Source organism: Gossypium hirsutum, chromosome D05 (assembly GCF_007990345.1).
Source record: "Gossypium hirsutum isolate 1008001.06 chromosome D05, Gossypium_hirsutum_v2.1, whole genome shotgun sequence".
Taxonomy (NCBI): domain Eukaryota; kingdom Viridiplantae; phylum Streptophyta; class Magnoliopsida; order Malvales; family Malvaceae; genus Gossypium; species Gossypium hirsutum.
Window position 1 is genome coordinate 18,114,139 of NC_053441.1, and position 70,473 is coordinate 18,184,611.

General features: G+C 32.8%; 7 protein-coding genes and 1 pseudogene across 8 annotated transcripts; 3 read left to right on the forward strand and 5 right to left on the reverse strand.

Annotated features, from left to right (window-relative positions):
• The first annotated feature begins 21,779 nt into the window (after nucleotides 1-21,779).
• Nucleotides 21,780-28,971, forward strand: LOC107940690 (uncharacterized). Of its 2 annotated transcripts, none has more exons than XM_016874132.2 (16): nucleotides 21,780-22,285; nucleotides 22,888-23,287; nucleotides 23,417-23,642; nucleotides 23,745-23,990; nucleotides 24,111-24,226; nucleotides 24,582-24,680; nucleotides 24,834-24,921; nucleotides 25,047-25,276; nucleotides 25,467-25,651; nucleotides 25,901-26,100; nucleotides 26,595-26,927; nucleotides 27,018-27,119; nucleotides 27,340-27,637; nucleotides 28,022-28,170; nucleotides 28,251-28,535; nucleotides 28,617-28,971. In XM_016874132.2, the coding sequence occupies exons 2-16, from the start codon at nucleotides 22,989-22,991 to the stop codon at nucleotides 28,824-28,826; spliced, it is 3,066 nt and encodes a 1,021-aa protein (XP_016729621.1). In that variant the 5' UTR covers nucleotides 21,780-22,285; nucleotides 22,888-22,988; the 3' UTR covers nucleotides 28,827-28,971. The 2 variants fall into 2 exon arrangements, with proteins under 2 accessions (XP_016729621.1, XP_040950069.1); XM_041094135.1 differs by lacking the exon at nucleotides 21,780-22,285 and adding an exon at nucleotides 22,400-22,546.
• A 1,186-nt stretch (nucleotides 28,972-30,157) lies between these two features.
• Nucleotides 30,158-38,504, forward strand: LOC121217796 (patatin-like protein 2). Its single transcript, XM_041094136.1, has 10 exons — nucleotides 30,158-30,328; nucleotides 30,451-30,497; nucleotides 31,389-31,513; nucleotides 31,651-31,832; nucleotides 31,910-32,099; nucleotides 32,214-32,235; nucleotides 37,339-37,478; nucleotides 37,558-37,857; nucleotides 37,970-38,142; nucleotides 38,251-38,504. Exons 1-10 carry the CDS (start codon nucleotides 30,279-30,281, stop codon nucleotides 38,345-38,347), a joined length of 1,326 nt encoding a protein of 441 aa, XP_040950070.1. The 5' UTR covers nucleotides 30,158-30,278; the 3' UTR covers nucleotides 38,348-38,504.
• Nucleotides 38,505-41,782: 3,278 nt separating this feature from the next.
• On the reverse strand, nucleotides 41,783-44,146 carry LOC121217797 (patatin-like protein 2). Its single transcript, XM_041094137.1, has 7 exons — nucleotides 43,744-44,146; nucleotides 43,464-43,651; nucleotides 43,140-43,326; nucleotides 42,869-43,030; nucleotides 42,458-42,760; nucleotides 42,144-42,316; nucleotides 41,783-42,021 (listed from the first exon to the last, which is right to left on the reverse strand). Exons 1-7 carry the CDS (start codon nucleotides 43,927-43,929, stop codon nucleotides 41,919-41,921), a joined length of 1,302 nt encoding a protein of 433 aa, XP_040950071.1. The 5' UTR covers nucleotides 43,930-44,146; the 3' UTR covers nucleotides 41,783-41,918.
• Nucleotides 44,147-48,611: 4,465 nt separating this feature from the next.
• On the reverse strand, nucleotides 48,612-50,932 carry LOC107961511 (patatin-like protein 2). Its single transcript, XM_041094138.1, has 7 exons — nucleotides 50,672-50,932; nucleotides 50,311-50,498; nucleotides 50,025-50,211; nucleotides 49,733-49,894; nucleotides 49,347-49,649; nucleotides 49,083-49,255; nucleotides 48,612-48,970 (listed from the first exon to the last, which is right to left on the reverse strand). The coding sequence occupies exons 1-7, from the start codon at nucleotides 50,846-50,848 to the stop codon at nucleotides 48,856-48,858; spliced, it is 1,305 nt and encodes a 434-aa protein (XP_040950072.1). The 5' UTR covers nucleotides 50,849-50,932; the 3' UTR covers nucleotides 48,612-48,855.
• A 2,452-nt stretch (nucleotides 50,933-53,384) lies between these two features.
• LOC121217798 (patatin-like protein 2) lies at nucleotides 53,385-55,876 on the reverse strand. The gene is made up of 6 exons (XM_041094139.1): nucleotides 55,358-55,876; nucleotides 55,091-55,278; nucleotides 54,764-54,950; nucleotides 54,493-54,654; nucleotides 54,086-54,388; nucleotides 53,385-53,944 (listed from the first exon to the last, which is right to left on the reverse strand). The coding sequence occupies exons 1-6, from the start codon at nucleotides 55,517-55,519 to the stop codon at nucleotides 53,756-53,758; spliced, it is 1,191 nt and encodes a 396-aa protein (XP_040950073.1). The 5' UTR covers nucleotides 55,520-55,876; the 3' UTR covers nucleotides 53,385-53,755.
• Nucleotides 55,877-57,533: 1,657 nt separating this feature from the next.
• On the reverse strand, nucleotides 57,534-58,290 carry LOC121217799 (patatin-like protein 2; annotated as a pseudogene).
• Nucleotides 58,291-62,748: 4,458 nt separating this feature from the next.
• LOC107902652 (patatin-like protein 2) lies at nucleotides 62,749-65,008 on the reverse strand. Its single transcript, XM_016828790.2, has 7 exons — nucleotides 64,784-65,008; nucleotides 64,328-64,509; nucleotides 64,042-64,228; nucleotides 63,781-63,942; nucleotides 63,357-63,659; nucleotides 63,094-63,266; nucleotides 62,749-63,010 (listed from the first exon to the last, which is right to left on the reverse strand). Exons 1-7 carry the CDS (start codon nucleotides 64,898-64,900, stop codon nucleotides 62,914-62,916), a joined length of 1,221 nt encoding a protein of 406 aa, XP_016684279.1. The 5' UTR covers nucleotides 64,901-65,008; the 3' UTR covers nucleotides 62,749-62,913.
• Nucleotides 65,009-67,556: 2,548 nt separating this feature from the next.
• Nucleotides 67,557-70,334, forward strand: LOC107905553 (26S proteasome non-ATPase regulatory subunit 14 homolog). Its single transcript, XM_016832224.2, has 6 exons — nucleotides 67,557-67,794; nucleotides 68,087-68,264; nucleotides 68,407-68,488; nucleotides 69,238-69,414; nucleotides 69,503-69,670; nucleotides 69,991-70,334. The coding sequence occupies exons 1-6, from the start codon at nucleotides 67,653-67,655 to the stop codon at nucleotides 70,180-70,182; spliced, it is 939 nt and encodes a 312-aa protein (XP_016687713.1). The 5' UTR covers nucleotides 67,557-67,652; the 3' UTR covers nucleotides 70,183-70,334.
• The last annotated feature ends 139 nt before the right edge of the window (nucleotides 70,335-70,473 follow it).

Here is a 70,473-nt window from a genome sequence, read left to right on the forward strand (position 1 = left end):
TCAAATAAAACAAATGGAAACATCATCCGAATTCCGTACAATTAGATAATTCATTTTTAGTGAAGAGTGGTCGGAACTGTCAGACAGTGAAATAGGGGAAACTTTAAAGAATAAACTGTACCATTTGGCTAAACCAAAAATTCTGAAAATTTTATGGAAAGAAGATATGTGAGTCTAGTTTTAGGAAAAATTAACGGATCTTAATTTGGATTTCTGTAGCTCAAGATACAAATAAATTAGTGACTATGACTCAAATGGACAACTTTTACTAAATTTACAAGAAAATAGTGAAAATTATAGACAATATTACTTATAAGCATGTTATATAAATTAAGGATGTGGAATGGAGAGGAGGAGGAGGAAAATAAATGTATGAATATTATGGATTTGCATTACAAATGGTTAATTTACATGATTTGGGTTTGAGGACTAAATTGAATAAAAGTAAAACTTTAGGGGCAATTTTGGAAAAATGTCAAAAAGACCAAATTGCATGAAATGAGTTGTTTTATTAAAATGAAAAATTAATTTAGATCAAGATCGGGTAGAAAATCGAGAAAATGGAAAATTACCAAAATGCTCTTGTATTTTAGTATTTTTACAATTTAGCCTGGTAAGTTCGTGTAACTTGAATTATATGCTTATATGCTTGAAATATATTTTTATTGATGTGAATATGATTTGGATGTTTATTGTATGATAATTGATGAAGTATTGATATTCTTAATGAAAAGAGAAAATAAATCCCGGTTGAATGAAAAGAAAATTCGATGGATCTCTAAAAAGGAATTGACAATAAAAAGGATCTAGCCCGGACGGGTGATCCTATCCTGATATAGCCCTCCTGAAGAATATGTGTGAAAAAGATCTAGCCGGACGGGTGATCTTGATATAGCCCTCCCGAAGAATATGTGGAAAATAGATTTAGCCCGGACGGGTAATCCGAATTAGGGTCTGAATTTAGCCTGGACTGGTAATTCAGATCCAAGCTCATTAGAGTAATTGTCGTTGCAGGGGATTTAGCCTGGACTGGTAATCCCGACAATACTCTATGAGTTTATATTACAGGGGATTTAGCCTGGACTGGTAATCCCGCTGTAAAGATGAGGTTCGCGGGAGTGTGCTATCTTGCAGGGGATTTAGCCTGGACTGGTAATCCCGCTGTAAGGATGAGGTTCGCAGGAGTGTGCTCTCTGAAATGGAAATGTGCGCACATGAATATGAATTGACGGACCCGGAATTGTACACTAAAAGTGTACATCTGAAAATCCATCGAATTTCTGAGAAATTCAACGGGATAAATATGGAAAATAATAAGGGTATTAGAAAATATGGAATTGAATTATTATTGGTATTGATTTGAAATAAATGTAACCATTGATATTTAAATGATATAACGGGTAAAGTTTTGAAGTGAGATAACATGAGTTTGAAATGAACTATTACTGGTATGTACAAAATTCATGAAAATGATGGTACATGAAATATCGAAATAATGAAATGGAAATGAAGCATTAAATTGCATGAGTATGTATCGGGTTTCGTAGGCCCTAATTATTATGATCACAATATTTTGAAGATATATTATGAAAATTATAAAAGCAAGTTAATAATTTTAAAAATTTTAATTTAGATGAAATTTAGAACTCGGTTAAATACGTTTACAAGCGTATGGGTTCTAATAATGCATCGTACCCTATTTCGGTGTTGACTACGGGTAAGGGGTGTTACAATTGCAATATCTGTGGAATGAGGAACTCGATGAGGGACTAAGCCTGATTATAATGAGGCAATAGGCATAAAAGAGAAATGTCATGCACATAAGATAAGGGTCACCTCTAGGAACTTCGCTAAGGGGCAATTATGATGTATTTATTTAGATTTCCTATAGCCTGTAATTTGGACAGTCAACTTTGTTTAAAACTTAAACATGGTTGTAAGTTTATTTAATAGGCAATATAATATGTTTTGCTATGGTGACATCTTAGTATAAGCAATAGCTGATTCAGTTGTGACACTGTACCAAAATCTAATGATCGGTCGAGTGAGGGTGTTACACCTCCTCTTTAGTTTGTTGATCTAAAGCTACCTGAATATCCTCGAGCTCAGTCAGTATACCTTTGTGTCTCGCAAGGTTGTTATACATATTCAAATAATATGTTATTTCAAAAATATAAAAATAAAAATAAAAACAAAAATGATAATGATATTATCAAATGAATTTTACCATACTACGTGTGGGAATTCGTAAGGGAGTTCCACTCGATGGCGTAAAAATGGTAGTCGATACCATGTCCACGATTAAAGTAGGAGCATGCTGTTGGATTTGGTGTCCTAAGTGTAGCATATTCGTTTGTAAACTTGTAATTTTTCCGAACAGATTGATTAATAAAATTATTCATGAATTAAATTAATATACTTTGTATTATTTTCCTTACATGGTTTTTGCACGCAAAGCAAAATAGAAGCAAATGTTGCTCATTGGTTGTCTAAATGTTCGACTAATACTTAGCGGTATTACGTGGTCGGATCATAGTACAAAAAGACAATTTATATCAGTAGACGAATATAAACATGTCATTAGTCTAATCAAAAAATGAGCAAACCAATTGAAAGACTAATATGTTATCTATCAAGTCCAATTGAAGAGGTGTCTTGTCTTGAGCATTGGAGCGAATTACTCCCAGAAGATAGAGAGATAGATGTGACTGACTGGATAACAATACATCGGACAAGACTGACAATACATCGGATAGGACCTAAGCAGAATAGATCTTGAATCTGTTTATAAATTTATTCACCTGTGACGTTCATAGTGCGACATACTTAAATCCTGAGTAGATGCCGAACTATGTATGCGCGACTCATACATTTTAATGTAAGTAAAAGCCTGAGTTAAAATAGATAAAGAACTAAAAACTGGTGTATTGGGTGTATGACTTCTGTAGTATATATCATCATTCACAACAGTGAAATTCATAGCCCAAAACATGGGTAAATGATATCCTCTTGTTGGCATTACCATGAGATGAAATAGGATCACATTGAGAGAATGAATATTATCCCAAAAAGATTAATAATATCCTATGAGGGTAACACACTTATGACAAGGTTATTGGACGAGCACCGATTAGTTGCTTTAGTAATTGTATGTCGTTGAAGAGAGCTCAATCATGATACTATAGTGGAATAACATTGAGACTAAATGAGTTTTTAATTAATATGTGAAAAGTCAAAACTTAATAATAAATCATTTGAGCCTTAACCACATATGTTCAATCGGTCACTCCGCTAGCTCGTTGAAACTGAAAATGAATTGCGTATTTGAATAGAAATGAAAGGAATAAATAGAAAATGAGATATGAGAAACATTTAGGAATGATTATGATTTTCTTCGAAATGGAGAAATAAAACCATTTTGAAATAAATGTCGGTTTCCAAAAATAGAAATGAAAACTTGCAATCCTATATAGGATTATTTAAAAAATGATGAAAGAATGAGTTTATATTTTTTGACTGTTTTAAAGCCGGAAAATAAAAATAAATTATTCGGTCATAGTGAACATGTTGAGTTGTGACATATTGAACAAATATTAATAATCTAAACAACACAATAATTAACTATTTAAAATTAAATAATTTAATAATATTTTTCTTATCATTTGTAATTGAACGCCGGAGATGTGCTTGTAATCTAAATGAATAAATTGATTTGCCATTTAAAAATTATAACGAATTAAAAATAATAATTGAGGATTTAGGATTGAGTATTGAATATTGAGTATTGAGTATTGAGTTGAAAAGAATGAAGTTTGAAGGGGTTTATATAGGAATAATTACCATTGAAAGGAAAATGTGTCCTGTAGGAAGCGTTTTTATTCTCTCTCCTAAAAACGCTTCCTATAAGGTGCTTTTTCATTTATGTGGTAGTAAAAACGCGTTATGTAATATGCATTTTCATTTCTCTCTCAAAAAACAATGTAAATTGGTAAATTTCAAAAATTTCAATACACCTTCCCAAATTTCTTTTTCAACATATACATATAAATCACCCATTTATTTACACTTAAAAAAAATTATGTTTACTACAAAATTTATTAAATGATAAAATTAAAGATTATTTTTAAACTTGTGATATGCATGTAGAGGAGGCAAAATGGGCTTGAGCATGAGAATTGAACTCGAAAAACTCGAGTCTGAACTCTTTTTAAACTCAATTTAATTAAAAAAATTAAAAATTTAAACTTTAAAAATTCAAACTCTAAAAGGCTCGAACTTAAAAAATATAAACTCGAAAAAACTCGAACTTAAAAAAAATCGAACTTGAGACTGACCCAATCTCAAATTTAATAATAAAAAGAAAATAATCTAACTATGATTAAATATTTTTATAAAAATTTTAATTATTAGTTTGATTCAAATATTTTTATTAATAAAAATAATTTTTTTTATTTTATGTATAATGAAATAGAAAAATTTTGGAGAAAATGAGATTACCGCTATTACGCAAACACCAAAATCTATATGATATTAGTACCTAATTTTAAATTTTTTTTCTTCAATTATTTGTTATTGTATTTAGCTTCTAATTTTTGGAATGTAAATTTATATTAGATAAATTAATTCATAATTTAGATGTTTTAGATCTAATAAACATTTATATATTATCAAGTAATATATTTTATTTCAACTATTGATAAAACAATTAGAGAAAATATAAAAAAATCAAAGCTATTAGGGTTTAAACTTTGGTGTCATCAAATAAAAAAAAAGGGTGTTTTCTTTTAAGAATTAAGGACAAATACATTTTTATACTTAAAAATTTTTAATTTTATTTTTTTATACTTAAAACATATAATATATGTCATCAAATACTAATACATGAAAGTATCATGTATTTTAGAATTTGAAGTAATATATTTTTAAATAATTATTATATTTTATTATTTAGTATTAAATATTCTCAAATTTTATATGAATGCAAATTATAATGTCTTTGATTAAAAAAATAGAATGTCAAGTTTTTTATTTTAGTTTATTTTGTTGTACCACTAAAAAATAAAAATAAAGATTTAAGAGACTCTTTTCATTTGTTAAAAGTTTTGTATTTCATAGTGAATATTGAATACTGAAATAAATTCTAATGTATTATCTCATAGTCAAGTTTTTCTAATCAGTTATTTAAAAATTCAATATAATTAACTTGTAATGTGTCATATTTTTATAATAAACTTTAAAGTTTTATGTAATAGATTATTTTATATAATTTTTATGCTAACAAATTTTAATTTTAATTAAAATATAATTAAAATTATTATATTAAAATAAAAAAATTATTTAAAATATAATAAATTATAAATTTATATTGAGATATAAACATTTAAATTATGTAGATATATACATACTTACATTGAATGTAAATCAAACCCGAAACTGAACTAAACTCGAGACCGAACCCAAAATAACTCAAATCCGAAAAGGCCCAAACTCGAATCTAAAAAAAGTCAAACACAAAAAGACTCGAACCTGAAAAAACCCAAACCATAAATAACTTAACCCGAATTCACCCAAACCTGCCTAGTTGCCAGCTCTATATGCACAGGATATTCTCTTTAAACCATGTGTGAGTTATTAATCCATATTTATTCTAATATGTAGGCTTTATATAGATTTATTCTAACATAGGTTAAATGTATTTTGATCATCATCCGATCGGATTTTATAATGATTAATTTTTATTATTCGAATGTAATTTTTGTAATTGATATTATGAGTATAGTTATAACTATTAAAGAAAAACTTACATATATTAATTGAAAATTATGTTTATGTTTAAACATATAATTATATTAGAATATATTATAATTTATAATTTAATTTAATAATAATTAATTTTTTAACATTTTTATTTAAAAATATTGAAGATAATAAAAATAAACAGAAGAATGATTCAAGTTTTCCTTTTATTTAAATTTATTTTAGGTGAATTTTTTTTTGAAAATAAAAACTTTTAAAACGCATTCCTAAGGAAGAAATCTAAAACATCATAAATCACAAGTTTAATTTATTGGAATGGAATAGATTTATAACGGAATGTTATCATGAGGGTGTGGAACTAATTTTATAGAATAGAATAAATATAACGGTAATTTGATTAGGTTGAAAAGCAATCGTCATATAATATGTATTATATTGTTTTGATCGGTTAAATTGTTTTTAATAAATACATGATTGATAGGTATAAATTAAAAATTTTATCCCTTAATTTTAATTAATGTATTTTATTTATATTACTTTTAAAATAGATTTTTAAAGAATCTAAATAAACTATATTTAATAATAAAATGTGCTAAAATAACAATTTATTTTAAATACATTTACTTAAATGATATTTATTTTTTAATAAATCACCCTTTAATAAATATTTCAATGTAAATTAATTTTTTTTATATACTTTTACTTTTTTTCTACTCCTCTCAGCTACATTAATATTGTCTCTAATATCCATTATCATTGACCACTACTTTCGTATATGTTACTCCCCTTTCTTCCTCTTTGAAATTGAAAACCCCATACTCTCTATGAAATTTCAAAAACCTATTTTAATTTCTACGTGAAACCTTATTTTATCTTTTATTATTTTTTTGAAAATTTACTTAATTTCTAATTTTCTTTTATCTTCCATGCATAAATGTGTTTAAAGGGAGAGAGAAAGGGATGGTTTTTTTTTTAAAAAAATTTTCTTGAATAAGAATGTCAGCAAACAAATTTACTCTATCTAATGAAAGTGAAATTAAGAAGGTGTTGAATGGATTTTAAAATATGTTTTTTAAGTAATATTACATTTCGTGAACTAAACATCTAGATCTTACATTCTAGCAAAATAGACTAAATAATGTAATGTGACATTAAATCTATAATTTTATATTCTGATGATCCTATTATGAAATATAATCTTACATTATTTTCAACACATGTTTTAAGAAAGGATTTTTAATGAAATCTTCTTAGTTCTAATTATGTACATAGATCCCTATGTTCTTAAGACTTCTTAAATTTATTTTTTTTTTAATTTTAAGAATTTAATCTTTTTATTTATCTGATTTGAAATTTCAAATCAAATTGATAATACTATGAATTTCAAATGAAATTGATAATACTATTAAATAATTGAGTCTCCTTACATCAACCTAACTACAAGGAAATTTAAACTCTTTGATTATATATCCTTAGAATTCAAGATACATAGTAACTATAATCTTCTTGCTGAGTTATGTAAACTAATTTACTTAAATAACCATTTTAATGTGTTACACGTGCCTTTTTGTGCGCAGACCGTGACACGTGGGACTAGTGCACAGGCAGGTGTTGTGGGCTTACCTGTGGCTAGTTGCTAGGCTACAAATTTGAGCCCAAAAAGCCCAATTCGAACATTTATTCAAACAAAATTAGACTACTATAAGTAGTTGGATCTTATGTAAATCAAATAAGAAACGATGTTAATGTCATGTGGCAATGCAAAACCGTATGTACCCATCATTACTCACCATTTACTTTTCAATTCAATTTCTCTTTTCTCTTGTAGATAATATATTGTTCCAATCTCTTCCTCGTATTTTGGTTGAGTTTATTCATGCTAAAAAACAACCTTATTTTTGCACTTCCATTCTCTTTGCTTTCCTAATATTCACTCATGGAATCATTAGTTCATAGTACACATATGATTAAATTTGGGAGAAATATAATACAAACGTAGTACGATAAACCTAGTTATTATCATCAATGGCAAGTTCAATAGAGTGGCCCGCATCGGGATTGTGACTGCGAGGCATGGGATGGACATCATTAGTGCCATATACAGCATTGACATAGCCAGCCGAGGTGTCCTCTAAAATGTCACGGTTAAAGTTTCTCTTATGGCTGCTTATCATCACTTTTTGTCTTTGAGTCCCCTTACATCAACCTATGTTTATTACATGTTTTTAGAGTTCAAATTAATCTGTTAACTATAATTCACTGAATTAATATAAGTTTCAAGTAGATGTACCTTCTAAAATGTTTCAAGAATTAGACCAGTCTTGATGAAGTAAGCCTAATTTACTCAAATAATCATTTTAGGGTGCTATGCGTGCCTTGAATTTTTTATGTGCGAACCGTGACACAGGCAGGGTGTTGTGGGCTTACGGGTGACTAGTTGCCAGGCTACAATTTTGAGCCTCTAAACCCGTGCGTAAGAAATGGTCTCCGACAGTTCCAAGCCCAAAAAACCCAATTCAACATTTATTGAAACAAAATTAGACTGCTCTAAGTACTCTTTGCACAATGTCGAGAAATAGAAATGGGGAGCAATAATTTCGTCTAAGAACGTGGACCTGCAATTGCATCCACTAAGTAGTTGAATCTTATTTAAATCAAAGAAGAAACAAAGTTAATGTCATGTGGCAGCCTATAAATACCCAGCAACGCAAAGCCGTATGTACCTTGCATCTCATCATTGCTCGATCGTCATTTACTTTTCAATTCAGTTTCCCTTTTCCCTTGTAGATAATATCCCTTCACCGTATCTAGTTTAGTTTATTCATGGCAAAAAACAACCTCATTTTCACACTTGCCATTCTCTTTGCTTTGCTAATATTAGCTGATGGAATCAGATTTACCGAGGAAGTTAGACTTTCCAAGTTAGGCAAAGATGAGTACTACTCGGGAGAACTGGTAACAAAGACCCTGACTCGCAGCCGTAATAAGATCGAAGATAGCCGGGGCATACATGGAGCAGATGCTGCTGCTGTTACCACCATTTCCGCATCCAATACCAAGGATTTGCACGCCACAACCCCTGGCCACAGTCCCGGCACAGGTCATTCAACTCCACCTAATGGCCATAATTAGATATTAGTTAGCAAGATCTACATCACATGTATGTAAGATAATTATCATTATCTACTGCAAGCTGGTATTGCGGGGTTCTCGTATGCTATAAGATGAGCTCTCTTATGAATATATATATACTTATATGTATGTATGTCTTGTTAATATGATCTGCTGCTTCCAGAATGTTGATTACTTCCGTCGTGTGGGGTTTTAATAAGTAGGCTTTGATCTGTAATAAAATTCATCTTAATAGCATCTTTGGTTTCTCATTTGTATATTTTGTGGTTTCCCTAGTTTCGACTTTCGAGATGTCTTTCATCGTGTGTAGACTCTAGCTGAAGCTATAAAGCTTTGTTTTTATTTTGCAAAATGGAGCACTAAACCAAATAAAGCATGCCATCGAATTCAATCAACACTATAACTAATATTGAATCTTAATATATATAAACTAATTTCTTTCATCTTTAGATAGCAATCTTTTTTGCGTTAAAAAACGAAATAGAACATGTTATATATAACATGAAAAGACCATTTTTCACATATCATCACATTTGTAGGTGTTATATGTATACACACACTTGAGATTATAAATTTAACCTATATTTCAAAATAGTTTAATAAAGGTGTGAAAAATGAATGAAAAACTGAAAGTATTAATCAGCAATTGTTAAGCGCAGAGAATGGTAGTCAAGGATTCAATGGTCGCCACCGATAGAAGGACAAAATAGAATAAAAATTAAAAACAACAATCATAGCTTATCTTCAAGTTGCAAAGAGATCCAAAAAAACCTTAAAAGATGCACGAGGCATTTAAATTAATTAAAAAGACAACTCCAAACCTCTTATTATATTGGTGGGATTTTATTATTTATTATTTTTATTGGTTTTCAGTTTTTTGCAAAAGAAAAAGAACACCTAAACACAAACTAGATTATTAAATTTAATTATAAATTTACTTTCTAGAAACACAAAATTAGAAGTAAACAATACATTAAAGATTTAGGTTTTTTGAGGAATGATGTAAAATAATATAATTGATGGTCAACAACATAAGACAGTAGCGGTTAAGTTCTTTATTGCTACCTCAATCATTAAGGTTCAAGCCTTATAATTCATCAATTTGTATTTTGATTTTTATATATACATTTTTTCTTCTACTTAATAATTTTCTAAATTTAGGAATATCAATTTTTATTATTTTATTGATTCATGTTGCCGTGGCTTATTTTATCCTCCATGTTTAATATAATATCATATAAAGTCTATGGGAAGAAAATGGTATTTTTAAAGCACTTATCATACATATAGATGCGTAAGCACAAATCATCAGAGCCCTTCAATTAAGGAAGTTATTACATAACCATAGGATCCACCTATGAGATTGATTAGAAAAGCAACATAAATTATCATTATTTCACAGTATGGACATATATGATAATACTTGGGAGAAATATAGTACTACTTGCCGTAAACCTAGTTATTATCATCACCGGCATGTCCAGTAGAGTGACCCGCGCCGGGACTGTGACCGCGAGGCGTGGGATGGACATCATTAGTACCATATGCAGCGTTGACATTGTCGGCCGGGGCGTCCTCTAAAATGTCACGATTGAAGCTTCTCTTATGGCCGCTTGTCATCACCTTTGTTACTTAGTTTCCGGACTCAGCCAAATTTTCTGCTTTTGAAATCTTAATCCCTTCACTAATTGCAAATCCATAAGAAAATAATAACCAAAGTACAAGGGCAGCAGCTAAAATAAGGTTGTTTTGGGCCATTGGGGTGAGTGAAAACTAAGAATGAATAAGAAAATTCTAAGAGGAAAAATCAAAGTGAATAAGGAATTGTTATACTAGCTAGAGCGATGACTAATGATGAGAGGTGCCCTTAAAGCTTTTGCCTCATTGGGTATTTATAGACTAACAAATCCGGCGTATGCTGGTGTTGATTATCAACTAGTCAACGTTAAACGTTTACAATGGCTGCTACCGAATGGAGTCTTATGGGTTATTATGATCTCTGTCTCTGTCCCCCTTTGGCTAATTTCTTCGAAAGGACAGGCTCAGTGGTGTGCTAGCTGTACCTATACTGCTATTTCTGCATGTCCCATGCAATTATATTTTGGAATTGGAACATAAATTACATGGAATATGGTGGAAGAAACTTGCACGCATTTACTATCTGAATGAGACTTTTCTGGTATAAAACCAACATATATACACACACTTGTCTTTCTTTTAATTTGCTCCTTCAATCTGCCTTCAATAAGTTCTTGGAATTACTGTTCATGCATCACAAGTTGGAATAATGCATGCGTCTAATTTCATTGTTCATTCACTGAAAAAAAAAAGGAAATTCCTCATGAAAGCACTACTGCTACAGCCAAGCCGCCTTTTAATTTTCATTTCAACTAGAAGTTTTAAAACAAGTATACGTTCATGATTTTTAAGCTTTCTGCAAGTATCCTAATCTGCTGTATTAATTAACTTCCAAGTTCAATTCTTTCTGCAGTTACTCAGGAATCAATGGCCATAACAAAAGCATACAAGAGACTAACATTTAAAAAAGAAATTAGCATCAAAATCGATACCAAGTTTTGTTTTGTTTTCCAAAGAACATAAAGTGGTGAATCATTATCTAAGTGTCTTTCAAAGTTTCTCGTGTCCTTCAAACAATAGATGCCGGTCTTTAAAGTTTCAAACAATCACTTCATACCTTGTTTGACTTAAGTATTGGCAGCTCAACATTAGATGGTCGAAGTACCAAGTATTATTCTTTTTTTTTTCTACTGCAATGCACGAATATATAAATATATTTACTTTGCAGTCTCTACTATTTTAGAGTTAACCATGGTTGCGTGACAAGCTAGGGCAGGCAATTTCGTACAATTGGGTCGGTTATTATGATAAGAATCAAAGAAGGATTTTGTGGGGCACTGCCGACCGGAAAATCTTCTTCCATGTTAACTTGAAATTGTAATACTACTGGCTAGGTTTTACTGTACCCAGCACTAAAGTTGGCCAGGAAAAACCCTCGCCAATTAATTTTCTCTGAGCTAGAGCCGCCCTATTGAAGTTAACTTATTGCCTTGTTATTGCTCTTCTTCCATTTTAAAGCGTCACGAAACTGTAAATAAAGTTGCAATTAGGCTTTGCAATATCAGGCAAAAGCTGACAGCAAAGGCCAACAAAAGCCAAATTATCCAGAATAGAATAGATAGACATATGTCAAAGATTAGAAGGACTACAGTTTATACAAAAGAATATATATATCCATTTTCTAGCACATTTCCTCTTATGCCAAGTCTAAAAGGAAAATGCTTTTTGATTGTTTTAATCTGGATAGTCTGAACCGACACAAATTCTAAGCCACTATGGCAGTGGGGTTAAGCTTGATATATTCTGATTTTTGTTATTAATTAAGGATGACCAAATCATGGTTAAAGTATTAAAATGAAGATCTGCTGATAATATTTAGTGACAATGTTGGGCATTACTAAAAGTGCTAGTGATGGTGACCCGGTGCGCACTGCATTTTCAAAGCTTTTTTACCAGTAAAAGAAAGGTGCACAAGGGTTGAAGCCCCACGGAGATCCAAGAGGACCCGTAGATGTAAAGTTTCCATTGGCGTATCAAATCTATATTTCCTGGAATGAATGATGTTGAAGTCAATTAGTCAAATGAATTTAATGATGTTGTATAGGGTGTTCCACTTGTTTAGTGTTGAGAATTGAAGGGAAGGATTGTCCGGTTGATATACAGCCTGGTTGGCTCCTGGAGTCGAGGAACTTCTTTTACCATCCAATGACACACGGTTGGATCTGGGAGAAATGGGCTCCGTTGGTCGCAAATTATGATCATAGCAATGAACATGCGGTGGCGAATTAAGGTTGGAAAGAGGTGAGCATTTTTCCTTAATTCGTCAAATCATAGCCTCTGAACATACGCAGAATCCTGTATAAGTCAAAAGGAATCTAGGAATCTTCGAAGCAGGCTTTGATGACTATGCTACTTAAAGGGCTTAGTGGATAGAGATCATCACGAGGAATGGATGGAATTATAAAGCACTGACGCTTTTGATAAGATGAAAAGTCTTTAATTTTATAATCAATTGGATTTTTTAAAGTTTGATATTTTTTTTATATAATATTAGGGTGAGGGATGCGAATAGAGATGCTCATAAGTTGGGTCTAAGTATGATATTAATATACATTATTTGTTCAAGCCTGGCTCGGTCCGAAATTTTGACCTAAAATGTCCGCCGATATTTGTAAAATATTAACCTAAACTCATTTTAGGTTCGTCATATTATTTTTATTTTTTTAAAATATTTGTATTGTTTTATTTTAATATTTAATAATTTTTTATATAATTATTTAACATTATTTTAATGTTTACGTTAGAGTAGTATTACATATTTAGTATAGGTTTATTTTTTTAATGTGTTCTAAATTACATAATATAAAGTATTATGAGCTTAAAACGGGTCGAGCTAGGCCGAACTCGGATCTTAAATGTTCAAATTCGAGCTCAACACATATTTTAAATGGGTTTAATTTTTTTGCCCAAATCCTCTCAAATTTCAGGCAAACCTTTAGACCCGGGGGTAATTCATCCTATAAACAGGTCTAAATGATAATAATAAGGTTCGAACTCATGTTAAATGGGTGTCGGACAAAAATTTTAATCAAAACTTCATTTGAAACAAGATTGATACTTCTCCAATAATTTAATTTTTGTTTTGGAGTGGAGGATAGAAAATTAACTTTTTCATACAAAATTATCCTTCTCTTTTATTTGATAAAAAAACAGGAGTAAGTTGTTTGTAAAGTTTGTTATTCTACCATCTACTATTAGGGGTGAGCATTCGATCGAATCGAATTGAAAATTTTCGAGTTAATCGAGTTTTCGAATCTCATTTTATCATCCTAACTTTATTTGAAGTTTTCTCGAATCGAGTCGAGTGAGATGGAATTCGAATCGAATATATTTGTTCGAGTTAAATTTTAAAAAATAATTTTGGGTCCTTGTACCCATTGTCACCCATCGTAATAAAATTTGTCCACAAACTTAATCAATTTTTTTATTAACTTTCATCACCTCATAATTTATTTATTAATTTTTATATACTGGTTAGCTTATTTGTTTGTTTAGTTGTTTCAATTATCTTTAGATTCTTGTCACTATGTATTTTGGAATTAAAAAATATATTAAATATAAAAATATGATTTTTTAATAAAAGTTATTTTAAAAATAAAATGTGAAATTGATACCAATATAAAATTTTAACACGAATATTTTATGGCATAATTAAGAATTCAATTTTAATATAAATATTCAATATGACTAAACAATTCAATAATATAAATAATATAAAATGTGAAATTTAATTTAATAACATAAATAGTATATATAAATAAAATTATTACGATTTATGTTTAGTAAATTTTTTTGGATAATTTTGATTTTTTATTTGAGAGTAAAGGGTGAGAAGTAAAAATTTAGGGGGAAAATAAAAAGTTTTGGGGAATAAAAGTTTGAGGGAAAGTAAATAGGGGAGTAAAATTTTGGAGGGAAAATATTAAAAAAAAATTGGAGCGGGGAGGGTTTGGGGTAGATGGGAGGTGGGATGGGAAGAGAATAAAAGTTTTAGGGGAAAAGTGGGAGGGGGTAAAAATTTTGGGGGAAAATAAAAGGTTTTGAGGGTTTTGGGAGTAAAATTTTGAGAAAAAATAAATGGAAGAGTAAAATTTTGGTGGGAAATGGATTTTGGGTAGATTGGGGGGTTGGAAGGGGAGGGGAGTAAAAGTTTTGGGGGAAAAGTGGAAAGGAGTAAAAGTTTTGAGGGAAAAGTAAAAAAATTTGGGAGTTTAGGGTAAAAATGTAAAATATTATAGTTTGATATTTGAATTATTCGAATTATTCGAGTTATTCGAATTCGAAAACTCAACTCGATTCGAACTCAAAATTCAAAAAAAAATTCGAGTTGATTCGAATAACTCGATTAACTCGATTCGTTTAACTCAAAATTCGAATTTTTTTTCAATTTTTTCGAGTCGAATCGAGTTTTGCTTACTCCTATCTACTATATGATCCGCTTCAATTTTTTTTTTCAGTCTATAGATGCAATGTTTGCTCTGTTTACAATTGCACCGGTTCACAGAATGTTAGAATCGTACCATGCACAATTTTAAACCAAACAATTTAATCATTTTCATACTCAGAACACCATTGCAATTGCTTCCTCTGCCGCAGGGTTAGCTAGCAGTGGTTTGCAGGCATGACCCCTCTCTTAAAATAATTTTTCTTATTTAGGAATTTTAAAACTTTTAAAATTTTAAATTAGGACTTTTAAAACTTTTAAAATTTTAAATTAATAATGATAAAGGGCAATTTACCAATATAAGCCCTTTTTTTAGAATTACTGAAATGGGCCCATTATTTAATTATTTACCGGAATGGTCTATTTTCCAGCAAATCGCGTCCACGTCAGCGCGATGTTAGGGGACGCAGGACAAATCGCCGCCACATCAGCGCGCTATGCTGACATGGCAACAAATCGCTCCCTCTAGGACGCGATTTGCTGCCACGTCAGCAAAGCACGCTGATGTGGTCGCGATTTGTCCCGCGCATGAACAGTGCTGCAACGGTAAAAAAAACTATAAATACCCCACCCCTTTTTTTTCACAAACTAATCCTCTCTCAAATTTCCTCTCAAATTCCTTCAAAATTTCTCTCAAATCCATATTTAATTTCAATTTACTCTCAAGTTCTTCTTAAATTTCTTTTAAATCTCTATTTTTAAATAATTTTAAATAATTTTATTTTTTTAAATTTTTTTTATACCGTAAAATTTTGTACGATTTCAGCAATGGCCGGAGAGTGCACTATCACTCTAGAAGATGTGAGTCTACAATTGGGATTGCCACTGGACGGGTATCCAGTCACCGGTTCTGCCCAATTTAGCGATTGGGGGGCGGTGTGCTACGAGCTTTTGGGCGCTATTCCGGAGAAAATAGAGGGAGGTAAGATCGAGATGGGCTGGTTACGTGACACATTTCCTGATCCGGATGAAGATTCAACCGAAATTAAAAGAATCTGATATGCTCAGGCATACATTCTTCAATTAATTGGAGGTTATCTGATGCCCAACACATCATAGAGCCTCGTACATCTAAGATGGCTGCTGAAACTCGTTGATTTTAGAGCAGCTGGTGAATTGAGTTGGGGGTCTGCCGTCTTGGCAACGTTATATCGGGAGATGTACGGGGCGACGTTACCAAGGAGAGTGAAAATCGAAGGTTGCCTGTCACTACTGCAGTCATGGGCACGGTTTCGCTTTCTATTTGTAAGTCCTCGAGTGGACCACCCATATACATTTCCACTCATAACGAGGTAAATTTTATATTAGATTTTACAATTATTATGTAGATTTTTAAAAATAAAAGTATGCTAAAAATTTATTTAATTAGGTGGAACCATTCGGCAAATCAAGCTCGCTTACCTACCTCTCTTGAAGATATACGGCTTCTATTGGACCAATGGTCGGAAGCACAAGTAAGTATTAATTAAAATAGATATTTCCATACATTCGCTAGTCGATTGGTATTTAGTATTTAGTATTTAGTATTATGTATATAACTAATATTTCTATCATGTTCATATAGTTTCAATGGACACCATACGAGGATCCGGCAATTCGGACAGTAATTCCGAAACAATTCTTACAAAATCCACAAGCTTGGCACGTGAAAGTCGTGTTGATCAACTACGCAACCGTTGAGCCGCACCAGTCAGACAAAGTGCTACGACAGTTTGGATGTAGACAACCGATTCCGGTGGATCCTGAGGTATTTGACGATCAACACAAAGTCAACCTTCGGCAATTGAATACGGATTGGCCGAGATACTGGTCTGCAGTATGGAAATACGTCTCGGCATTGCTTAAAGGTCCAAAACAAGCGTTTGAACACTTGGCATCCACGTAGCAATCGGCCGTTGTAGTACGCATGTTCCGCTTCAAGGTCTGTGATGGCACCTGGGACGTATCTCTCTAGCACCTGACACCACTGCCATATTTCATTATATGAGGCGTCCCACCCACTATGCATATTCTCCAACGTTTTTTGCTTAGCTATCCAAGCCTTGCGGTAAGAGGGTGTGTACCCCATTTGGCTACGAATATTGGCAATTAACACCGGCACTGAAGTCTTGGGATCTGTTTTAACCGTGGGCAGTATCAAGCTAGCTAACATAGCTGAATCCATCTTAGGATGATCTTGTGAAACACCTATAAACCGAGTACATTAAATAATGCAATATTGCATAATAAAAGTATTATTTAGAAACCGTCAATACTGTACCTGCAGCACATGTATGTGGACCTTTGTACTTTTTAATCTCCCACAACCCTGTCCTTTTCTTTAACGAGGCGTAGATTTTCTATGAACATGTGCCGTCTTGGACCGCACACTTCGCCTCAAACTTATCAGATTTGGATTTAACGACGTGGTAGTTAACGTCGTTTTTGATGCTATGTTGTTTCAAAGCACCAATAAAATTATCCTTGTTGGTAAACTGATTACCAACTTCAAATTCACCCGAATCTAGCCTTGAACTTGTACGATCATACAATCGGTGTGGTAGATCTGGAAACTCTAACGTATCATCTGCGGACAGATTGACATTATGCATGTGGGCTGGAGGTGAGTATGCTCTGAATCGTGGATTTTCTTCTTAATTTGAACTCCTTTCAGCATCTTCAGGTTCTGTTGGAATAGGCTCTGGTTTAGAAAATAAGCCAACTTTTGCACCATCGGGCCCAGGCTCTCGAGGTGGATCCACATCGAAGTCATGTTCTAACCCACAATCATTGGCAGCGTACGAGGTCCCCTCACCGGTTGACGTCGTAGGGAGTACATCATCCCTTCTTCTGAGGATTTCATAACATCCCCAATTGGATGTAGATTGCCAACCACTAGAACTTGATGCCATTCCCCAGTACGTATTTCCAGCATCAAACATTGAGCCACCGACGTACATGTCCCATCCACCGACAAAGTGTCTTGCGGGGGATGTGGATTCAACACCACTACCAAACATGGGCTGTTCCGTGTTTTGTAACCCGCTAACCGAATGTCGGCCAGGGGTCCTATATATATCGTGAACACCGGTCGCAAGTACATCACTTGGCGATGTAAATTGTACATATAACTCAATATAATGTGCTCCACTAGCAAGATGAGTCTGCACCATTGCCTCCAAGCTACGACCACATTTTATGTCGAACGAGTCATATGTCACCGGATCAACAGAAGAACAGAATCGGTACGGAATAGACAGAACTTTCATTGGCGTCGTTCCGAAAAATTTACGCCTAATTCTTTTACGAAGTTCTGTCAAATCTATGTTCTGGTTAAAAACCAGTCGCACCGTATTCTCTGACAAAAAAACACCATTCTCGGTGTGGCAAACCTCACCATCATAGTAAATAACAGTACTAATACTTCACTCATATTCGAAACTCTAACCTTCTTAGCCTCTCTAAATTGTTTCTGCTGTGACTTATGCATTTTGAGAACATTTTCTGCCTAATTTATAACCTCAGCCCAAACATGCTACAGTAGCAAAAACGCGTCCACAAGGGCGCGATTTCACAAATTCTTCTTAAATAACATCCTGCTAGAAGTGATTTTATACTATTTGCTCACAAACGTCAAAAAAAATTATTTCTTCCATGACCTACTGTAGCAAAAACGTGTCCACGAGGGCGCGATTTCACAAATTCTTCTCAAATAGCATCTAGCTAGAAGCGATTTTATACTATTTCCTCAGAAACGTCAAAAAAAATTTATTTCTTCCATGACCTACTGTAGCAAAAGCGCGTTCACGAGGGCGCGATTTCACAAATTCTTCTCAAATAGCATCTAGCTAGAAGCGATTTTATACTATTTGATCAGAAACGTCAACTCGAAATTATTTCTTCCAAGACCTAAAAACCCTAAAAGCCAAAAAAACCTAATGTGGGAAAAACGGCAAAATTGCGTCCCCCGGAATGCGCTATGTGGCATGAAATCGCGGCCACGTCAGCGCGCTTTGCTGATGTGGCAGCAAATCGCGTCCTGGATGGAGCGATTTGTTGCCATGTCAGCATAGCGCACTGACGTGGCCGCGATTTGCTGGCGCGTCCCCTGGCATCGTGCTGACGTGGACGCGATTTGCCGGAAAATAGACCATTCCGGTAAATAATTAAATAATGGGCCCATTTCGGTAATTTTTCAAAAAAAGGGGCTTTTTTGTGTAAATTACCCAAAAATAAAATTATATTTTGACACTTCTAAAAATGATAAAAATTTAATTTATTCATTTAAAATTATAAATATATATGCTATTAAAATAATAAAATTATATTTTTATCATCGTAAAAATTATAAATTTAATTTCGACCCCTAAAATATTTTCTGATTTCGCCTCTGATTTGTAGTACATAAAGTAAAAATGAAGAAGATGAGAAAATATTGAAAGAAATTCTAAACGTTTCCAACGTTTGTTGTACCAATTAAAACTATAAATTAAAAAGGATGAATTAAAACATGTTAAACATTTAATACAAAAAATCAAAACTTATATCCGAAAGTCAGAAAATTCTATCAACTGCTGGTTATAATACCTACCTTTATCGTGAACCACGAAAAAGTAATGGTGACTTGGTGAGTGGTGAAGCGAAATAGACAAAACATGCTCCGTTGGTCCTGCATATTAACTTGAAAACCCCAACTTTAACGGGCCAAAACTAACGAGCTCTGGCTTCCTCCTGGGCTAAAAGGAATAGGGAATGAATATGAAGCAGTGTTTATGGACCAGCTTGCCTCTCAATCCCAAGTCGGCACCGGCCTCATGGAACTCGTTAGGCTTTTGTCGATTTCGAGTACAAGGTTCCATCAGTTTTCAACACAATTTGCCTGCTGCACTCTGCAGTATATAACACAAACTGTATTTATGAATGAGAGTGACCTCTCTCTTCATTTATTTTTAATATTAAATTTGAAAATTATTATTTGAATTTATATATTTAAATTAATTAAACTGTTTGTTGAATTGATTCTTTTAATTTCATATTTTTTATTAAATTTAATATTTATAATGATTAAAATATTTAAATTAAAATAATATCAATATTTACCATCAATAAATTATATTCTTTTAAAACTTTTTATGATTATTATTTAAGAGAAACAACTATGACAAAAATTAAAATTGTAAAATATAAAATTAAAAATCTACAAAAAAATTATTTTTTTTTCTCCAAATCATTTGTTTCTTATATTTTGTTTTACCCAGTGACGGTGCCATCTTCCGGGCTGATTATTGTCTGTCTTTTTTTCCCTCCCATCAATCATTTCTTTCTTTCTTCTTTTTATTCACTCCACATATCCTCTATTTTTTCAGTTGGCAGATTTATTTTGTGGGTATCTTTATTGTCTTCACAAGTTGTGATGGACAGATAACGGTGTCTATCATTCGCTAAAATTTCATTGGCCACCGGTAGTTTTTCTAGAAATGTGGGTGACTCTTCGTCAACTTTTTAATCTGTTTCTGTTTTGAAAGTATTTCAGAATAATAAATGATTTCACAAGTCGATTTGGACTTGTGTTGTCTTAAGTTTTATATATATATATTTGTTTATTTTTCGATTGTTTAATAAATCTCCAGTTTTAGAAGTTTTTGTTTGCTCTTATAGTACGTTTCATTTTGCAAGTGATTTTAGGGATGATTTTATTGTCATCCTCTCAAGTTTAGCGAATGCTTAATTCTTTTGTTGTCGCTTTGGACTATCCAGAACTGATTTTCTTATCGTATTAAGTGCTTGCAATCACTCCAGAAATGTCGTACTTGAGTTGTGAGAAAGCCAATTGCAACGTGTTCAATATTCTATTAATGTTAAGGCTAAAGTCTTTGTTGTGTTGATAGAGTTTGTTCTTCAGAATCTACTACGAATGTTATTATTATTTTTCTTGGATTAATAAATTTACACCACTGAAAAAAATTATAAAATAAAATTGATTGAAGTGGTCGGTTTGGATTTAATTATTAGCTGAATTTGGTAGAAAGCAACTTGGTGGTGGCATTAAATTACGTCCATGAGATAAATGAGGTCAAATTATAAAAAAGATGACATCCGACCATCGTGGCACTCGTGTGACGGCTTCCAAATTTATCCCTATTGTTACATTCAGCTATTATTTGGTCGGTATTAATAAAATACTTCTAAATTAGGTGACAATGTAGGATTCTTACGCTTGCTATCTGCTCAATTCATGTTTTATCTTCAGAAATAGTTCCCATGCATTTTTTTCTTCTTGTTATATATGGATAAAATTAAATGATAAACAGTAAAGAAAGTATTTTGGCTAAGTTAAAAAAAACAAAAGGATATTTGTACCAAAAAACTAAACAAAAAGGAAATAATCCATTCTAATCCGGGAAACAACAAGAGAGAGAAAGATATATATATATTATTTTAATTAAATAATTATTATTTTTTAAGTGTGTGCTTGTTTTGGGTTTTCAAAATTTAGATTCTCACATCGGATTATCAATTATTTTGATTAAAAATATTACATATACATTGAAATGAAAAGATTATAATAACTTGTTTAAGAAATAAATTATTTTGTTTGACTCAATAAATTCATTTTGTTCTTTTAAATTTAACATAATTAAAAAAATATAAATTTGATACTTTAATATTATAAAGCATATAAAAAAAACAATGAAACCGAACATATATTAGACAAGTTTTTTTTTTTTTTTGTGAACAAAATGCGAGGTAACAATGAACACCTACATATCAAAATCGAAAGAAACACAGATTCGGAATCGGGCAGAAAAACAGTAGCAAATCAAACGATCCATCCATGTCCGAAATTAGTTTGCCGAATCCCAACAAAATCAGGGGCAGGGATTCTCCTAACACTCTTCTCTTTTTTTCTTTTTCTTGAAAATACATTGGATTAATTTACACATCACTGGCTCATCCTCTCTCTTTTTTCCTCACACCAGCACAGCATCCACGTGTCCGGTTATCACTCTCCCTCACCTTCAAGCAAACTCCACCGTCTTCACCAAATCAAACGGCCCCAATCACTTGAAGCCTGGCTTCAAAAAAATTTAAACCGAGTCTTTTTTTCCCTTTTTTTTTTAAAGTCAATTAATATTTTTCTTAAGAAAAACGAAAAAGAAAACAGTAAGGGACCTCTGCAAGTTATAAGAGATGAGAAAAGGAATATGCTATATGCCCATACTGAGAAGTATTTTTTTCCCCTTTTAAAATTTATATATAAATTCTTCGCAGCCATCTATACCCGCTTTCCTTTTTTATTGGTTCCACATGCAGACTTTCTCTTTCTCTATTCAGGTACACCCTCTCTCTCGATCCTCTTTTTTTGAGTTATCAAAGCCGGCGCTTGTTTTAGGCGTTTTTTAATTATAAAAATAAACATTTTCCTGATTTTTCTGCTAGCTGTCTAGTGAATTCGTTACTTTTTAAAGTCTTGTAATGATGAAGTTTCTGTTTTATGGCGGTTATGTTTTTTTTGGCGCTTTTTAAGCATAAATTTGTTGCAAAACCCTAGTGGTCTGTTTGATTGGCGAGGGAAAAAAACAGCTAAATAATTAGGCAAGTACAAATTTAATTGTTGTTCTATGTTTTTATCAATTGCTTATTTTCTGCTTACGTTAAATTCCTTATGAAGTGGCAAATTACGGGTTCAGTTAGAATAACATGATTTATGCGTCATTGGATTATGTTTTATCACAGTTATTATATAAATAGATCATTTTAGCTAGATGGTAAATGTTTACTTGATCTCATTGGATTATTAATTTGTTTGGAAGCTTAAAATGCTGAGTTAAATCTAATTTATTTGAAATTACTAATTTCAAGTATAAGGCTATTCAGTGTTGTTATTAGGAACTTGGAGCTGATCCTTGTGCTGCTTTTTCAATTTATTCCTGCAGGTGAAATTAGGGCCTCAGGGGGCGGATTTTTGAGACATTGAATCAAGTTAAATTGGATAAGCTAGCAAAAGAATTAATTCCTTTTTTTATTTTTTTGAGCAATGGGTTCTGATAAGCACTCAGCTGGATTATTACCTACCCTCAGAATGGAGAGGGTTCGAACGATTTTAACTCATACATACCCTTACCCGCATGAACACTCTCGGCATGCTATAATTGCAGTAGTTGTGGGTTGTCTGTTCTTTATCTCATCAGATAACATGCATACCTTGATAGAAAAGTTGGATAAGAATATCAAATGGTGGTCTATGTATGCCTGTTTGCTTGGATTCTTTTATTTCTTTTCATCTCCATTTATAGGGAAGACTATCAAACCGAGCTATTCAAATTTCAGTAGATGGTGAGTGTTTTAATCTGATGTCTTGAATCATATTGAGAATTTATGTATTTTTTAAATAATTTTTGGTATACAGTAGGAAGCTAAGAGCAAGACATGGCTTATTTGTGTTTATATAACTTGAATTTGCAGGTACATAGCGTGGATTTTAGTTGCAGCTTTGTATCATCTTCCTAGTTTTCAGTCAATGGGACTGGATATGAGGATGAATTTGTCTTTGTTTTTGTCAATATACATCTCTTCGATTCTCTTTCTAATTGTTTTCCACATTATATTTCTTGGCCTATGGTATCTCGGTCTTGTTTCTCGTGTGGCCGGAAGGAGGCCAGCAATCTTGACCATTCTCCAGAATTGTGCTGTAAGTGTTGAACATGAACTTGACGATTTCTTATTGCAATGAAGGTTTTAGCTTTTATGTAGGTGCTGGTCCTTATGAGTATTTTTCACTTGATCTTTGTAGGTTATTAGTATAGCCTGCTGTGTATTCTATAGTCATTGTGGTAACCGTGCTATGTTAAGGGACAGACCTTTTGAACGGAAAACTTCTAATTGGTTTTCCTTTTGGAAGAAAGAAGAGAGGAACACATGGTTAGCAAAATTTGTTCGCATGAGTGAGTTGAAAAACCAGGTCTGCTCATCTTGGTTTGCTCCAGTTGGCTTGGCTAGTGATTATCCACTTTTGTCCAAGTGGGTCATTTATGGTGAGGTAAGTTGCTGATCCACTACAAAGTTCTATATCATTGCTAGCATACTGTGGGAACATTTTTGTTTGCTTTGGTTTTTTAAATCCTTACTACATTCTTTTCTCTTACCATCTCATTTGCAGTTAGCTTGCAATGGTTCCTGTCCAGGTTCATCTGATGAAATTTCTCCCATATTCTCACTTTGGGCTACATTTATTGGCCTTTACATGGCCAATTATGTAGTGGAACGGTCAACAGGGTGAGTAGTGGCATTTAGCTTGTCTCGAAATTTGTGAAATATGTGTTATTACTTGTTGGAATGAGAACTATAATGCATCTTTCTCGGGATTCTTGCATTGAGGTTCAGATTCATCCACTGTTCAGTTTGCTCTATATTCTAGTATTGAGAGTCATTTCATTGCAGTGGCACTGTATGCATGTATTCTTTTGATTATCATTTCCCATTTTCTACATTATCCATCATGTAGGTGACTCTCATCAGTTTCTGGGTCTAAGATTGTATCTTTTATAGGATTGAGTTACTATTGCTTCTTGATGCCTTCATCCTTACTCTTGATTCTGATCTCTTGCTGCACTTCCTGTATCAAATTCAGGTGGGCCCTTACTCATCCTTTGTCTGTTGAAGAATATGAGAACCTTAAAAAGAATCAAATGAAACCAGATTTCTTGGATATGGTTCCTTGGTATTCAGGGTAAGTGATCATTATTTCTCATGTTCTTTTACCTTTTATTTCTCATCCTTTGCCCTTTACCTTTTATTTCTCATGTTCTTTTACTCTCTTATGGGGTGGGAGCAAAAATATTTCAATCTTTTGACCTTAAGGTGCTTATCTCTAATTTTTTAGAACATCAGCTGACTTGTTTAAGACTGCCTTTGACCTCCTGGTATCAGTAACTCTGTTTGTTGGTCGGTTTGATATGCGCATGTTGCAGGTATAGTTCTAAATTTTGATTTTATATTATTAGTGTACTTCTCGTATTGTTTTCTAATGAAATTTCTTTTTGTAAATATTTTATCATGAATTGATTTTCTGTCTCTTTCTTTCTGCCTTTGTCAGGCTGCAATGAGCAGGGTTCATGAAGGAGCTCAACAAGATGATCTTTTCTATGATCATTTGAGTGAAAAGGAAGATCTATGGTTTGATTTCATGGCCGATACTGGTGATGGTGGAAACTCATCATATACTGTAGCTCGGCTGCTTGCTCAACCTTCCATTCAGCTTTCTAAAGAGGATTCTGTGCTCACACTGCCACGTGGGGACCTGCTACTTGTTGGAGGAGATCTCGCGTAAGTTGATACTATGTCTTGGGTACAATTTGTTGCTTGGGTTGAGAAAATCAAGATTTTAATATTGATGGTTTAGTTATTGATGAAGCTAGAGCCTATTCTGTAGCTTCTTGAATGTTTGGTTGATGATTTGGCCGAAAGTACTCTCATATTCATTGTTTAGCACTCAAAAGTTGTGGTTGATGTGTAGGTATCCTAATCCATCAGGATTCACATATGAAAGGCGGCTCTTTTCTCCTTTTGAATACGCTCTTCAGCCTCCAACTTGGTACAAACATGAACATATTGCTGTAAACAAGCCTGAATTACCAGAAGGGATATCTCAACTCAAGGAATACGATGGACCTCAGTGTTTTCTCATTCCTGGAAATCATGGTAGGTCCTACATTTGAGGCCCAATTTGATCATGAGTGATTTATTTATTTTTTCTTTTCGCATGAGACACAAAGTTCAAAAGAATATGTACTGCTATTTTCAAGTATATATTGCTCTAATTTTCTCATTGTCTGAAATTTTTCTCATGTTTCCTTCATAAAACCTTATTTTTGTTAATGAAGAAGTCCTGTACTTCTGTTTCTATTTAAAGATTATATTATGTTTAACAAAAGTTTGCATTAATTTCAGATTGGTTTGATGGACTTAATACGTTTATGAGGTATATATGCCACAAGAGCTGGTTGGGTGGGTGGCTTATACCTCAAAAGAAAAGTTATTTTGCTTTGCATCTCCCAAAAAGATGGTGGGTATTTGGTCTCGATTTATCACTACATAATGACATCGATGTGTACCAGTTCAAGTTCTTTTCTGAATTGGTAAAGAACAAGGTATCATTTACTCCCAAGATCTGTCATTTTCTGTTATGTCTTCTACTAATCTTACATTTTGAATTGTCTTTCATGAGAAAGGAGGGGGTATATTTGTAACTTAATGCCAAACTTGTCTATTCTTTTATGATGTCATATTACTTGTCTTTCATTAATGCATTCCTGAGAATTCACATTTAAATAATACTGGTACTCTTTACCTGGGTGTTGTGTCCTGCATTTGATGCCTAACGCTTGCTGGCCTTGATTCACCTGCAGAGTAATCGACCTTGTATAGATCGAGTGGTGCACGAATTCTGGCTCCTCTGTACTAAAGCATACCTTAAGAAGTCTGATACAATTACCAAATGATATAACAGTTACAAATTTAACCTATTAGATCGTAGACAGTTGGCTATTCTGAGGGTTATCCTTTTGTCTGCTTATCTATTATACTTCTGTCCAGAACTTTATACTGGTTGAGAATAATTCCATTCATCCATTTTCCTTTTCAGGTTGGAGAAAATGACACTGTGATTGTTATGACGCATGAACCACAGTGGCTTCTTGATTGGTATTGGAATGAAAATTCCGGACGGAATGTTTCTCACCTTATATGTGATTACTTAAAAGGAAGGTGCAAACTTCGAATTGCTGGAGACATGCATCATTATATGCGCCATTCATGTGTTCCATCAGAAGGGCCGGTTCATGTTCACCATCTTCTTGTAAATGGGTGTGGAGGGGCATTTTTACACCCCACTCATGTGTTCAGTAGTTTTAATAAATTTTATGGGAAGACATACGAGTGTAAAGCTTCATATCCTTCTTTTCATGATTCAAACAGGGTATTCTTCCTTTCTTTTAGTACACCTTTGGTTCCATTTCCCTTGTTTCCTTTGAGTTCTTACTCTTGTTGGGGTTGTTATTTGATGCAGATTGCATTAGGAAATATCTTGAAGTTCCGGAAGAAGAACTGGCAGTTTGATTTCTTTGGTGGCGTCATATACTTTATATTGGTTTTCTCTATGTTTCCACAGGTAAAGTTCTTTTAAGCTCTTTGGAATTGATTGAGTACGACTTGGTTATCCTAATGTCAGTTGTCATTGGACCAAAATTGGCCTAATTACTATGATCTCCCTAATCTTTCTATTAATTTTTGAGTTGGAAAGCGTACATGTTTTATGATATTATTTGACTCTTTGTCAGGTAAGCTAACTCTGTTACTTGAGTGACTGATCTGTTTCCCTCACTTTGTAGTGTAAGCTTGATCACATATTGCAAGGTGATTCATTTTCTGGTCATCTAGGGAGCTTCTTTGGCACAGTATGGGATAATTTTGTATATGTGCTGGAACATTCTTTTGTATCACTGACTGGCGTGGTGCTATTGCTGATCATGGCAATTGCATTTGTTCCATCCAAAGTATCACGGAAGAAACGTGCAATAATCGGAATTATTCATGTATCTGCACATCTAGCTGCGGCCCTTATTCTTATGCTGCTCATGGAACTAGGTCTGGAGACATGCATACGGCATAAACTACTAGCAACTTCAGGTGAGATTGTAATTGTCTTCTCTGCAAAGCTGTCATTAATATTGTTGCTGTGATCACCTCATGTTTAATGTTTTACATTATAATATGCATAAAGCAAATTGAATTTGTTCAAAACTCCATAAAAAGTGGATACTTAGACTATTATTTTCTTGTCATCTTTAATGTTTTTGAGCAAGGTTCAAAATTTCAATAATATGCAGCCCAATTTTAGATTTTTACTTTCCTGTGGTATCTATATTTTGAATCGTTATGTATTAGCTTATGTTTCCTAGTAAAAGCAAATCCAATATCCCAGCAAAAAATAGTACACCTAAAAATAACTCTGGGAATGACTGCCTTGATGTGGTCCTTTTAGTGGAAATGATAACTTATTACTGTGTTCAGGTTATCACTCTTTGTATCAGTGGTACCGTTCAGTAGAAAGTGAGCATTTTCCAGATCCTAGTGGTCTTCGTGCTCGTATGGAGCAATGGACATTTGGCCTCTATCCAGCATGTATCAAGTATCTCATGTCCGCATTTGATGTTCCAGAGGTAAGAAACGTCTCCTCTAAGAAATACAGATACCTTTTCCCGGTTGAACTCTATTGATGGATTGCCATAAACATTACCAGGTTATGGCTGTCACCCGAAGCAATATTTGCAAGAATGGAATACAGGCGCTGTCCCGAGGGGGTGCTGTCATATATTATGCTTCAATCTTCCTTTACTTCTGGGTTTTCTCGACTCCTGTGGTTTCTTTGGTGTTCGGAAGCTACTTGTATATCTGCATTAACTGGTTTCATCTACACTTTGACGAGGCGTTCTCTTCTCTCAGAATTGCTAATTACAAGTCATTCACACGATTCCACATCAATCGTGATGGTGATCTTGAAGTTTTCACTCTTGCAGTCGATAAGGTAAGAAAGCTAGAGTGATTCACTGGCCACGATCCTTTTCTTCATGGTTTGAATGTATACATTGATCCCTTTGAGATGCAGGTTCCAAGGGAATGGATGTTGGATCCTGATTGGGATATGGAGCAGAAGCAGCCACAACAGTTGAGCCATAGGAGAAAATACCCTAGCAAATGGAGTGCAGCAGCAGGGCAGCAGGATCCAGTGAATACAGTCAGGGTGGTTGACCATTTTGTTATAAGACAAAATGAGAAATCTGATTTTGTATCAAGTAATGGGTCAGTTAGTCGCTGATCTTTGTTGTAACATCATTCTAATTTCTTAAATATAGGCAGCAATGAAGGGAATGTATATACGTCAAATGTCATAGTTGTTTAGACGGACTAACATCATTCAAATGTTAAATGTTAATGCAGCTAATAGTGTTTTTCCACAGCCATATCATGCGTTGTAGTTGAGGGAATTTTAAATGGAAGCTTATAGTTGAGCTTTTCATTAGAATTATCCAAAAGAATTATAGCTGCAGTGAGGGAAGGTGGTTTAATTTGAGTTTTTTTTTTTAAATGTTTCTTTAGAAGTTATAATCCATTTATAGTGGATTAGATCAAAAACTAATCTTTCTACTATTCAATTAATGGATTAATTCAACATTCAATTAAAGTAAATAAAATTAAAAATGAAATTTTAATAGAATTAAGGTTTATATATTTGTAAATGAGATCGTGATGAATGTTAAAATTATATCAAATTTTATAAATTACTAAAACAATTATTGATATGGCACCATTTTACAATAACATTTCATACACAAATACAAGAAAATAAATCACAATAGCCAAATACTCCACAATATAGGAACTGTTTCTTTGCAATTCTCCTTGATCCAAATTATTTCCCCTAATGTCTTTAGCAATAATCTGTAATATCAAACGTCATGATTATTCCAATTGTCAATTCTTAGCTCTAGATTTGATCCAAATTATATTGCTCTCAAAAAGGGGCATTGTACGTTTCCTCTTGAGATTTACACAAAACATAGACTAAACCTATTCTTTGAATTCTTCTCGCCACTTGTCCATGACAGAGCAATCCTTTGACACAAATTTTTCATAAAAATAGAACAATTTTTAATGAAATTTATGTTTTTCATATATATTTTTTTAATCTACTTTCGTCCAGTAAAACACTTAAAATATAGAACCTCTTGTGAGAATTGCCCGATCATCTCACTAAATTCATACTTGTGAGAATTTGAAATCTTAAAACCTTAAAATCTCTTCTACCATTAATCATAAATCACATTGATGATTTAATTGGATATTTAAATTTAATTTTATTTTTGCTCTATAGTTATATGTGTTTTTTCCTTTTCATTAGGAGGTTTATAGTTTGGTTAAAATTAAATTAATCGACCAAATCAATTTAATTTAATTAAGCGATCAGTGGTTGACTTTAGTTCGGTCGGAGATTGATTAAAAAATTTTTAAAATTTTAATTATCAATTAATTCGATTTAAAATCAGATAATTAATTGAATTAACTAAATTAACCTAAATAGTTCCCAATTGGGTAATTTCTCTCTCTTTTTATTACCGAAATAGTTTCCAATTCCAATTCCAATTCCAATTCCCTTTCCTCTTTTTATTTTTATTTTATTTTTTTCTTCTGTCTTTTCTCTAACCTTCCTTCCTTTCTTCTACCCTTTTTAGAACAGTTCGTTTCTTCCGTCAATTCTACCAGATCCCAAATGATCGCTTCCTCTCTTTCATTTTTTCCCCATAAACGTTACATTTTGAGGTACATTTTTTTTTCAAAATTTTCTTTTTGACTCGCTATTTTCCTTTTATATTTTGTATTTTCTTTTATGGTTTTCCCCCTTTTAATTTTTGGGTAACTTAAGTTTGCTTTTAAAATTGCAGGATCTGGGCGGTTACTTTTGTTGGAATTCATTCTATATTGCTTTCAAGTAATTTGTTTTTGATTGTTTGGATTTTCCATGCTTTGCAGATGTTTTTTTTTTCCTACAAAAATATTTTCCCTTTTATCATTTTTCTTGATTTTAACAAAGGAAGGTAGGCTTACAGTAAACTTAAATTTCAACTGAATTAACCAATAATACTTCAATTTGTTTGAAAAAATTTCGATTCATTCTTTATAATTCAGTCAGGTAATAACACATAAAATTTGTTTTAGCATAGAAATCTTCTTGTTTGCCTTAGAAAAAGAAATGAAGATTTTGGATTATTTTAACTAAAAATTTTAAAACATTAAACATGCACATAACAAAGGCGGTAAAGTTTGGTGATGGGCCTAACTTGTTTGCTTCATATCATCATATGGGCGGCAAGTTTAGGATGTGGTCCAGGGACCACATGGGGAAATTCATTGACCAATGCATGTAGTTCCCAGATAGAGGAGATTTTGTTAAAATAAAATAGTTTGATTAAATTATTATAAATCTTCCACATCTTTTGAACTGATCAAAGGTAAAAGAAATTAAAATAATAGTGATACGGAGAAGGCTCCTGACAAACAATGAAGATAGACGGCTTTGAACTCTAAAACAGCAGCCTTATTTCAAAACTACTAGGCCCTGTAAACGTTTTAAATGTTGCTCCAAATTTGCTTGGATAAGAGCAGAAAAAGTCGCTGACCCATGCACACGAATGTGTTGTCAAATTATTTCCCCCCCATCGCAATTAGTATTAAGGAGGAGAGGGATTGTGTGTCTATAAATAGTTAAGCATGTGTGATCAATCAAAGAACTCAAACCTCCAAACTTGTTTAAAAGTTGAAGTTTCCCTTCAAGTTCAAGGCTCTTAAAAACTGAATCTAATCTCTTTCACGTATATGGAAGGTCCAAAGGAACAATTACAACCTCCAGCTTATGGAGAGTTGATCACCATCCTCAGCATTGACGGTGGTGGAATAAGAGGAATCATACCCGGAACCATTCTTGCTTTCTTAGAATCTGAGCTCCAGGTACGCACTTACCTACATTCGATCTTGAAACCAAAAAAATCCGAAATAAGAAAGGTTCTTGATCAATCCATGCCTTTTTCCTCGTAATAATTTATAATGATAACTGATATCAGATGTTTTGGGTACGTCTTACACAGAAGCTGGATGGTGAGGAAGCAAGACTCGCAGACTATTTTGATGTGATTGCAGGGACTAGCACGGGCGGCCTGGTCACCGCCATGCTAACTAGTCCAAATGAAAAGAATCGACCTCTGTTTGCTGCCAAAGATATAAAAGACTTTTACCTACAGAACTCCCCTAAAATCTTCCCTCAACCAGGGTATATGTTTAGATTAATATCCAATTATGATCCAGACCTGAATATTATGTTGCTGACATTTGTTTTTTTACTAGCAGATCTCAATTATTCCCTCAAACAACTAAAGCTATCAAAGCTCTATCGGGACCAAAATATGATGGGAAGTTCCTGCATAGCCTTGTTAAACAGAAACTAGGAGACACAAGATTGCACCAGACATTAACCAATGTTGTTATCCCAACATTTGACATCAATCATCTTCAGCCAATCATCTTCTCAAGCTATCGGGTTCGTATATACAATATATTCACTTCAGAACTCGCCTTTCAATTCATGAACTTTTTCCGAATCAATATGGATTACTTCTTCTATTAATATAATGTTGTGTTTCAATTCAACCAGGTGAAGGAAAAACCTACTTTAGATGCTGTTAAGAAATGGCTTAAAATTGGTAGTGGATTGTTGTTGTTGGTAGTGGGTTGTTGGTGGTAGTGGATTAGTGGATGGTTGTTGGTGTCCATTTTCAACCACAAATCTTTGCCAAAGTTTTGGACAATTATGTCCTTGAACTCTCTTATAAATAGAGAGGTTCATTAGCCATATTCATCATCCCAAACCAAGAGAGAGCAAAGCTTGTTCTTTGAAAGCTAGGATTTTAGCTTTCGGGTTTTCTATAGGGGTTGAGAGTTGTGAGGTTCTCGGGTTGTGTCTTGAGTGTAAAACACTTGTAATCTTCATCTTGTTATAGTGAAATTTCTTTTCGCCTCTGCCCGTGGACGTAGGCATTAAAGCCGAACCACGTAAATCCTTGTGTTCACTTTATTTTTCGTTCCGGTCAATTTACTTGTAGTCATATCGGAGTTCTCGAATCGATCCTTTCCGCAACAAATTGGTATCAGAGCGTAGTTGAAGGAGTGATAATATTTTCTGAATTGCCCTGTGACTGCAGCTTTGTCTGATCTTTCACATCAGGAAGAAAATATTATCATTCATTCAAAGGTTCCAAATTATGGCTACAAGTGTTTCATCGACTAAGTATGATGTCGAGAAATTTACCGGGAAAAATAGTTTCAGTTTATGGCGCATCAAGATGCGGGCAGTGCTGGTTCAACAAGGATTGCTAAAAGCATTGTCTGGTAAAGATAAATTACCAAGCACGCTTTCGGAAGAGCAAAAGGATGACATGCTAGAAAGAGCACATAGTGCTATTCTGCTATGTCTAGGAGATGAAGTGCTACGAGAAGTAGCGGATGAGAAAACCGCGTCCGGTTTGTGGCTCCGGTTAGAGAGCAAGTACATGACGAAGTCATTGACGAACCGGCTCTACCTCAAGCAAAGACTCTATGCCCTGAAGATGGAGGAAGGTACACCTGTTTCCCAGCACCTGGATAAATTCAATTCCATTATCATGGATTTGAATAATATCGATAACAAAATCGATGATGAGGACCAAGCAATAATTGTTTTGTGTTCTTTGCCTCCCTCGTATGAGAATTTTGTTGATACAATGATGTACGGTCGTGATGACCTGACTCTAGAGGAGGTGAAAAATGCCTTGAGTTCCAGTGAGTTGAGGAAGAAAATCACTGGTAAGGTGGTCGAAAACAATGAAGGCGAAGGCTTGGTTGCTCGAGGAAGATCCAAGGCAAAGGGTGGAAGTTCAAGTAAAAGCCATCCTAGATCGCAGTCCAAGAAGAGAATACAGTGCTACTACTGTAAGAAGTACGGGCACATGAAGGTAGATTGTCCGAAAAGGAAGGAGAAATCAGAATCACAGGAGCAACAAAATGATCGTGCGAATGTAGCTGATGCAGATTCTTCAAGTGATGCCGAGATCGTTCTTGCAGTATCCGACTCTTACGCTGGTGGGAGATGGATTCTTGATACGGGAGCTACATTTCATATAAGTACTTCGAAAGATGCATTCTCAACATACGAGAAGCATTCTGGTTCAGTACTAATGGGAAATGACCACGCATGTCAAGTCATGGGGATTGGCACAGTTCGTATAAAGATGTTTGACGGTATTGTTAGAACTCTAACTGATGTTCGGCACATTCCAGAAATGAAGAAAAATTTGATCTCTTTGAGTACGTTGGACAAGAAAGGCTTTCGGTACTCTGCTGAAGGTGGAGTTCTCAAGGTATTCTCGGGTGCTTTGACTGTGATACGTGGTAATTTGGAGCGGGGCCTTTACTTCCTCGATGGTTCCTCGGTTACAGGTGTTGCGGGAGTGTCATCATCAGATGATCTAGATTCTGACACCACGAAGTTATGGCATATGCGGCTCGGGCATATGAGCGAGAGAGGCTTATCGGTGCTAAGCAAACGAGGATTATTGTCTGGGCAGTGTACAGGAAAGTTGAATTTCTGTGAGCACTGCGTCTTCGGTAAGCAGACTCGGGTAAAGTTCAGCACTGGGATTCACAAGACAAAAGGCACAGTGGATTACTTCCATTCTGACCTTTGGGGGCCTTCTCCGACAATTTCTAAAGGTGGTTACAGATATCTGCTTACCTTTATCGATGATTACTCGAGAAAGGTTTGGGTGTATTTTCTGAAGAGCAAGTATGAGGTTCTCATCAACTTCAAGCAATTTAAAGCTTTGATCGAAAATCAAACAGGAAAGAAGATCAAGCGATTCCGGACGGATAATGGCTTGGAGTTTTGCTCAGGTGAATTCAATGAGTTCTGCAAAAATGAAGGAATAGTGAGACACCGCACTGTTCGTCGAACACCACAACAAAATGGAGTTGCAGAACGCATGAATAGAACTCTCTTGGAGCGAGCTCGTTGCATGCGATCAAATGCTGGGCTCGGTGAAGAATTTTGGGCTGAAGCTGTTAATACTGCTTGTTATTTGGTTAACAGATCTCCGTCAACAGCTATTGAGCTGAAGACTCCTGAGGAAGTATGGTCTGGTTCTCCTGCTGATTACTCTGGTTTAAGAGTGTTTGGCTGCCCTGCGTATGCTCATGTAAATGAGGGAAAACTCAAACCGAGGGCGAAGAAATGCATATTTCTTGGATACGGCCAAGGGGTGAAAGGATACAGGTTGTGGTGTCCTGATCCGGTTTCGTCCAAGTTCATCATCAGCAGAGATGTGACTTTTGATGAGTCATCCATGCTTCGATCCACCACAAATTCCCGGGAAAAGGAGGAGTCAGATAGAATGGGAGATCACGGTGTTGAGAAGCAGGTGGAGTGTCAGGTGGACGCTCCAATTCCTACGGAAGGTACTTCAGTCCAGGATGATCAAGTTGAGGTGCAAGATTCCGATGAAGATGAGTCACCTCAAGAAAAACCATATAGCATTGCCACTGGAAGAACGAAGAGACAAATCAAACCAAATCCGCGTTACGCTAATCTGGTGTCTTTCGCGCTCAGTGTGGCGGAGTCCATTGGTATAGAACCTTCCAGTTATAATGAGGCTGTCACGTGTGATGAGTCGGCACAGTGGGCAATTGCTATGAGTGAGGAGATAGAATCTCTTCACAAGAACCATACTTGGGAGTTGGTTAAGCCGCCAAGTAACCAGAAGATAGTTGGTTGCAAATGGGTCTTCAAGAAAAAGGAAGGCATCCTAGGGGTTGAAGCAACTAGATTCAAGGCACGATTGGTTGCTAAAGGCTTCACTCAGAAAGAGGGGATTGACTACAATGAAGTTTTCTCCCCAGTCGTAAAGCATTCTTCCATTCGTGTATTACTTGCCATGGTGGCCAAGTCTGATCTAGAACTTGAGCAGCTTGACGTAAAAACGGCGTTCTTGCATGGTGAGCTCGAGGAAACAATCTACATGCGTCAACCAGAGGGTTTTACAGTTCCTGGTAAAGAAGACCATGTCTGTCTATTAAAGAAGTCTTTATATGGATTGAAACAATCCCCAAGGCAGTGGTACAAGCGGTTTGATAGCTTCATGATTCAGCATGGTTACACAAGATGTGACTATGATGCTTGTGTCTATCATCGGAAGCTCTCAGATGGTTCGCACATTTATTTGTTGCTGTATGTTGATGACATGTTAATTGCTTCCAAAAACATGTCGGAAATCAACAAGTTAAAGTCGCAGTTGAGTGGTGAGTTCGAGATGAAGGATCTGGGTGCTGCCAAGAAAATTTTGGGCATGGATATTCACAGAGATCGCAAGGCGGGCAAGCTTCGTGTGTCGCAGAAGAACTACATTGAAAAGGTTCTTCAACGCTTCGGCATGGATAAAGCGAAAACTGTGAGTACTCCGTTGGCACCACATTTCAAACTCTCTGCAGAGTTGTCACCACAATCTGATGAAGAAAAGCAGCAAATGTCTCACATTCCATACTCGAGTGCAGTTGGAAGCGTGATGTATGCAATGGTTTGCACTCGTCCAGACATTTCACATGCAGTTAGTGTGGTCAGCAGATACATGAGTTGTCCTGGCAAGGAACACTGGCAGGCCGTGAAATGGATTCTCAGGTACTTGAGAGGTTCTGCAGATTTATGCTTGGTATATGATCAGAGTGACTGCACTAGCAGTGTCACGGGCTATGTGGACTCTGATTATGCTGGAGATCTGGACAAAAGAAGATCTCTGACGGGTTATGTTTTCACTTATTCTGGAGGAGCCATTAGTTGGAAAGCTGTGTTACAGTCTACCGTAGCCTTATCTACGACTGAGGCGGAATATATGGCGTTAGCAGAAGCAGTGAAAGAAGCATTGTGGATGAAAGGTCTAGTAAGCAGTTTGGGTTTACAACAGGATTTCACTGTTGTATTTTGCGATAGCCAGAGTGCCATACATCTGACTAAAAATCAGATGTTTCATGAACGGACCAAACACATTGATGTCAGATATCATTTTGTTCGGGAACATGTTACGCAAGGTGACATTGTTATCAGCAAGGTTGCTACCGAGAAGAATCCTGCAGATATGTTAACTAAGGTGATCCCTGCATATAAGTTCAAGCATTGCTTGGACTTGATAGGTATTCGGGATTGATTAGCGCCAGAGAGGCGTTTGGAAGAGGTGATCCAGTTCGAGGAATTCACTATGATGTTCAGCTTGGTAAATTTCAAGCCAAGGTGGAGATTTGTTAAGAAATGGCTTAAAATTGGTAGTGGATTGTTGTTGTTGGTAGTGGGTTGTTGGTGGTAGTGGATTAGTGGATGGTTGTTGGTGTCCATTTTCAACCACAAATCTTTGCCAAAGTTTTGGACAATTATGTCCTTGAACTCTCTTATAAATAGAGAGGTTCATTAGCCATATTCATCATCCCAAACCAAGAGAGAGCAAAGCTTGTTCTTTGAAAGCTAGGATTTTAGCTTTCGGGTTTTCTATAGGGGTTGAGAGTTGTGAGGTTCTCGGGTTGTGTCTTGAGTGTAAAACACTTGTAATCTTCATCTTGTTATAGTGAAATTTCTTTTCGCCTCTGCCCGTGGACGTAGGCATTAAAGCCGAACCACGTAAATCCTTGTGTTCACTTTATTTTTCGTTCCGGTCAATTTACTTGTAGTCATATCGGAGTTCTCGAATCGATCCTTTCCGCAACAGATGCCTTACTCTCAGACATATGCATTGGAACCTCAGCTGCACCAACCTATCTCCCAGCCCATTACTTCAAAACCCAAGACAACAAAGGAAACGTGAAAGATTATAACCTTATAGATGGCGGCGTAGCTGCAAATAACCCGGTAGATACGCGCATCCCAAAGATATATAACTTCTGAGTTATGTAGCAAATGACTTATATGTATATTTTGGCCCTTTCAGACTTTAGTTGCTATGGGGGAAGTGAGCAAGGCGATCATTAACGGAAACTCTGATTTCTTCCCAATTAAACCCGTAGATTATGGAAGATTTCTGGTTATCTCCTTGGGGACTGGCTCTCCAAAAGCCGAAAAGAAATACAATGCAGCAGAGGCAGCTAAGTGGGGTGTGCTAGGTTGGTTAAACAGCGAGGGTTCCACACCTTTAGTTGATGTATTCACTCAAGCAAGCGGAGACATGGTCGACTTCCATCTTTCTGTAGTGTTTAAAGCTCTTCACTCTGATAAATACCTACGTATTCAGGTACATACATTTTGCAGTCAAACTCTAAGCTTCCAATGGGAAAAGATTATATGAAATGCACTATTGATTTTATTCTTTTGTGGTTTTTAACATCTTTGAATTATGAACACAGGATGATGGATTAAGTGGGGATGCATCTTCCGTTGATATAGCAACGAAGAAGAATTTGGATGAACTTGTGAAAGTTGGTGAGGGACTGTTAAAAAAACGAGTTTGTAGAGTTAACTTGGAAACCGGCATGTTTCAACCCTTTGCCCAAGAAACCAATGAAGAAGCTCTTAAAAGGTAGAAACTGTAACATGTGTTTTAGCTAAAATATCTATGGATTATTGATGTGTTTTAGCTAAAATTTCTATGGATTATTGATTTTGGATAATAATTTTGATCTTATAGGTTTGCAACACTACTGTCTCGAGAGAGGCATCGTCGACATTCTAGGACACCCCAAGGAAAGGCTGGAGGATATTATCAAAATGGTGTTAAAAATTAGTGTGTATGTGTCTTATTTTTTATTTTTTATAATAATTGCTTTTAGAATATGTTGTAATAATTCCTTTTAGGTTTAGCAAAATCCAAATGAAACAATACAGTTGTATATGTCTTTGTTATTATTATAATTGAAATTGCCAAAGTTGATTTAATCAATACATCAAATGGTTATGGACTATATAATATATCTCATTCCTCCATTCTCTCTTTCTGTATAATTTAATGAAAGTGTACAATTCACCCGAAAAATAAATACAACAAAAAGTTGGTTTAGAAAGTAAGCTGATATTTTTTATTAAAAATTTCATCCATTTTTACGGTTAAAAGTTGGTGTTTGGATGATGAAATAGCTAAATAGTTGGCGTACTACATGTATTTTATGTTAACATACATAGACAAATTTTTAACCGTAAAAATGAATAGAATTGTTATTAAACCTTTTGATCTAATGTATTAAGACTAATTTACCCATTTTTTAGTAGATAAGACAATGTTATTTAACTCCTGGTATAAGGCGTCAATGATATTTTTATTTTTGGAAATTAATAATAATACTAAAATCATGTGGTTGAATTATTATTTGTGGAAAATTTTAAAAATTTAGAAAAATTAAAATATCTCTGTGATTGAAGTGGTGGTGTCATGAATAGAAAAGTGTATATGACTTACGTCATCTGGATTTCATCACACTCATGATGAAGTGGTACCTTAAGTGTATATGTCTTTTCACTAATAATCAATTTCTATTTTAAAAACATTTTAAATATTATTAAATTGTTAGTAATTAAAGAAAAAAATGAGTAGTGACTAATTTGATAAAAGTTGTAAAAGTTGAAAGTTAAAGTTGTGATTATACCTAATTTTTAATAGAGTTAACGGAAAAAATTAATAAGATTGAAAATGAGTAATTCAAAAAGTAGAGGGATCGATTTTGAAGAAATAAAAATAAATGAGCTAAATCAAGGGCGAATAAAAGGGGTAGGCATGGGCCTTGCCTCCCAAAAATGAAAAGTTGCTATTTAGTACCCATATAAGTAATGAAAATATAAATTAACATATGATAAAATTACATTTTTACTCCTTATGAAAAAAAAATCATGTTAAATCCTTTCAAAAATGATGAAATCATAAATTAATATATAATAAAATTATATTTTAACCACTTAGAAATTTATAGTTGAATTCTAATCTCTCAAAAAAGACTTTCTCGATTCACCCCTAAGCTAAATCTACGCAAATCAATAAGTATAAGGACTATCCTCAAGCTCTAACCTTTGATATAAATATCTTTGCCAACTTTTAGTCATGGTTAGACTTTTATTTATCATGGGGAGGTTGATTATAATTTGGGTAAACTATAATGCAGATCACTCTAAAATAGGATTGTTCTGATTTTGTCAATTTAGTCATTTAATTAAGATGATTGTTCGAAGTGCTCACCACTGTTAAAAATTTCGTTAATCTACTAATAAATTGTTGATGTGATACTTTTTTTTACTTTTGACTAAAGCTAATGACTTCTTCGTAATTAGTCAAAAATAATTTTTTTTGTTTATTTACAACATAAGACTAAAATTTGTAAGGTTTCTCTTTTTCCTTCTTCTTATTTGTTTTATGGGAAAAATAATAGTAAAAAGACTTGTTTATTTGACTTATATAGATTTTATAGTAAATATTATATTTATAGTATTTATTTCTACATGTTTGATTTGTACTCGGATGCGTCTACATGCTTCTCCTTATCGTTAGATATATCCACTCCCATATCACAATCCTCATTCCTATCATCCCATTCATTATCTCCCTGGTTTCCATTCCCTTCATTTAAAATTTTCTCTCCTACAAGTCCATCTGAATTTTCACAATCATACGTCGTTTCACAAATTCCCATATCAACATTCAGCTTTGTATTAATGTCACTAGCACATTTCTCCATACCAACATTTGCCACCTTATCAGAACATGACTGATGGTATTCTAACCGAGCCTCAGAACCCTTATTTCGATCGTCACTTCCGTTCATCTTTATTTTCTCATTGCACAGAATATCTTACTAAGCTGAAATTTATTTCCAACACATGAATAAAATAAATTTAATTACCAACTTGAAGGTCAATTACTTCATCGATACCATTAAAACAATCCCTGATGAGTTGGATGTTTCCTCTCATAAAAGATATAGGTTCTTGAGTTTCCTCATTAATGGAAATAAACTCTCCCCACCACCCTGCCATTTGGAATGTCAAAATATTCCACACATGAATTGGCACACCATACAGCAAGATAGCCAAACTCTTCGGTTCTCCATTTTAATTGAATCAGTCCATACTTGTTTCTTTAGGAACCATTCATCCAAGATTTTACCTTGTTCCAATACCACCTCCTTCATCTTTTCCTCACTTTCTAATACGATAAGCACTATTGTGCCCCCGAGATTCTTACAATTGAAAAACCAACAAGCCCCGCTTCACTCATCTTCATCGCTAGGTCTTCTATTTTTATAAAGTTTTTGCACCATCCTACCAAGCATCGTTGCAAACTATGTATTTTGTCATCAATAACCCCATGGACTCGTTTCCCTTTTAACACTTTGTTCATCATCTTTATCTTTACCATCGTTATCCCCTTCATGTCTAATAGCAACCCTCTCATTTCTCAGATCCCCAGCTTGTCTCTCAAATCGTTATCTTTGAACTTCTTCCTACTTCGAGTTATGTCCTTTCCTTCTCTAAAACGTCTTTCTGCCCTGAAACTGAACCATGTTCCCACCCAACCGTTGGTTCATCATCATAAAATCATCAAGCCTTTCAATGCCTCTCCTTGCATCACGAATGCTCCCATACCTTACAAAACCAAATCTTCTACCAGCAGCTCCTCTCTTCTTAGGTATAAACACATCCATTACCCTTCCATGATATCCAAAAAGCTGTTGCAACCATCTCCAATGCCTTCTTTCCGGTAGATTATTGACAAAAACTGAGACACAGCCTTTCCGATCCCGGCCTTGTTCATCTTTTTTTTTTTACCTTTTCAGTCCCAAAGTCTTTCACCTCTCTGGTCCCAAACGAGCTCAGCTCTTTGGTTCTCCGTCCAGTAACTATGTTAACAATACGATTTGAACTTATATTTAAATTGTTAATTTTTTATAATAAAATCAAAATTAATTGGATTTGATTAGGTACATAATTCACAAGACTAGGAGCAGGTACGAGAAAGAAGTACTTATTCACAATTTGAACTTGATGTCTACTTCGAACATGATTTCAAACATAAATTATTTGTTGCGAATTGAATAAAATGTTAGGAAATTAATGACAATATATATAAAAGTGCGTGGAAATATGATAATTTAAAAAGAAGAAGAAATAATTAATCGATTACAAATTGACTGCTGTAATTAATACACCATTAGCTACGCAAGCTAATTTTTTTGTTTTTTAAGAAAAGAAGAAGGCAAAACATGCTACATATATATGAATTTCTGAAATAAAATAATAAAATAATTCAAGGCTAATCAGGGGTAGTTAAAACTTAAAAGCTAATTCAATTAAATTTCTGAAATTCCTAAGAAATTAAGAAGATGGATCAGTTGTTCTATGCCCTGCAAGCTGGTGCTTTCCATGTGGTGATGTCATGTCACGAAGCCGTTTTTCCTTAGATAGCACTTGAGCTAATCTGCAAGCCAAAAATAATCCGAATTAGCACCATATATGCATATATAGTAGACTAATAAGTAATAACATAAGGTGGAACTCAAAGAATATGATACATGTTGGAGTAACTATATATTTATATACCTGATGAGCGCCTCCTCATTTGTACCCTGATTAGAAGGCTCAAATTTACCATTCTCCAAATTCACCCTGGAAACTGGTTTTTTCAGCAGATTTTCCCCAACTTTTACAAGATTCTCCAAGTTTTCTTTTGTAGCGATATCCACAGATGCCACCGTCCCACTCAATGTATCGTCCTGCAAATTGTTTTAGGCTTGAATTAGGTCACGTATGTATATGCTAGGTCTTTTTTATGTTATATATGACTTAGCAGCTACATTTCCCAATAAAAGAATGAATCTTGATTTCTCTGTCTCTTCCATATATAGATCATATACCTGAATACGGAGATAACTTTTTTCAGATTTAAGTGCTTTGAAAACAGTAGCATTGTGAAAGTCCACCATATCACTGCTTGCTTGCATGAAGACATCAATGAGCGGAGTGGAGTGTTCGCAGGTCAACCATCCCAAGAGACCCCATTTTGCTGCCATGTGAGCAGGGTACTTCTCTTCACATTTCTGGGAACCGGTGCCCAAGGATAAAACTTGGAAGCGAGCATAGTCGTTTGGCTTTATAGGGAAGAAATCAGGGCTCCCGCGAGTGATCTCTTTGCTCACTTCATTGATGGCTATTAAGGTCTGCAAGAATTAACCCAAATGAACAGCATATATATGTGTGAAGATTAAGGTTTCTGTGAACTACTGGTAACATCAATTCCATCATTTTAGATAGATATAAATACATACGGGATTATTAGCAGCAACTCCACCGTCAATAAGATGGAATTCTTGAACTTTGCCAGTGGAATCCTTGGTCTCAAACTGATGGGCTGGAAGATAAGTTGGCGCAGCAGACGTTCCTATGCATATATCGGAGAGCAAAGCATTTCTGCAAGGGTTGTTCTTTACCTACAAAATTACATATATATCAGGGCAAAAAAAAGAAGAAAAAAAGGCAAAGGAGGAGATTATAATTTAAATATGTAATAATAGGGTATTAGTTGCAGTGTAATAAAACCTCGTAGGAGGAGAAGATTTTTGGCTGGAGCTGTTTGATGTCAAACGTGGGGATGACAACATTTGTCAGTGTTTGGTGCAATCGGGTTTCTCCCAACTTCTCTCTAACAATCTTGTGCAGATATTGGCCATCATACTTGGGACCAGTTAGTAATTTCACCAAATTTGTAGCTGGGGCAAATGGGGTGCTGTTACATATAACAAAAAGGAGATATCATGTCAGACTCCCCGTAATCATAGTATATTTATATGACATTTGTTGGTATGATTTTTGCTTCGGTTTTATTCTCATCTACAAGTCTACAAATGATCATCAGTTAATTACCAATCTTGGGGGAAGATTTTTGGGCAGTGTTCAAGATAGAAATCGTTGATATCTTTGGCAGCGAAAAGAGGGCGATTTCCGTTATTGGGATCTGGGGTCGTCAGCATGGCAGTGACGAGGCCACCCGTACTAGTCCCAGTTATGACATCAAAATAGTCTGCCAGTCTCGCTTCCTCACCATCCAGCTTCTGTAAATAGCAAAATTAACATGCATATATATTAGCATACAAAATGGTAAAAATATGAGTCCAATAATGAATGAAAACAAATTTGTAGCAACCTGAAGCTGAGACTCTAAAAAGGCAAGAATAGTTCCGGGGATAATCCCCCTAATTCCACCTCCATCAATGCTGAGAACAGTGATTAAGTTCCCGTAGGTGGGAGCTTGAAGGGGAGATTTTGGGCTTGCAACTGCAAAATTGTCTTGTGGGATACTTCCCATTATGATGACTGAGATCGAATGCATTCGGGGTTTGAGCTAGATAACTAGTAGAATAAGCTGTCTAAAAGCTTTATTGGTTAATTAGTATGTTTGATGCTCTCTGGAGGAAGGCATGTCATGGGTATTTATACAGTTGAAGGCAGCACTACTTCTCTCTCTCTCATGCGTGCTAAATTGAATCATTCAACGATGCCATTAATCTTCATGCAAAACGAAAACAACTTGCAGTTTCATTGATAGATCGGCCAAGCTTGGTCGACCGAAATACAATCTATGTTGTTTCCTAAAAGAAAATCCCAACTTCAAGGAAACCCATAGGGTTTGAAATAGTGAGCAAATGTACTTTTCTAAACTTGTTTTGTTTTTTTGCCTAAGTCGTCGTATTACTTTTCCATTTGAAACTTCAACACGTGAGACTGGACCTACATATGCAACAGTAATTCTTCCCTTCAAGCAGCACCTAAACAATTATAGAGGAATTATTCAAGCAAGAAACTTTTAGAAAGGAGATTAAAGTCGTCAATGTTGACTACACCTTTCAAAGAGCCAATGATTAGTACTGCCGCTGGTGTGATAATACTTATAAAGAGTATATATGTTGTTGCTGTACCCGTAGCAACCTTGTATTGCATGCGCTGAAAATTTGCAACAATACTGACACGAAGATTTCAACTCATTTTTATCAATGTTCTTGTTTTGTACTTTTAAAAGCCATGAATATTGTCAAATTAACTCCTGGATCTCCACAATTACAGCGTCAAACGCTTGTGGAAATGGGAAACTTCGAAGCAATTTCACTAAAAAATTGTGATTCATACGAGGCTAAAGCTTTCTTTGTCATCTAAATCATTTTTACTTCTTCTAAATTAGAAGAGTAGTAGGAGAAAGGTCCGGAAGTTTGGAGGGTAGGGTAGAACCAAATTAGGAGACAAGTCTGAAGGGTGGAAGGACATGACGGCAGTAGCAACTCCCTCAACCCTTTTTTTCGTAAAACTAACATTGTTTTACATTTTTATGACTTCTTTATAATTGATATTTTATCAATATATTCTAACTTTTCATAATTTTTTACGTCGAAGTTCCCTCTTTTCTATATTGTCCCCCCACTTGTTGGGCCCGCTAAAGGTTTGTCAGGCTTAAATATCTGAAGTTCCAATCAGTGGACTGTAATTGGGCCATTCCCGAACGGACCCAAGATTTAATGTAAACTTTAACGTCGGCTCCAGATTTTCCAGGCCTTCACTTGACTTTATTATTAATTTTATACATTATACACTACTTTTATTAATTTTTGCCATAATGATATTTTAGAGGAAAAATAATTTTAGCTTTATATTTAAATTTTTATTTTTTTAACTCTTATTTTTTTTTCAAATCACCCTAAAATTGATAGAAGAATTACATTTATTGTTTTTTGCTGACATAACATACGCGTGAATTACCACATGGATGATATAGTAACATTTAATTAATTTTTTAAAATTTTAAAAATATTCAAAAAAAATTTTAATATATTAAAAATATATTAAAATATTTTTATACTTTTAAAATTATTTTTAACGATTTTTAATTTTGAAAAATAATTTTTATATATTTTTTTAATTTTTAAATTTTAAAAAATTAATTAAATGTTGATGTGTCATCCACATGGCAATTCATGTGTGTGCCACATCAACAAAGTTAAAAAAATGTTAATTTTCAATCAGTGGCGGAGCCAGAAATTTTTTTGGGACTGGAATTAAATTGTATATTTTTACAATAGTAAAAATACAATTTCATCATTTTAATAGTCTATATATTTATGACTTTTAAAGGATTCAATCAAATTTTCATTATTTTTGAGGGCTAACGTACAATTTTATCACTACTAATTTAAAACTTGATAAATTACAAAGGGTGAAATGAAAAATTTTTCATTTTAGGGGGGTCAGGGCCCTGCCAGCCCCCTTGGCTCCGCCACTGTTTTCTAATGAAAAATTAAATGAGGATTAAAATGACTTTTTCATAAAGTTTAAGGATCAAATAAGTCATTATTTCTTTTCAATTAAACATATTATTGCCCTTCAACTTCTTCCAACATAATGACTTATTTAATCCCTAGACTTTACAAAAAAAAAATCATTTTAACTCGCCATTTATTTAATTTTTTGAATAATTGTGACTTTATTACGCAAAGAAAGCAGAAATCTGCTACATAAGAAACTGTGTACAGCAGTAGAAACAGTGAAATGAAGTAGTAATGACTAATAATTTCCTCTAATATCATGTATACCCCAAGCTAAACACAATCTATTATTTACAATATCATTCCAGTCTCAAACTTATTACCTCTTTAATTTTGTTTAAAACCTCTGCCTCTGTCATTTGAACTGCTATAAAACAATAGTTATCAATGCCTTCCCTTTTAATCTCTTCATTGTCCACATCAACTCATGTTGCCAATTTCCAGCTTGCGTTTGCAATTGACAGAGCTGCAAAATCCCTTCCCAAATTACTTTAGTGAACCCGCAACCAAAAAAACAGATGGTCCCTAGTTTCCAGCTCCTCAAAGCACAATTTGCATATTCCATCAATATTCATCCCTCTCTGAATAAGCCTTGTTTTTATAGGAAGTAATAGCTAGTCACGATATCTATAACAAAGCAATTTTTAACTTTTCTTATTTATCAAGTCACTCAAAAATAGATAAAAAAATTTAATAAATATTAATTTTGCTAACATGACATCCACGTGATAATTCACGTGGATGCCATGTTAGCAAATAATTAATTTTTTAAAATATAAAAAAATTAAAAAGTAACAAAATGGTTAAAAATTTAAAAATTGCTAACGTGACATACATGTGGACTTCTATGTGGATATCATATCAACAAAGTTAACATACATTAATTTTTCCATTCATTTTTAATAATTTAATAATTAATATGAATTCAAGTACTAAAAAAAATAAAAAGAAATTAAATGAGAGATAAAATAATTTTTTATAAAATTATAGAACTAAATAATTCATTATACAAGAAAAAAGTTTGCTCACATCCACTTATATATAGACAAATTTAAGCTACAAAATTTTGGGTGGAACTTACCTTTTTACCTGGTTAAGGATCACTATAAAAGTCTACATTTATGAATAAGGCTCACAAATTCACAATAAATAAGCTGAGGTTTATGTATTTTTAATTTATTAAGCTTTCAAATATTTTATTTAGATAAAAAAAACAAAATTAAAGAGGTTATAAATATAAAATATTTTGAGTATGATTAGGAAAAAGAAGAAACAAGTCTCCATTGAAAATTTGGTGGCTCAGGGATGGTTAGCTAAATCAACCCTTTTGCATAATTAAAGACTTGACTTTCCATGTTACAACCCCACACGCAAGTTTTTGTCCCATCATTAACTCTTCCATCTAACATTTGCAAACAAGGTATTATTATTGTTAGATAGAAATGGCTAGAATCATAAATGCTCCCGTTATTACATATGCAGATACTGTCATCTATTACAAGCACAACAATATTAATCATGTCTATCTATATGTAGAAAACACAAATTCAACGTTCTAAATTTTACTATTAATGATAAGTAGGAAGTCGGTTCATGTATTGCCTCTCTGCAAAAAACACTATTATTGTAAGCTAGAAGATTACATCAGTTGAATTGACACATTTATAATATATATATATATAAAGTAGTGGTTGAGTTGATCTAATATTTTTATAAAATAAAAACATTAATGTGAGTATATTTTTATTATTTTAAATTAATGAAATATTTATTGAGATTTAAATTTAAAAAATTTAAATTTTAATGTCTCAAATTTATCATTTTAATTAAAATTTTAATTATTTTTAATATTATTTTGTTATAAATATATTTGTTACATAATTTTTTCCATCTAGATAATAAACATACAATTAGGAGTGAGCAAAACTCTTTAACTCGGAAAAATTGAAAAAAAAATTTTAGTTTCGAGTTTCTTCGAGTAAACTCAAATAAGTTTTAGCTTTTCGAATTTGAGTTAAGGTAGAATTCTACAATTCGAATAACTTGAATAACTTAAATTGTTGTAAATATCCCATTTGGTCCTTGTAAATTTTAGAAATGAGCAAATTGATCATTTTCAACAAAAAATTATAAAATAATTCAAAAATAATTTTTAAAATTTCAAAATATTTATAAAAAATCTAAAATTTCATATATTTTTAAAAATATTATATAAATTTAAAAAAAGTAAAAATTATAAAAAAAATCTAAAGAATATATGAAAATGTTCAATTTTTTTAAAAAAACTAAAATAATAATTATAACTTCTAATTTATCATATTAAAGTATCTTATTTTCTCTTATTTTAGATATATATAGGGTTACAAATTTATACACTCTAACATGAAATTAATTATATTTTAACAAGATTTTATTTTTACAGATTCAATATTTTTTATTTTGACATGTTTAGTTTTTTTTTAATTTAGCTTGATTCAACTCGAATTTCATTTCACTTAATTCGAATTAGAAAAAAATAAATTAAATTAGGATGATAAAATAAGACTGGTCAAAATTGATAAACTCAAAATTTTTTTACTCCCTATTAATAAATTTGAAACATATGTTAAATAATATTTTATATTTGCCAACAAGCCTGTTATTAATATCCAAAAATAAAGTTATAATTATCATCTCCTAATTCGTTCATTTGTAACGTGTAAAAAACGAAAACAATATTATTTTATATTTACTAAAAAACGAACACAGAAAACAAGCCAAGTTGTTTTCGATAGTTGACACCAAATTCGATAAAATGCCACGATGAATTACTAGATAAAACATATAAAGCTTAATTTGGCTTATGTAGATGGATTAACGTCTACAGGTCAACATAGTTATTATTGCTGCTAGCAATTCTTCATGACTTTGCATTTAAGACCTATCTTCTTTCAAAACTAAATAGATTATGTGGTAGTGTTATTAACGTGAGCGCATTCTTCATTTTTCTTCATCGCAAGTTTTCCAAGGGGTGATCTCATCTCACGAAGCTGCTTCTCCTTGGAAAGAACTGCTGCTAATCTGTAGATTAATGAAGCAGAAATAAGGTAATATATAGATGACTGTATTTGTGTGTTAAGGCAATAATATAATTACATGTAAGAAACAGTCAAAATGTTAAGTTGTTTAGTACCTGATGAGAGCCTCTCCATTGGTTACCTTGCCAGCTGGTTCGAATTGACCATTCTCCAAATTCACTCTGGAAACAGACTTATTTAGCAATTCTTCTCCGACTTTCACAAGATTCTCAAGGTTTTCCTTGGTAGCAATATCCACAGATGATATTTGCTGAGAGAGTGTATCATCCTGCATAATTTTGAGCTTTGGGTCATACATATATATATAGATGATATATGCTAGCTGTTCACCAAGTAAGATTTGAACAACAAATCTAAACCTGAATTCGGAGATAACTGTTTTCAGATTGAAGGGCTTGAAAAACTGTGGCAATATGAAAGTCGACCATGTCACTGCTTGCTTGCATGAAAATATCCACCAAAGGAGTAGAATGCTCACTGGTCAACCATCCCAAAACTCCCCATTTAGCTGCCATATTAGCATGGTACTTCCCTTCTGATTTGGGTGAACCAGTCCCCAAAGATACAACCAGGAACCGAGCGTAGTCAGTGGGCTTTATTGGAAAAAATTCGGGATTCCCTCGAAGTATTTCTTTAGTCACTTCGTTCATAGCCACTAAAGTCTGAAAGAGCAACAAAATTCAGAGATTGTCACCAAGAATTCGAATTACGCAAATCTCATCATGTTAAAGTGAAATAAATATACCGGGTTATTAGCAGCAACCCCTCCATCGATAAGGTTGAATTCTTTTGTTTTGCCAGTGGAATCTTGGGTTTGAAAATGATGGGCAGGAAGGTAAGTTGGAGCTGCTGAAGTTGCAATGCAAATATCCGACAGTAAAGCATCGGTGCAAGGATCGCTCTTTACCTACACGATGGAAATTTAATAATAAATTCCAAACAACACTAAAAAATGTATCAGACAAAAATGAAAACGATTTCCTAGTTTTCTTGCATTTGTTTCTATTCCATTACAAGGAGTAAATATTATAGTGGACCTCATAGGTGGAGAATATTCTTGGCTGGAGTTGCTTGATGTCAAAAGTTGGGATCACAACGTTAGTCAAGGTCTGGTGCAATTTAGTTTCTCCCAGCTTTTCCCTCACAATATCATGAAGATATTTACCGTCATATTTTGGTCCCATTAGTGATTTGACCACATTTGCAGCTGGTGCAAAGGGAGAACTGTCAAGTAACAAGGCACAAATCATCTTAATAATTGCTTCAGAAATTATTTTTATTAATTATATTCATCTTGAAGAGATTTACAAAATAATGATTTACCTATTTTGGGGAAAGATTTTAGGGCAGTGTTCAAGGTAGAACTCATTGATATCTTTGGCAGCAAAAAGGGGGCGATTCTCTTTTTTGGGATCTGGGGTAGTTAGCATGGCAGTGACGAGGCCACCAGTGCTCGTCCCAGAAATAATATCAAAATAATCAGCCAATCTCGCTTGCTCACCATCCAGCTTCTGTATATAGCCAAAACCCAAAATTCATAAGAAAACAGCAACATATATGGATGATAAAAGCTCCAATCTAACCTTAACCAGGGAAGGATTAATGAGAGATTATATATATGCATGAATCCCGTTCCCAGCTATAGTAAGCAAGAAATAAAAAATGCAAGTGATAGGTTAGCTACCTGAAGCTGAGACTCTAAAAAAGCAAGTATAGTTCCAGGAATAAGCCCTCTGATACCCCCTCCATCAATGCTAAGAAGAGTAATCAAATTCCCATAGGTGGGAGGTTGAAGAGGTGATCTCGGGCTATCTGTGAAGAAGTTGAATTTTGTAATAATATGTTTAGGAATTCCTTCCATGGGGGAAGATAAGAAACTTGTCGTTAAGGTTTGTGAGAATGAGAAAGGATATGAGCAACTGGTATGGCTAAGTCATCATACCGTGGGACATGCAAAGGGGTATTTATCGAGGCCTGGTTTGAAACTTTCAACAACGTTACAATAATCCTAATTCAATCACTTATCTTACCTTCCATTCGTAACAAATTAAAGTAGACTTGTAGGTTACTCAATTTCTAAACCCTTCAAAACAAAATATGGCCTTTTTATAAAATTAACCCAAAAAATTTAATTAATTATATAAATGACCCTTTTTTTTAATTAAACACATAAATGACTTAAAATCTACAGTGAAAGTTGGTGGAGCCAACGAGTTTTGGCACCACCAGCATGCCACGTCAGCAACCAGGATAAAAAATTATTTTTTTAGTGAAGCCATATAGAATAGCGCCACCTATATAAATACCAGAAAAATATTATAATTTCTGAAAAAATATAGGGACTTTAAAATAAATTTCCCTTTTTGGTGGAGCCAAATAAATTGCACCACCCGTTTCCAAAGTTGCCCGCCCCTTTTTCCTTTTAAAATTTTAAATATATAAAGAAAAACTTTTTTTGTCTTTACCTATTAAAATATATTTTAAAATTTTAACATTAGTTATTTAGTTATACTTAAATTTTTTTTAATATGTTTAATATTTTAATATATTAAAATTTTAGAATTAGTTATACTCAACATTTTCTTTAACATATTTAGAATTTTAATATATTTAAATTTTTTAAAGTTTTTTAAAATTTTAAAAATATTAAAAATATTTTTTTCTCTTTACCTATTAAAAATAAATTAAATATATTAAAATTTTAAAATATATTTTAAAAATATATTGAATATATTGAAAGTTTAAAATTGATTATACTTAGTATTTTTTAATATATTTAATTTTTTAAAATATATTAAATATATTAACATTTTAAAATTGGTTATACTTAACATTTTTTAATATATTTAAAATTTTAATATATTTAATTTTTTAAATTTTTTAAAGTTTTAAATATATTAAGAAAATCTTTTTTGTCTTAACCTATTAAAAATATATATTAAGTATATTAAAATTTTAAAATTAATTATACTTAACATTTTTTTAATATATTTAAAATTTTAAAAAATTTTAAAAAAAATCACATTGGGAACTGGTGGTGCCAACTTATTTGGCTCCACCAGAAAATGGAAATTTTTTCAAAGTCCCCCCGTTTTTCAGAAATTATAGTATTTCCTTAATATTTATACAGTTAACGCCATTCTACATAAGAAACTTTGATTATGAGTCAAATATATATATATATATATAACTTTAATTATGATTCGCTTACATATCTAAAAAAATAAATACATTAATTTATTTTTAATTATTTGTATATGCAATATATAAACATAAAATGATGTTATACCAGTGATTGTGTTAGTAGTTTAAGAAATGGATCAAATCAAAACTTTATGTATAAAATTGCATAAAATCAAAATATATAAAATTGTACATTAAACCAAAGTTCATATGTACTTTTAAGATTTATCTCTCTTAAAAAATTAGAACGCAAATAAATAAGACACGTGAAAATTTCTCAAACTTTTTTGTGGAGTTAGAATTTTCCAATACCAAATAATAATCCATATTTCTTATAGTTGTTTCTAACAAAAAAAAAATATTTCTTATAATTGTAGCTTCATTAATATCTATTATTTGTTACGGTATCCTTAGGTGCTACAGTATCAATTTTAAAATCCGATGTTTCTTTGGAATTGGATATTCGAAAACCAAATTATAAAATTTGGGAAATATTTATAATATTTCTATAAACATTTAAAACACTTTTAAAATTTATTTTTTTATAATTAAAGCAAAAAAAAAAGTAAATAGTAGCTGAATTGACAAAATTTGTAAAATTGAGAAGTTAAAGTTATAATTATACCTAACTTTTTAGTATAGTTGACGAAAAAATTAACAGAAATACTGAAAATGTGTAATTTGAAAAGTAGAAAGACCACTTTTGACGAAATAAAAATAGAGGAACTAAATCAAGGGGGAATACATGGACCTTGGCCCCTCAAATATAAAAAAAATTACTATCTACCCCATATACATAATAAAATTATAAATTACACTTTGACTCACAAATGAAAAAGAAAATCATATTAAAATGATAAAATGATAAATTATAATTTAACCGTAACCCATAAAAAGGTTTTTGAATTAGCCAAGTATAATAACTATCCTTAAAGCTTTAACCTTTGATAGAAATAGGTTTGCCAACTTTTAGTCGGGTTGACTTTTATTTATCATGGGGAGGTTAATTATAGTTTATAGGGGTTTGATTTGTTTGATTTAATTTTTAAGAGAATGAGAAGTTATTCAGAATTTGAATTAGATGTCAACTTCTAACTTGATTTCAGACATGAATTATTTGTAGCAAATTGATTAAAATGTTAGGAAATTAATGACAATATGTACAAATTTGTAAGGAATACTGTATGATAAATTTTAGAAAAAGAAGAAGAACTAATCCATTATAAATTGACTGCACCATCAGCTACGCGCGCTAATTTTTTTTGTTTTTTAAGAAAAGGAGGAGGCAAAACATGCTATATATATGAATTTCTGAAATAAATAATAATATAATTCAAGGCTAATCAGGCGTAGTTAACAGCTAATTCAATTAAATTTCTCAAATTCCTAAGAAATTAAGAAGATGGATCAGTTGTTCTATGCCCTGCAAGCTGGTGCTTTCCATGTGGTGATGTCATGTCACGAAGCCGTTTTTCCTTAGATAGCACTTGAGCTAATCCGAATTAGCACCATATATGCATATATAGTAGACTAATAAGTAATAACATAAGGTGGAACTCAGAGAATATGATACATGTTGGAGTAACTATATATTTATATACCTGACGAGCGCCTCCTCATTTGTACCCTGATTACAAGGCTCAAATTTACCATTCTCCAAGTTCACCTTGGAAACTGGTTTTTTCAGCAGACTTTCCCCAACTTTTACAAGATTCTCCAAGTTTTCTTTTGTAGCGATATCCACAGATGCCACCGTCCCACTCAATGTATCATCCTGCAAATTGTTTTAGGCTTGAATTAGGTCACGTATGTATATGCTAGGTCTGTTTTATGTTATATATGACTTAGCAGCTACATTTCCCAATAAAAGAATGAATCTTGATTTCTCTGTCTCTTCCATATATAGATCATATACCTGAATACGGAGATAACTTTTTTCAGATTTAAGTGCTTTGAAAACAGTAGCATTGTGAAAGTCCACCATATCACTGCTTGCTTGCATGAAGACATCAATGAGCGGAGTGGAGTGTTCGCAGGTCAACCATCCCAAGAGACCCCATTTTGCTGCCATGTGAGCAGGGTACTTCTCTTCACATTTCTGGGAACCGGTGCCCAAGGATAAAACTTGGAAGCGAGCATAGTCGTTTGGCTTTATAGGGAAGAAATCAGGGCTCCCGCGAGTGATCGCTTTGCTCACTTCATTGATGGCTATTAAGGTCTCCAAGAATTAACCCAAATGAACAGCATATATGTGAAGATTAAGGTTTCTGTGAACTACTTGTAACATCAATTCCATCATTTTAAATAGATATAAATACATACGGGATTATTAGCAGCAACTCCACCGTCAATAAGATGGAATTCTTGAACTTTGCCAGTGGAATCCTTGGTCTCAAACTGATGGGCTGGAAGATAAGTTGGCGCAGCAGACGTTCCTATGCATATATCGGAGAGCAAAGCATTTCTGCAAGGGTTGCTCTTTACCTACAAAATTACATATATGTCAGGGCAAAAAAAAGAAGAAAAAAAGGCAAAGGAGGAGATTATAACTTAAATATGTAATAATAGGGTATTTGTTGCAGTCTAATAAAACCTCATAGGAGGAAAAGATTTTTGGATGGAGCTGTTTGATGTCAAACGTAGGGATGACAACATTTGTCAGTGTTTGGTGCAATCGGGTTTCTCCCAACTTCTCTCTAACAATCTTGTGCAGATATTGGCCATCATACTTGGGACCAGTTAGTGATTTCACCAAATTTGTAGCTGGGGCAAATGGGGTGCTGTTACATATAACAAAAAGGAGATATCATGTCAGACTCCCCGTAATCATAGTATATCATTTATATGACATTTGTTGGTATGATTTTTGCTTCGGTTTTAGTCTCATCTACAAGTCTACAAATGATCATCAGTTAATTACCAATCTTGGGGGAAGATTTTTGGGCAGTGTTCAAGATAGAAATCGTTGATATCTTTGGCAGCGAAAAGGGGGCGATTTCCGTTATTGGGATCTGGGGTCGTCAGCATGGCAGTGACGAGGCCACCCGTACTAGTCCCAGTTATGACATCAAAATAGTCTGCCAGTCTCGCTTCCTCACCATCCAGCGTATATATTAGCATATATATATAGCATACAAAATGGTAAAAATATGAGTCCAATAATGAATGAAAACAAATTTGTAGCAACCTGAAGCTGAGACTCTAAAAAGGCAAGAATAGTTCCGGGGATAAGCCCCCTAATTCCACCTCCATCAATGCTGAGAACAGTGATTAAGTTCCCGTAGGTGGGAGCTTGAAGGGGAGATTTTGGGCTTGCAACTGCAAAATTGTCTTGTGGGATACATCCCATTATGATGACTGAGATCGAATGTATTCGGGGTTTGAGCTAGAGAACTAGTAGAATAAGCTGTATAAAAGCTTTATCAGTTAATTAGTGCGTTTGATGCTCTCTGGAGGAAGGCATGTCATGGGTATTTATACAGTTGAAGGCAGCACTACCTCTCTCTCTCTCATGCATGCTAAATTGAATCATTCAACGATGCCATTAGTCTTCTTGCAAAACGAAAACGACTTGCAGTTTCTTGGATAGACCGGCCAAGCTTGGTCGACGGAAATACAATCTAGGTCGTTTCCTAATAGGAAATCCCAACTTCAAGGAAACCATAGGGTTTGAAATAGTGAGCAAATGTACTTTTCTAGACTTGTTTTGTTTTTTTGCCTAAGTCGTCATATTACTTTTCTCTTTGAAACTTCAACACGTGAGACTGGACCTACATATGCAACAGTAATTCTTCCCTTCAAGCAGCACCTGTACGGCTGTCTCCGTCCACGGTAATTAGGGTGAATTTGTATGGGCGATTGAGTGCGGTGCGGTGCGTTTAGTTTACTTTTTTGTCTCACGCTACAATATCGTTACAGTATCTAATCTCACTGCCACAGCTATTTTTACACTAACCGCAGATAAATGCATGGCCCATCCAAACTCACCCTTAGTAAACAATTATTGAGGAATTATTCAAGCAAGAAACTTTTAGAAAGGAGATTAAAGTCATCAATGTTGACTACACCTTTCAAGGGCAACTTTCGTACGCCAGTAGCCAATGATCAGTACTGCCGCTGGTGTGATAATACTCAAAGAGTATATACGTTGTTGCTGTAACTGTAGCAACCTTGTAGTGCATGCGCTGAAAATTTGCAACAATACTGATACGAAGATTTCAACTCTTTTTTATCAAAGTTCTTGTTTTGTACTTTTAAAAGCCATGAATATTTTCAAATTAACTCCTGGATCTCCACAATTACAGCGTCAAACGCTTGTGGAAATGGGAAACTTCGAAGCAATTTCACTAAAAAATTGTGATTCATATGAGGCTAAAGCTTTCTTTGTCATCTAAATCATTTTTACTTCAAGAGTAGTAGGAGAAAGGTCTGCAAGTTTGGAGGGTAGGGTAGAACCAAATTAGGAGACAAGTTTGAAGGGTGGAAGGACATGACGGTAGTAGCAACTCTCTCAACCCTTTCTTTTCGTAAAACTAAATAATTTTGTTTATAGATGTTTGATAATATAAAATAAAATAATTTGATAGTTTTTTTTTGACAAAAATATGTTGGAAATAATAAGTAAATAAGAGTACTTATCACTTAATCGAGAATATTTTTAATTAATTTAATACAAAAAATTTACGTTTAAAATTTTATTTTTGTTTAAAACAAAGTGAAGTGAAATGTTTAAAAATTAAGGATAAAATATAGAATATATATATTTAGAATTTAGAATATATATTTATCAAAAAAATCTAATTATATTCAGTAATTAAATTTAATATATTAATATATCAAATAATTTCAGGACACTTAAATTTTCAACATTTATTTTTTCAACACTCAATTTTTTAGTTTATCAAGTAATATCTTAGTTAGAATTTTTTTTAAAAAAATATTCTTTTTTACAAAATAAGTTATATTATTATATGAGATATTGTTGTCATTTTATATTTATATAAATTAATAAAAAAATACGTATAATGAGATTTGCATCAAGATTATTATGAACTTTAACCTTTCAACTAAAACATTATTTAATTTGTATATAAACTTGCCAATTGAGTTTTAGCTCGATTATTATGGGATATTGTTGACATTTTATATTTATATAAATTAATAAGTTAATCACGGATTAATATTTTGATATGATTATAAATATATAATGACACACTTCATTTTCGACTTATGTAATGGCTTGATAAAGGCGGGTCTTGGTATGGGATTAACCGTCTACCGGTCAACTTAGATCGTCATCATTAACTACTAGCAATTATACTTGACTTTGCATTGGAGACCACCTACGTTTAAAACTAACTAAATTAGGTCATTGTGTTATTAATCTGAGCGCATCCTTTATTCTCCTTCATGCAAAGTTTCCAAGAGGTGATCTCATGTCGCGAAGCCGCTTCTCCATGGAAAGAACTTCTGCTAATCTGTAGATTATTATGTGTGAAGCAAGAAAAACAAAACCTACATGAAACAGGCAACGAAAAAGTTGAGTGTATACCTGATGAGAGCGTCCTCATTTGTTACCGTGCCAGCTGGTTCGAATTGACCATTCTCCAAATTCACTCTGGAAACAGGTTTTTTTAGCAATTCTTGTCCGACTTTCACAAGATTCTCAAGGTTTTCCTTGGTAGCAATATCCACAGTTGACATTTGCTGAGAGAGTGTATCATCCTGTATGATTTTGACCCTTGAGTCATACATACATACATGTTTTTAAGAGACAATTTTCTTTTAATATCACCAAGTATGATTTGAACAAAAATCTAAACCTGAATTCGGAGATAACTATCTTCAGAATGAAGGGCTTGAAAAAATCCGGCAATGTGAAAGTCCACCATGTCACTGCTTGCTTGCATGAAATATCCACCAATGGAGTAGAGTGCTCACTGGTCAACGATCCCAAAACTCCCCTTTTAGCTGCTAGATTAGCATGGTTTGTTAGCACTTTTTGGCAGGAATTTTTAAGAGATGGAAAACTAGTTTCAAATTATCCATTAGTTATCATCTTAAGACTGACGAGTAGACTAAAGTGGTAAAACATGTATTTGGAAGATTATTTGGGATGCATATCAAGATAGAGACACTACAACAATTAAATTTTTTAGTGACAATATAGTTGTGACAATAAAAAATTTCATTTTTTTTGTGGTGGTATACCACATCCTAGGACTCAACCAAACATATAACAGCATATATGAAGCCTTGTATGGTCAAGATCCACCCTTGCATTGTCTCTATTTGGGTGGAGCTTCTATGGTAGTAATTGTGGATATATATCGGCTTATAGTTAAGGGAAGCAACCATGAAGAAGTTAAAATTTTATCTTCAAAGAGCCCGAGATCCAATGAAATCTATGGCTGACAAGAAAAGTGGAGAGTTTGATGTGGGGGATATGGTGCATTTGAAATTGCAACCTTATAAGCAACAATCTGTGAAGAGTAGTTAGGAGCTTGCAACCAAATTCAGCGAGACCTATCCTGTGGTGGCTAAGGTAGAAAAGGTTGAATAAAAGTACACTTTTGAGCGAGGTCAAAGGTACACTCTACCTTCCTTGTTTTGCAGTTGAAGAAACAAATGAGGAATAGTGGGTATTGATGGCGCTATGGTGAAAGAGGTAGGTGGAGTATTGAAAAGAAGAATAGGTAAAAGGGCAAGAGGGCTTTGATTGAGGTGTTACACTCCTTGATTTGCAGTAGAGATTTCCTACATTTTATCCTTGAGGACAAGGATCGATCATGTGCAGCAGGGGTATTGTTGTAAGTAAACATATAATGAAAATATATTTGTATTAAAGAAGGGATTTTATGGAATTGAGAATTTCTTTCTGATTTTTCAGCTTTTTTCTCTTAAAAAAAATATAAGTATAATTAAAAATGCTAAAATTAGAAAGAAAAAAAATCTGATTTATCATTCTCTTATTGAAAAGGGATGGAGATGACGTGAAATCATAGTTTCTTATTTGTATCAATAGTAACTAAATAATAATGATACAACGCAGTTTTGAACGTTATGATAATAATCCAAACGTTGTCGTTTTATCAGTTGTAACAAAATACTGAAATTGGTTAACTCAACCATTTTAAATAACTCTTTCTTTAATCTTTCTCTCCTCTCTTATTGACCTAATTATTTCTTTCGGGTACCTTAAACTTAACTATTTTATATTTTAAGAATTTAGACAAGGTGTATTGATACAAATAAATTAACAAACTTTTGATTGGTCTAAAACTTTTTGATCATCGAAATTCAATATATATCGCATCTCATTTTCTCGTTTTCACACTCAACCAAATTTACTATTTGGTCTTTCTTCAAAACCTCCCTTCACCCTTAATTACTATTAAACAATTCCGATTCTAGATGTTATTAACTTGCAAAACTGTATTACATATTCAGTACGTTTCTCATACGTTAAATAAATCAACTGGATATGCATCCTTTTTAATTGCCAATAGAAATTTTCCTTCTTTTTTTCTTCACAAGCCTTTATGATAGAGCTGTGATGGGTTTGGCACCAATAAAGAAAGAACTTACCAGCAGGTATATTTATAAATTGTATATTATTTGCTCAATTTAGTCAGTTGGATTCAATTAATTTGAGGTTGAATTAGATTTTGGCTTCCTCACTTAATTCAATTCAATTTATTTGAGCTTGGCATAGATTTTTAAAATACAGTTAGTGATTTGACTTGATTCGATTAAACATACATAAAAATAAAACTAATATTGATTCTCATTTTAATTTATCCGACCATCAATTTCGAATGTTATTTAAATAATAAAAGTAAATCCGATCATTATAAAAGAATAGAACAAAGCCACCATTATTAGGCTGAGTGGGCAATCAATCTAGGCCCAAACAACAAAGAGAAGGATGTCCCATTCAAATTCAATTCTTTAGACTAGAGCAGCCAAATGGGCTGGCTCGAATCCGGCTTACTTTGAATTTGAATTTATTTTTTGTTTAAATTTTTTAGGATTTGAATTTTCAAATCAAGCTGGACAAGTTTTAACCAATTCAAATAATTTTAAAATTTATAAGTTATAAATATTTTAATTTTTAATGTAATAATTCGTTGCACACAACACAATCCAAATTTATCTTATAAATGACATAAATTATGTACATTCGTTAACTTTATTTTATATAAAATAATTAAAGTGTTTATTGTACATAAAATTTATTATTTTATGATATTACTTGAATTAATGAAACTAATTTTTTATTGTTAATTATTATATTATATTTACAATTGAATAACTTTTTTGTTTTTCTTATTAACTTAATACTCATATTCTAGAATATTTCTTCTAAAACCCAAATAATATACTCATTATTACCCAAACTCAAAATAAACTAATTATAGCCCGAATCTCAACTACAAAATAAAATGAAATTAAACTTAATACCTAAATACAATTTTCAAAGTTAAAACCCGATTTTAAATCTAATTTTAAAAAATAATATTTTATTAAGGTGTTATTTTTTTAATAATACTCTATGAATTGCTAGTTATAATTATAAACATGTATTTTAATATGATAAATTACACTGAACTATTGATGTTATATCTTTTATTATAATCAATAATAGAATAATGATTATTATATTAAATCTTATAAACTACATTATTTCATTATATAATATTATTTCACATCCTATAATAATTGAGTAGTGCATATGTATATTCATTCTTATCATATACTTTTGTTTATTATTATATTGGTTGAAATATGTTTTAAGTCCCTATACTTTTCGAACATTTGAAAGTTAGCCATTCTATTATGTTATATAATGTTATATCATATCATATAATATAATATATAATACATTAATAGTTTATACTTATGCATCAATGACTAAACATTATATTATCATATAGTACTATATATTTTATTATGATTTATAATATAATAATAGTTATACATAATAGTAGTACATTTTATATTATTATTTATTATTATATTGGTTGAAATATGTTCTAAGTCCCTATACTTTTCATACATTTGAAAGTCAGCCCTCCTACTATATTATATAATATCATGTAATACTATATATTTTATTATAATCTATAATATAATAATAGTTATATATAATAGTAGTATATTATATATAAATTATTATACATTATTGTTTATTATTACACAAGGTTGAAATATGCTCCAAGTCCCTATACTTTTTGTACATTTAAAAGTTAACCCTCCTACTATATTATATATATATAATGCTATATCATATAGAATATAATATATTAATAATTTTATACATGCATCAATGATTGAACATTAAAACATTATGTAATTTTCTATCTTTTTATTATAATCTATAATATAATAATATTTATATATAATATTAATACATTATATATTACATATTATTATATATTATTGTTTATTATTATAGTGGTTAAAATTTGCTCTAAGTTTCTATGCTTTTTATGCATTTGAAAGTTAGCCTTCCTACTATATTATATAATGCTATATCATATCATATATTAATATTTTATATATATGTATATATATATATGCATAAATGATTAATATTATAATATCATGTAATACTATATTTTTTATTATAATCTATATTATAATAATAGTTATATATAATAGTAGTACACTATATATTACTTATTATTGTATATTATTGTTTATTGTTATAGTAGTTAAAATATGCTTTAAGTCTCTATATTTTTCGTACATTTGAAAGTTAGCCCTATTACTATATTATATAATATTATATCATATCATAAAATATATTAATGGTTTATATATATATATGTATCGATAATTAAACATTACAATATCATGTAATTTTATATCTTTTATTATAATCTATATAAAAATAATAGTTATATACGTGTTAATATTTTTAGTAATAGTTATATATTATATTATATTATTAATTACATGCATTATATTATTATTTTATGTATTAGTAATATACAAATTTAGTATATCGGTTTAAGGTGAAGTAAGGTGATTGGTTTCGGTAATAGTTATATAATATATTAGCATATTATCATTAAAGTTTAATTTTATAGATGGTAATAATTATTAGTTATATATTTATTACACATATAAAATTATAGTCATAAAAATAATTTATATTAAATTAATACATTTAAAAATTTATTTCACTTTATAAATTAACATAAAAATTTGTTATTAATTACTTTTCCTATTAATAAATTTTTAATATAAATATGCAAGACTTATGAATACATTTTCAAAAAATAAAGAATTATCATCTATTTTTATTTTAAGTAATATTATAAAATTGCATTAATTATTAATATTTATTATGATAATTTATAAAGTCGAACTTTTTTAGATTTTGAATTAGAGACTCGGATTAAATTGACTTCAATTACTCGAGTCATTAAAAAATTGGACCGACAGGAACGAACTGTTGAACTCGAGCATATCTTGCTTTTCAAGTCGGCCCAAGGGAGGGCCTGGAATTGGCTCTATTTCAACAGGTATCAAAGAATTATAATATATAGTTGTGTATATAAAAGAAAGAAGCAAATTTTGCAACTTTTATATTCAAAGAAAACAGCTTTGGCCAAAAAAGATACACAAATATTCAAAGAAAACAGCAATATTTTGAAGGACAAAGTCGGGATTTTCAAGGCTGGCGAGTCCACCTGATTTATATGCAATTGACTAAATGGTAACTAAATGTGCAGTTTAACAATTTGATGCATTTCTTAATTTTGTGGCAGTTGTTCCACGTGGTGCTTTCATGTCACGAAGCCGCTTCTCCTTGGATAGCACTTTAGCCATTCTGAAGGTAAAGATAATGCATAAGATTGGTATGAAAATCAGATAATATGATGCAGAAAATTCGAAAATTATAGCAGTAAATACCTTATGAGAGCCTCTTCATTTGTTCCCTGGTTACAGGGCTCAAATTTACCAGTCTCCAAGTTCACCCTTGAAACTGGTTTTTTCAATAAATCTTCTCCAACTTTCACAAGATTCTCCAAGTTTTCTTTAGTAGAAATATCCACAGATGCAAGTGGACCCTCTAGTGTATCGTCCTGCTTTTGTTCTTAAATAATGAGTTAAATCTAGTTTTTCCGAGTCAAAACATGTAAACGGATTATATATATGTATATAACTATATATACCTGGATACGGAGATAACTATTTTCAGATTGAAAGGCTTGGAAAACAGCGGCAAGGTGATATTCAGCCATGTCGCTGCTTGCTTGGGTGAAAACATCGACCAACGGAGAAGAGTTTTCACTACTCAACCATCCCAAAATTCCCCATTTGGCAGAGTTCTCTGAATCAAACTTCCCTTCCGATTTGGCTGAACCAGTGCCCAAAGATATAACCACGAACTTAGAATAGTCTGTTGGTTTTATTGGAAAGTATTTAGGGGCTCTGCGAACGATTTCTTTGGTCATTTCGCTTACAGCAACTAAAGCCTGGAAGGATTAGTAAACATGCATGTTATTGATTTCATTTAATTATAGGATTACTTGTAATACAAATCTCATTTCATAAAAGAGACGAATAAAAATATATTATACAAATATTAATGAGTACCGGATCGTTTGCAGCAACAGCACCATCAATGAGATGGAATTCTTTCGCTACACCATTAGAATCTTCGGTTTTAAAATAGTGAGCTGGTAGGTAAGTTGGAGCTGCGGAGGTTCCAATGCATATATCCGAGAGCAAAGCATCTTTCCAAGGGTTAATCTTCAGCTAATTATGAAGGACCAGAGATTAGAGAAACAACTCAATAATGAACCTTTGCATTTCTTACTCTCCCTTCATTTCAGACTACAAATAAGCTAAATGTACCTCATAGGTGGAGAAGATTTTTGGCTGGAGTTGCTTGATGTCAAAAGTTGGGATCACAACGTTGGTCAGTGTCTGGCTCAATCTTGCATCTCCCAACTTTTCTCTTAAGAGCTTATGCAGATATTTACCATCATATTTCGGCCCTGCCATAGTTTTCATCAAACTTGCAGCAGCTGCAAATGGCGATCTGACATTACCAACGAAAAGAGTCACGTAAATACATTAAATGAGAAAATACTACTTTAATTGCAATTTTGCTTCTATATAGCCTATACATGAATATTACGTGTCTTGGGGGAAAATTTTAGGACAGTGTCCAAGATAAAAGTCCTTTATATCTTTTGCAGCAAAAAGAGGACGATTCTTCTCGTTCGGGGCTGTTATCATGGCAGTCACTAGGCCGCCGGTACTAGTCCCAGCAATGATATCAAAATAGTCAGCAAGTCTCGCCTCCTCACCATCCAGTTTCTGTAAATAACCAAACGTAAAACAAACAACTATTACAATCAACAGGTCTTATTAATAGATAAAAAGGGTCAAAAATGCATTTATCTACATAGCTAGCCAGCTACACTGTCTCTAGTAAAAAGAAATGGCAAATCATCAGCAGTTTCTCACTATGAAATGCATGCGTACCTACATGCAGTAATGTTCATAAATTGCCACTTTAGAAGTTCAAATAGGAACATGGCTCATCTTATCGAAAACCAAATATGGAAGAATTAAAGCATATATTTTGTACCTGAAGTTGAGCCTCAAGAAAAGCAAGTATGGTTCCTGGTATGATCCCTCTAATCCCACCTCCATCAATGCTAAGGATGGTGATTATTTCACCGTAGGTGGGAAGTTGATGTTTCATTTAGTCAAGGGAGAAAGAGGAGCTTGTATTATTTCTTTGATGGCCTTAACTAAGATATATATATATATATAGAGAGAGAGAGAGAGAGAGAGCAATGAGGTGATAATATGATATATGTTGTGTTTGATTTCTGTACTCTTTGAGGAATGCAAGAGCTGCTATTTATAGACTTGAGATCGTTGCTCAAGTTTGACATATTCCATTTTCATTGGCATTTTTATGATTTTCTATTTCAGTTTATGTCATATATAGGTAGATAGTTTCCAGAGGGGACTGTTACGGTGGCTTAGTGGCCTTGTACCCAAAATTTTTTGCAAAATTTTAATTTTTTTAAATTTTCATTATACCTTTTAATTTTTTTAAATATTTTAATTAAATTTTCTTAAATTTTTTAAAAAATCTCTTTAATCTCACAAATTTTAATTAAACTTTAATTTTTTTTTAAATCTTACTAAACTCCTAATTTTTCTATTATTTTATTAGTCTCCCAATATTTGATCTTAAGATCCGCGATAAATTTTTTCATACAATTGATCCTTATTTTTCTTCCGGTACTTACATAAGATTAATTGACTTAATGATTATGTACCCTTTTAAAATTAAGGTTTAACTCCCTTTTTTAATAACTTTGTCCACAAAAAAACAAATTAAGTTTATAGAAAATGTCTGCAAAAGCACATTATATGTATGTGGATAGTGGATACATATCATTGAATTAGAAGGATATGCCAAACAATAGGTTTTCAAGAATAATTAGGAACTACATTCCTCATGAATAAAATTGACTTTAGAAAATTGGATAAACAAAGGTAAAATAATCCCAAAAAAATGTAAATTAACTAAAAAGAAAAAAAGAAGAAGAGGTTGTCAAAGTATCAAACTTGCAGATCTGAAATCATCATGTAATGATGTTATAGGAATGTGGCTAACCTAAACTGCAAAATTCTTCTAATTTTATAACTACTGGCAGCCCTATTTTCGATATTTTTAGGATATTAGGCATAACAATAAAATGGGATTTAAATTTTTAAAAGTTAAAGGATTTTTTTAAAATCCTTTAAAAGTTGGTAAAAAAAATTTTGGGTCTTTAAAAGCTAAAAAATATAAAATTTGAGACTCTTTGAAAATTAAAAAACAACATTTTGCACCCCTTTCAACCTTGGAACATGAGCGGCCGTACCTCCTGACAATCCGAGGGCCGAGCTTGATTACTGGCTCATGTTATCATTTCAAAATAAGGGACAAGCTTAGTAAAATTAAATTTTATGTTTTATTTTTACTTTTACTTTTACTTTTACTTTTTATAATTATGTATTACACTATTTACTAAATTATTTTTTTATAAGAATCTTTTGTATCAAATCTATTCTTAAGTGAAATAAAAATTACAAAATTTAAGTAAGAAATGATTTCAATTTACATAAAAAATTATGAATGAAAATAATATTAATAAATATAATTACATGTAAATTATATTAAATATATTATTTAAATCTCAAAATTTAATATATTATAATTGTTTAATTTAAAAATTAAAAGCAAGACAAAAATGTGTATAACAGTTATCTTAGCGGACAACTAGATTATTATAGACGGCTCAAGGTTGATTGTAATCCAAACTATAAAAATGATATTTCATAAATGTTGTTATTTGAATTTGAGTTTATTGTTAGTCTAACGTAGAAAAAAGTTTGGTCAACTGGATTTTAGTTTGAAGCCAAAATTTGATAATGGATATATAATAATTATATATTGTTGAAAGTTTATTTCTCTTCTGGAGACTTTTGCCTGAAGGACGTCTTATAAAAGGTTCCTGCACTATAGAGAATAAATTAATCAAATAATTTTAGAAAGAAAAAAAAGTTGGGTAAAAAGGAAAAGGTATACCTATATATTTTGGAACCTAAACTTGATTTATTGTATCAAATTAGTAATTAACTTTTTGTTTTTGTTAAATTAGGTACTCAAACTTGGGTTCAAGATTTAATTTGGTACTTAAAATTTTTTTATCCTATAAAGTAACGGAACTTGACATTTTGATTCAAATTGATACATGAACTTGGCTTCTTAGTTTAAATTGGTTTAAACAAGTCATTTATCGTAAATATTAATTCGGATAAAAAAAATAAGCTCAAATACCAATTTAAATCAATAAGCCAAATATAGATATCTAATTGGACAAAAAAATTTACGTATTAATTCAACAAAAATAATTAAATACCAAAATATATATTTATAAAATAAAATATTGGTCAATTAGATATGTTTCACAAATAAAACAAGCTTCAATATTGGTGAATTCTGCACGTATACTTTTTTCTTTTTGGGTCAATTTTTACTTATATTTTTGTGTTAATATACAAACTTCCAAGAAAGTGAGTCTTCGTTTTGAATTTTTTTATAAGAGAATATATTGAGCAAACCTTTGTTTACTATTAAGTCATCTTCAAATTTTTGTTTTTTTGTTAAATAATAGAAGAAAGAAAATCACGTGTTGATAGTTATGGTTAGGCAGGGTGGCTGTGATTAAGTTCGGTCGAGCCGAACATTAAAAACAAATAAGCCCATTAAGCATTGGACCATCAAATATTTCCAGACCAGATATCTTGTCTTAGGCCCTTTAAGTTATGTAGACCGGACTGGACCGAAATAGTTTGTTCTACATATGAAATATATATCAAGCCTTCACATCCCACCAAGCTTTCATTTGTCTTGCTACCAAAGAAAAGTTTTCTGAAAACTCCGATCGACAATGTCAGGATTGGACCGTTTGCAAAGGATGTTCGCCGGTGCTGGCGGCGCTTTGGGTCATCCGCCGCCGGATTCCCCGACCCTTGATTCTTCGGAGCAGGTCTATATCTCCTCTCTCGCCCTCCTCAAAATGCTCAAGCATGGTATTTTTCCCTCACCCTCTCATTTGCTTATATGAAATTCTTTATCTTTTTATTATTTTTATTTTTATTTACTTCACTACTAGGGTTTCGCCTTTGTTTAAAAAATCACACTGCTTTGATTTTGCGGTTTAGGGTTTTCTTTATTAAATCATAAATGCTATTTTTCTTATTCATCTACTTATCTATGAGAACCGTGAGCTATTTCGCTCTATTTTAGGGCTAAAGAGTTTAACTTTTGCAGTGGAATGTTGTAATTGTGTTTCTTTGTTTGGTTGATTTGAACATTTTATAGGAAGAGCTGGAGTTCCCATGGAAGTTATGGGTTTGATGTTGGGAGAGTTTGTTGATGAGTACACTGTGCGTGTCGTGGATGTCTTTGCAATGCCACAGAGTGGTACCGGTGTTAGTGTCGAAGCTGTGGATCATGTTTTCCAAACGAATATGCTTGACATGCTCAAACAAACTGGAAGGTTTTATCTACTCTAGTATCTAGTCTTATTCATATGAACTTATAACAGTTTTGGGCCAGTATTAACTTTGCAAGGTTGCTTTGTACTCCTTTATCACTTATTTCTCTTGATTGACTGCTGATCTTTATGCTTGTTGTTGCAGGCCAGAGATGGTTGTGGGTTGGTACCATTCACATCCAGGATTCGGCTGCTGGCTTTCTGGTGTCGACATAAACACACAGCAGGTCATAATTAACCTCTTTTGCATAGTGCTCCACCATACACATGTTTGTTGACTAGCTATGGTGTAGAAGATTTTCTTGTCTGTCATAGGCTTTAATGTCTCCACTTAGTGTTAATACTTAGTATACAACTCTGTTCTTAATGTATCATTTCGGACACTGCATTATATTTATTGCAATTCATGGCTTTGTAACCCCCCTCTGTCACCCCCTTCCCAGAAATGTATGTAAAATGTGTCAAAGATATTTTGAGTATATAAGAGTTAATAAATATTGTAATGGCTCGAATTATCAATGTAGGTTATTAAATATTATACTAGTGCATATTCAAGGCCAAATAAGTTTTGGTACTTGCTTTTTTCCTATCCTATGTCGTTTGGCTTATTTTTACCGTTTCAATCTTTTCAAGCGAAGACCATTTCAATGGTTATATTGTTTTGTAACCCCCCTCTCTGTCACCCCCTTCCCAGAAATATATGTAAAATGTGTCAAAGATATTTTGAGTATATAAGAGTTGATAAATATTGTAATGGCTCAAATTATCAATGTAGGTTATTAAATATTATACTAGTGCATATTCAAGGCCAAATAAGTTTTGGTACTTGCTTTTTTCCTATCCTATGTCATTTGGCTTATTTTTTCCGTTTCAATCTTTTCAAGTGAAGACCATTTCAATGGTTATATTGTTTTTTGTTACTGTTGTGTCAATGAAAGGTGGCCTATCTGTTTCTAATATCTGCCACCGCTTGCAGAGTTTTGAAGCTTTGAATCAAAGGGCTGTAGCAGTGGTGGTGGACCCAATTCAGAGTGTTAAGGGGAAGGTGGTAATTGATGCATTCCGTTTGATCAATCCACAAACCATGATGCTTGGCCAAGAACCACGTCAGACAACTTCAAATCTAGGGCATCTTAATAAGCCATCTATCCAAGTCAGTGCTGAAAGAATACTGTGTGAATTTTTCCTAATGGCTGCTTTGTTATGGGAGCTGATCTCATCTTATTGTGTTTCACTGCCAGGCCTTGATCCATGGACTAAATAGACACTACTACTCTATAGCCATTAACTACAGAAAGAATGAACTTGAGGAAAAGATGCTATTGAATCTTCATAAAAAGAAGTGGACAGATGGACTGACACTTCGGCGTTTTGATACCCATTCGAAAACCAATGAACAGACTGTTCAGGTGAGTGAAGGCTTTTTGCAGACGTTATCACCTTAGTATATAGTGTTGAACCGTTGGTTGCATAATTGTAAGATAATATGTGAATTTATGTTGTCCCTCATTGATATGAGGTACTTAAAGGTCATTGACTTGGAAGGGAAGGAAAAACCCTTAATAAGTGTGTTGAAATTCCCTTGCAAGTTGCAATGACTTCTCCATATTAAAGAAGTTTCATTTAGAATGTTTGCTCAAAAGTTCAAATGTGATCTCCAAATAATGAATTTCTTATTATAATGAAAATAGTCTTCCATAATGATGGTGGCTTGTTTTGACTCGTGCAGGAAATGCTGAATTTAGCTATAAAATACAACAAGGCAGTGCAGGAGGAAGATGAATTACCCCCTGAGAAGCTAGCAATAGCAAATGTTGGGAGACAAGATGCCAAGAAGCACTTAGAGGAACACGTCTCAAACTTGATGTCCTCAAACATAGTTCAGACTTTGGGAACTATGCTTGACACTGTTGTGTTCTAGACTCTTAGCATCTGTATTAACTTCTTTAAGTTAATGAATTGCATCTATATTGACATCATATATTGTTGGTCAAGTGCACTGTTCATGCATTGTTGTGAAGATTCAAAGAGACTATCATGCTGATTCATTAAAATTTTTTATGCTTTCTTCTCTCTCACCCTCCCTCACTCTGTGTATGTGTTGAGATTTCATTAGCATTTTAGCATATGTTTATGTGTTTATGCCTATATTCAGCGTTTTGTGTTGAGACACATCATTTTGAAAAAGGTATCTCATAAAAGAACCTTTAAA

Bases quoted from the DNA above. Each gene is read 5' to 3' on its own strand.
- LOC107940690 (XM_016874132.2), top strand. From the start codon at position 22,989: ATGGGTTCTGATAAGCACTCAGCTGGATTATTACCTACCCTCAGAATG. The intron at 25,277-25,466 runs GTAAGTTGATAC...GTTGATGTGTAG, and splicing joins CTTGTTGGAGGAGATCTCGC to GTATCCTAATCCATCAGGAT. The intron at 27,120-27,339 runs GTAAAGTTCTTT...CTCACTTTGTAG, and splicing joins TTTTCTCTATGTTTCCACAG to TGTAAGCTTGATCACATATT.
- LOC121217796 (XM_041094136.1), top strand. From the start codon at position 30,279: ATGATCGCTTCCTCTCTTTCATTTTTTCCCCATAAACGTTACATTTTG. The intron at 31,514-31,650 runs GTACGCACTTAC...CGTCTTACACAG, and splicing joins TCTTAGAATCTGAGCTCCAG to AAGCTGGATGGTGAGGAAGC. The intron at 37,479-37,557 runs GTAGATACGCGC...TGGCCCTTTCAG, and splicing joins GCGTAGCTGCAAATAACCCG to ACTTTAGTTGCTATGGGGGA.
- LOC121217797 (XM_041094137.1), bottom strand. From the start codon at position 43,929: ATGCATTCGATCTCAGTCATCATAATGGGAAGTATCCCACAAGACAAT. The intron at 43,652-43,743 runs GTTGCTACAAAT...TGCTATTTACAG, and splicing joins TTTTAGAGTCTCAGCTTCAG to AAGCTGGATGGTGAGGAAGC. The intron at 43,031-43,139 runs GTTTTATTACAC...GTAATTTTGTAG, and splicing joins AAATCTTCTCCTCCTACGAG to GTAAAGAACAACCCTTGCAG.
- LOC107961511 (XM_041094138.1), bottom strand. From the start codon at position 50,848: ATGGAAGGAATTCCTAAACATATTATTACAAAATTCAACTTCTTCACA. The intron at 50,212-50,310 runs GTAAATCATTAT...GTTACTTGACAG, and splicing joins AAAATCTTTCCCCAAAATAG to TTCTCCCTTTGCACCAGCTG. The intron at 49,256-49,346 runs GTTTAGATTTGT...AAAATTATGCAG, and splicing joins ACAGTTATCTCCGAATTCAG to GATGATACACTCTCTCAGCA.
- LOC121217798 (XM_041094139.1), bottom strand. From the start codon at position 55,519: ATGGGATGTATCCCACAAGACAATTTTGCAGTTGCAAGCCCAAAATCT. The intron at 55,279-55,357 runs GTTGCTACAAAT...ATGCTAATATAT, and splicing joins TTTTAGAGTCTCAGCTTCAG to ACGCTGGATGGTGAGGAAGC. The intron at 53,945-54,085 runs GTATATGATCTA...AACAATTTGCAG, and splicing joins AAAGTTATCTCCGTATTCAG to GATGATACATTGAGTGGGAC.
- LOC107902652 (XM_016828790.2), bottom strand. From the start codon at position 64,900: ATGAAACATCAACTTCCCACCTACGGTGAAATAATCACCATCCTTAGC. The intron at 64,510-64,783 runs GTACAAAATATA...GGTTATTTACAG, and splicing joins TTCTTGAGGCTCAACTTCAG to AAACTGGATGGTGAGGAGGC. The intron at 64,229-64,327 runs GTAATATTCATG...TGGTAATGTCAG, and splicing joins AAAATTTTCCCCCAAGACAC to ATCGCCATTTGCAGCTGCTG.
- LOC107905553 (XM_016832224.2), top strand. From the start codon at position 67,653: ATGTCAGGATTGGACCGTTTGCAAAGGATGTTCGCCGGTGCTGGCGGC. The intron at 67,795-68,086 runs GTATTTTTCCCT...AACATTTTATAG, and splicing joins CCTCAAAATGCTCAAGCATG to GAAGAGCTGGAGTTCCCATG. The intron at 68,489-69,237 runs GTCATAATTAAC...CACCGCTTGCAG, and splicing joins TCGACATAAACACACAGCAG to AGTTTTGAAGCTTTGAATCA.